General features: G+C 39.8%; 3 protein-coding genes across 7 annotated transcripts in view; 2 read left to right on the top strand and 1 right to left on the bottom strand.

Moving 5' to 3' along the window:
* LOC118936776 (uncharacterized) overlaps window positions 1–6,075 on the top strand; it is a 23,382-nt gene extending 17,307 nt beyond the window's left edge. The window contains exons 7-11 of the mRNA XM_090188005.1: window positions 1,372–1,455; window positions 1,540–2,040; window positions 4,173–4,312; window positions 4,555–4,664; window positions 5,399–6,075. Coding sequence (XP_090044131.1) covers window positions 1,372–1,455; window positions 1,540–2,040; window positions 4,173–4,312; window positions 4,555–4,664; window positions 5,399–5,528 — 965 coding nt within the window. The 3' untranslated portion in view covers window positions 5,529–6,075. The remainder of the gene's footprint in view (window positions 1–1,371; window positions 1,456–1,539; window positions 2,041–4,172; window positions 4,313–4,554; window positions 4,665–5,398) is intronic.
* Window positions 6,076–11,979: 5,904 nt separating this feature from the next.
* Window positions 11,980–33,034, top strand: LOC110511263 (tenascin-R). 4 transcript variants are annotated; one of them, XM_090188007.1, is made up of 12 exons: window positions 12,000–12,090; window positions 12,956–12,995; window positions 15,213–15,491; window positions 16,268–16,534; window positions 21,413–21,682; window positions 23,645–23,914; window positions 25,640–25,909; window positions 27,122–27,205; window positions 27,289–27,687; window positions 31,046–31,185; window positions 31,262–31,371; window positions 31,892–33,034. In XM_090188007.1, the coding sequence occupies exons 3-12, from the start codon at window positions 15,431–15,433 to the stop codon at window positions 32,022–32,024; spliced, it is 2,004 nt and encodes a 667-aa protein (XP_090044133.1). In that variant the 5' UTR covers window positions 12,000–12,090; window positions 12,956–12,995; window positions 15,213–15,430; the 3' UTR covers window positions 32,025–33,034. The 4 variants fall into 4 exon arrangements, with proteins under 4 accessions (XP_090044132.1, XP_090044135.1, XP_090044133.1 ...); XM_090188006.1 differs by lacking the exon at window positions 12,956–12,995 and having other exon boundaries at window positions 11,980–12,090; XM_090188008.1 differs by lacking the exon at window positions 12,956–12,995 and having other exon boundaries at window positions 12,001–12,090; window positions 16,268–16,342.
* Window positions 33,035–39,134: 6,100 nt separating this feature from the next.
* Window positions 39,135–69,602, bottom strand: LOC110518665 (interferon-induced very large GTPase 1). Of its 2 annotated transcripts, none has more exons than XM_036954127.2 (8): window positions 69,497–69,602; window positions 53,998–54,409; window positions 53,796–53,854; window positions 51,717–51,807; window positions 47,325–47,380; window positions 47,014–47,097; window positions 46,226–46,301; window positions 39,135–45,905 (listed from the first exon to the last, which is right to left on the bottom strand). In XM_036954127.2, the coding sequence occupies exons 2-8, from the start codon at window positions 54,341–54,343 to the stop codon at window positions 41,218–41,220; spliced, it is 5,400 nt and encodes a 1,799-aa protein (XP_036810022.2). In that variant the 5' UTR covers window positions 54,344–54,409; window positions 69,497–69,602; the 3' UTR covers window positions 39,135–41,217. The 2 variants fall into 2 exon arrangements, with proteins under 2 accessions (XP_036810022.2, XP_036810023.2); XM_036954128.2 differs by lacking the exon at window positions 69,497–69,602 and adding an exon at window positions 62,531–62,710.
* Between the last annotated feature and the right edge of the window lie 2,487 nt (window positions 69,603–72,089).

The following is a 72,089-nucleotide window of genomic DNA, read 5'->3' as shown; positions in this document are numbered from 1 at the left end:
TGCTAGGTAATGCCCCGCCTTATCTCAGCTCGCTAGCAGCACCCAATCACCATAGCAGCACCCAATCGTAACACGCGCTCCAGAAGGTATATTTCACTGGTCACCCCCAAAGCCAATTCCTCCTTTGGTCACCTTTCCTTCCAGTTCTCGGCTGCCAATGACTGGAGCAAACTGCAAAAATCACTGAAGCTGGAGACTCCTATCTCCCTCACTAGATTTAAGCACCAGTTGTCAGAGCAGCTCTCAGATCACTGCACCTGGACATAGCCCATCTGTAAAAAGCCCATCCAACTACCTCATCCCCATGCTGTATTTATTTGCTTATCTTGCTCCTTTGTACCCCAGTATCTCTACTTGCACGTCCATCTTTTGCACATCTACCATTCCAGTGTTTAATTGCTATATTGTAATTACTTCGCCACCATGGCCTATTTATTGCCTTAACTCCCTTATCTTACCTCATTTGCACTCAGTATATACTTTTTTTCCCTACTGTATTATTGACTGTATGTTTTGTTTGTTCCATGTGTCACTCTGGGTTGTTGTATGTGTCGAACTGCTATGCTTTATCTTGGCCAGGTTGCAGTTGCAAATGAGAACTTGTTCTCCACTAGCCTACCTGGTTAAATAAAGGTGAAATAAATAAATAAATAAATACTTTAGTAATCATAATGTATGTGTCAGCATGGGATGTAAAGGTACATTTTCTTTGACTACTATTCTACTTTTCCTCCTGTTCAAGAGTATAGAAATCCTCATAATTTCATTTATAATTTTAGCGTAATATTTCTATATAGTCTATACTTTCTCACTCTGAACTTCTAACTCCAGTGGGAAGGGTGTGACTTCTTGACAACGATCACAATGGCTCCAACCTGCAGCAATTAGGATGAAGTGCCTTGTTCAAAGGCACAACATATTTTTCACCTTGTCCGCTCCGGTATTCAAACCTGCAACCTTTGGTTATTGGCACAACACTGTAACCTCGAGGCTGCCTGCCTCTACCTTACCCCTAACTACAGTGCCCGTTAATATTGAGGCTACCTGCCTCTACCTACAGTGCCCTTTTTCAGGTGCGAGCTGAAAATCTAAGTTTTCACATTGCATTTGTTTTAGGGGGTAGGAGAATTGACGAGGAGAAAACTCAAAATAACTTTGATTGCTTTAATTATAATTTTTTTACACTGCAAATTGTAACTATTTTTAATGCCATGAGAGGTAGCGGATCCAGCCAAATAGGTTGTGGAATCCATCAGTCCAAAACTGAGGTGCTGTTCCTGTTCCTGCAGAATCCAGCTCAAATAAAACAATGATACAGTAAAACACATTACCACATTACCAAAGATCTGACTTTAATAACTTGTTATTCAGAACATGTTCAGTGGTGGAAGAGGCCCTCCAGAGTTGCTGCAGTGTTTGTTCTACTGGCTGTGATCATTGGCCTGTGGGATTCCTGTAAGTCAACATTGTTTTTTACTAAAACATTTGTAGTCAATGTTGTGACAGTTACACATTTTGATTGAGTTTTCCCTTTTACAGATGCAGCTGCAGAGAGAGACCAGCTACAGACAATTTACAACACCCTGACTAAAGAGAGAGACCAGCTACAGAATAGTCTCAATACAAGGACCACAGAGAGAGACCAGCTACAGAATAGTCTAAATACCAGGACCACAGAGAGAGACCAGCTACAGAATAGTCTAAATACCAGGACCACAGAGAGAGACCAGCTACAGAATAGTCTAAATACCAGGACCACAGATAGAGACCAGCTACAGAATAGTCTAAATACTAGGACCACAGAGAGAGACCAGCTACAGAATAGTCTAAATACCAGGACCACAGAGAGAGACCAGCTACAGAATAGTCTAAATACCAGGACCACAGAGAGAGACCAGCTACAGAATAGTCTAAATACCAGGACCACAGAGAGAGACCAGCTACAGAATAGTCTAAATACCAAAACCACTGAAATAGACAAGTTGATGAAGAGACTGAACACTATAACTATGGAGCATGACCAGCTACAGAAGGATATAGGTAAGGATAGACCTGTCCCCCACATGCCACAGGAGATCAGAGTTAATCAGAACTACCTACCTCGAACACCCTCAGATTTAGGTTTGTCAGTCAAGGAAGTTAGATAAATTGTTGTTGGACATTTTTTTATAATTCACCAGTGGCCTTGTGGTTAGTCCGCCCTGAGATTGGAAGTCTGGGAGTTTGATCCCCGACCGAGTCATATGAAAGGCTGTAAAATGTTACCCGATGAGTGTCTGCTTGGCACTCAGCATAAAGGAGATAAAGCAGAGGTCCTACGATAGACTAGTGTCCAGCGGGTGTACTTACATTTTTATTTTATTTAAACAGGATCAACTAGGACCAATGTCTCATTTGCAGTAGAGCCCTGTTTTCAATACAAATAAATAAAACACATACATGCACAACTACTTAGACACAAGACATATACACCTTAAGAAAACAATCACAATGAACAGTTAAAAACTGTTCCACATGTAAGGTGCATCACAACTGAAGGGACATTTTCTGATCTGTGTAGAAACTGGGGATCTGAAGTGTAATGTAATTAATTGACCCAGTTTTATAATGAGTAATTCTAGAAGAGACTAGAGACTAGAGACTAGAGAGTGTTTACTTGAACATCAAGCTGCCTCTACAGAAACAGGAGACTAGATCCTATGAGCTCTTCTGGCCCCTCATAAGCCAAGGCTCATGCAAAGCTACTTATTGAATGTGTGAATAAATAATAGTTGCAAAAGTTATGTTTAACGTGTAAATGTCAGATACACTGAACAAAAATATAAACGCAACATGTAAAGTGTTGGTCTCATGTTTCATGAGCAGAAATAAAAGATACCAGAAATGCTCCAAAAGCCAGTTTCTCTCAAATGCTCAAATTTGTTTTCATCTCTGTTAGTGAGCATTTCTCCTTTGCCAAGATGATCCGGTCCACCTGAAAGGTGTGGCATATCCACCGTCTCCTATCCTTCTCCACCGCCCCTCCCTCGCTTTCTTCTCTCTCATGCTCCTCCACTCAGTTGCCTTCTTCCGCCGCTTTTCCTGGTTCTCCTACTCCCATGCCTTCCGTTTCCTTCTCTCTTCCATCCGCCGCTTCTTGATCCTCCTCCTTCCTTGCGACCCTCCCCTCTGGACCTGTACTCTGGTCATGAGGCGTGCTTCCTTCCCCTCCTCTTCTTCCCCCGCTCCTGCTCCCCCCCCCAGCCACAGACGCGTATGACCTCTGACAAGCCGGGCACCCCCGCCACAGGTGTGCCACACCCGTGGCACGCCTTAGGCTCGTCACAATCCTTCGCCTTGTGCTCCCCAGATCCACAAAATCTGCATTTTCTTGCGCTGCACGAGGCGAGGATGTGGCCGTAGGCCATACAGCGCCTGCAAAATGGAGGCTGACGTGCATAAAACAACGTCCCCCTGTCAGCCCCCAGGGACAACATAGCAGGAGGATGGAGGTAGCCACCATGTCCCTTTGGGTCCTCCCTGAGGAGGGCCTGGAAGCCTCTCCTCCCATTCCAAAACCCAAGGGAGTCTTTGAGGTGCCTTGCTGAGGAGACGTTATCCATGTATCTCCCCAGAAAGGCCCTCACCTTTTCGTTCTTAACGTATGGGTTGTAAATGTTGACAGTTACAACCCTAATGTTGTTCCTCGCCAGGCTTGTTATTTCATAGTGGCTCATCGGCCTCTCACCTCCCACTGCTCTTGCCCTTCTCAGGATATCATCGTGTTTCTCCTCTGTATGTAGTGCCACGTCGTATGCTCCCTCCCGTTGGAGTTGCCTTGGAAACAAAACACGTCCTTCACCGTCAGCTTTAGAATCCCCATCAAAATTGTCCTTCCAAAAGTTTCCCGTCCTAAAGGCTCCAACTCCTTTTCCTTCCAAGCAAACCGACTCGTGTTAGCCAGCCCAATCCCAGGGACCGACCGTGTTGATAGATTTTGCACCATCTCCGCAAGGACAGAGCCTGGGCGCGAACCCAGAGTCTCTGGTGGCACAGCTGGCACTGCAGTACAGCGCCCTTAACCACTGCACCACCCGGGAGGCCATGTTCTTTTTATTTTAAATAACATTTGAGTGTCAAAGTCATAGTAAATGTCATTCAAGTAACACCTATGGTAAATGTCAAACTTCTAGGGTCCTATCCTGAAGGATGGAGAAGGTTTGGCTGCAGCTGTTACTACCTCTCTACTGAGAGGAAATCCTGGAAGGAGAGTAGACAGGACTGTCTGGAGAGAGGAGCAGATCTGGTTATCATTAACAGTGAAGAGGAACAGGTGAGAGACAGACATGTATCTAGCACTGCATCTCACTAGACACTCTGGTTCGAATCCAGGCTGTATCACAACCAGCCGTGATTGGGAGTCCCATAGGGCGGCGCACAATTGGCCCGGCGTCGTCTGGGTTTGACCGGTGTAGGCCGTCATTGTAAATAAGAATTTGTTCTCAGCTGATTTGCCCGATTGAATAAAACATAAATGAGTTAAACTGTACCAATGTTTTTTCTGTTCCACAACAGACATTCATCAATGGGTTTGAATCAGTCACTTTTGCCTGGATTGGTCTGACTGACTCTGTTACTGAGGGGACCTGGAAATGGGTGGACGGCACCCCACTGACCACCCCAAGGTAAGAGACTACTGCTCTATAGTAACACTGACCACCCCAAGGTAAGAGACTACTGCTCTATAGTAACACTGACCACCCCAAGGAAAGTGACTACTGCTCTAATAACACTGACCACCCCAAGGTAAGAGACTACTGCTCTATAATAACACTGACCACCCCAAGGTTAGAGACTACTGCTCTATAATAACACTGACCACCCCAAGGTAAGAGACTCCTGCTCTAATAACACTGACCACCCCAAGGTAAGAGATGACTGCTCTATAATAACACTGACCACCCCAAGGTTAGAGACTACTGCTCTATAATTACACTGACCACCCCAAGGTAAGAGACTCCTGCTCCATAGTAACACTGACCACCCCAAGGTAAGAGACTCCTGCGCTATAGTAACAATGACCACCCCAAGGAAAGAGACTACTGCTCTAATAACACTGACCACCCCAAGGTAAGAGACTACTGCTCTATAATAACACTGACCACCCCAAGGTAAGAGACTACTGCTCTAATACCACTGACCACCCCAAGGTAAGAGACTCCTGCTCTAATAAAACACTGACCACCCCAAGGTAAGAGACTACTGCTCTATAATAACACTGACCACAGTGGAAGAAGTAGGACTGATTCTGTGTTGTTCATACTCTAGGTTCTGGGAGAGTGGTAAGTCTAACTCTGTGTTGTTCATACTCTAGGTTCTGAAATAGAGGTCAGTCTAACTATGTGTTGTTCAACTACAGGTATTGGTGGAGTGGAGAGCCTGATGGTTGGAGAGACCAGAACTGTGTGGAAATATACATGTTGTCAGGCCAAGGAGTATGGAGGGATTATGATTGTACCTTTTCACAACAATGGATCTGTGAGAAATAGGCTTCTCATAGGTACTTTCTCTGCACTGCTGATTAATGAACTCTACTGTATGTTAATGATGTTCTGAAGACTGGTTTGATTTGATAGAATTGTACTCAACTACAGCTAGGAGAGAAACACATACAAACACATTCACACACACGAAGATAGTGATCTGAACCAGAGTCTCCCGCAGGAGAAGCCAACGTCTTAATTAGACAAAGAGGAAATTCCCTTTCGGGCCGAGAGCTGACACTGATTTTGAAGTTTTAGGCGGGGCTTCCTCATCACATGACTATGAGCAACCAATCATGACCGAGTCATGTCCTCTACACAAGCTTTCACATAATTAATTTGTCAAACAATGATGTGTAGAATAGGGGTGTAATATCATTCAATTGCCGCTGTCAATCAATTACTGTTGTTTTACACTTCAAATACATTTAAAATGACTGTATATGTTTATCAGATATACAATATGTTTGCTTCTTGTGCTTTTATCATTCTGAACATAAACATTGTGTTCTTCCTGCTAATTCAATAAATCATTCAACCGAGATTAAAGACATTTCCTGTCTAGTACATTATTGTTCTCTACTATGTTTAAGCTAACATGGAATCTAGAAGGACAAGACACCTCTCTGCCACTTTAGGATAGAGAGTGAATGTTACTGTTTACATTTGGACTCATATCTTGTTAACTTCCTGTTTGTGGTGACAACACCAGAATGTAGGGTTGGATCATAAATCACCATCATTTATCAAAACAGTGTCTATGGTTTTGTTACTAAACTAACTAGGACTAATCATTGACTACAGTAGAACAGGTGGCAAATACCTCCAGTTATCAGAGAGACAGCCTTAGGCAGGGTTTTGTTGGTGTGTGTGCATGTGATTAACAGAATGCATGAGATTCATCTAATAGGGTATAAATCATTGGAGGCTGCTGAGGAGGACGGCTCATAATAATGTCTGGAACAGAGCAAATAGAATGGCATCAAACACAGAAACCATACGCTTGATGTATTTGATACCATTCCACTAATTCTTCACCAGCCATGACAAGCCCGTCCTCCACAATTAAGGGTCCACCAATAAACATGTGTGACCGGCCTAGAGGAGCTGCAGCCTGTGCTAATTCAACACTACACTACACAACACTAACCCAATACACCTGGGCTCTTTATCAGTCTTCTAAACATCTGTCTTCTCCTTCACTGATCTGGAAGAGTTGACCAGGTCAAAGCTAAGCCAATCTAATGAGCTTCCTTCCACCATATTGTTTTCACCTGTGAAGCCAATCAGTGCAGATGTAGGGGAGGAGACAAGGACAGGGAGACTATAGTGAAAGAGCCTCTGGCCACGTTCAGATGTCAAACTTGGTCAAAAGTTGCAGATATAAATTATATCAGTAAAGCAGAATTGATTCCTTATTCTACATGTCAGAGAGGCGTGTTTTTTTTTACTACATACTATATTTAAGTTTCTAAACGTTGCATCCTGCTGAACGGGCCCTTGGTCTGGTAACATGTCCATAGATTACGTACCAAGTCCACCATCTAGTGGTCAATTATTATACTGCTAAAAACTTTCCTCATTGACTAGTTTCTAACAAAGATATGCATTACCCCTTGACAACTGACAGGGGGCGCTGTTTGAAGCCTCTGCACATTCATTTTGGTGCTACTCCATTGTAAAGATTTTGGAAGATACAGAAATGCATTTATTAATGTCTACATTCGAATGACAAGTATATTATATTAGACACATTAATGTGTGTATATTAGACAACTTAATGCATACATTAAAATTTTATTAAATGAAGATTAAAATATATAACAGATGGGTTCATTGTACAACAACAAAATCAATGAGCAACCATGGGGCATAACTGACAGGGTTGGCTTAGATTGTTGACAGCATGTAAACTATATTTCATCTCCAATGTTTGAAAACAAATACATTTGAACAATGAGGCCTTGTCTCAAATACATCTTTACTGTTGCTGGTGAGACAGCTAGCAAATATTACCCATATTAAAGTGAAATCAGTCAAAACATTTAAAACAAGAAACGGTATCAATAATGATGAAACGAGCTGAAACGAGCCACTTACAATTCACCACATGGAAGTTTGTCAATCTTGCTAGCAATTTGGTCATCCAAAATCACAACCACTTACGTTCTCCAGCAAGAACCAAATAATGTAGCTCAAACAGAAGTGGGAACTAACAGAGAGTCACTGACCACAACCAACAAGAAACCGGTGGGCTTTAGGAGGGGTTCTGAAAGACACTCATGGGGGAGTCCACTGGGAGTTGACTAGCAACAACAACAGGAACCTGAAAGACACTCATGGGGGAGTCCACTGGGAGTTGACTAGCAACAACTGGAACCTAAAAGACACCAATCATGAGCACTCAACTAATTTTGCCCAAGAACAGGAAAATAAATGAAAAACCCACACCAATCTGAAAAGACACCAAATTTGAAAGACATGAAAACTTTAATTGACTAAATGTATATTACTGTGTGAATGAAATTGTTGTGTTTGTTTTTTTCCAAGAGTTTTTAAAGAGCTGCACATATGGATATTAATTGCATTATATTTTCTGGTTGATGTATTTTTAAAATGACTGGGTTGAAATTGTATGTTGGGTTGACTGGTTATCAGGAACATCCCTGCTGTCTGGTCAGAACATTCAAATTCATTAGATTAGTATCTGGGTGTGTGTTCCGGTCTTTTATTTTTTACTAGCAATGTGCTAAGAAATGTTCATTCAGGTTGGGGTTGCATTTCCTCTTGAATTTGGTTAAAAGGACAGTGAATTCACTCATACTTTGAGGACTTGCTACCAAGCTACCAAGCTACTAAGCTACCAAGCTTTCCACTAGATGTTGGAACATTGCAGCAGGGACTTGCTTCCATTCAGCCACAGGATCATTTGTGATGTCGGTCACTGATGTTGGGCGATTAGGCCTGGCTTGCAGTTGGCGTTCCAATTCATTCCAAAGGTGTTTGATGGGGTTGAGGTCAGGGCTCTGTGCAGGCCAGTCAATTTCTTCCACACAGATTTCAACAACCAATTTCCGCATTGACCTCGCTTTGTGCCCGGGGGCATTGTCATGCTCAAACAGCAAAGAAAATTGTTCCTCCTCCACCAAACTTTACAGTTGGCACTATGCATTGAGGCAGGTAGCGTTCTCCTGTCATCCCCCAAACTCAGATTTGTCCATCAGAATGCCAGAAGGTGAAGCGTGATTCATCACTCCAGAGAACGCGTTTCCACTGCTCCAGAGTCCAATGTCAGCAAGCTGTACATCACTCCACCCAATGCTTGGCATTGCACATGGCCACGTTGAAAGTCACCGATAAAAGCACTCACAATCCTTATTAGCCGTACAGTTTGTATTATTTATGACAATATACTACATCCAGTATATAAGGCCTTTCTTTTAGGGCTGTTATTCAGAAAATCTCCCTGAAAAATGCTATATGGTTATGTTTTTCCCCATGTCATTTTGTTTGATTAGAAATAGTGAAAATAGCCAAAGTATTTCTGACCCCTGAACCTACAGTGTAGCGCTACCACCTGAGCTTAGGTTTCCCATCGCTTAAGGTTTGTTAAAATAGAGCCCTAGGTGTTCTAGCTAGAAAATGGGGGACTATGCACAAAAAGTGCTGTCATTCCTAAATGGATGAAAATACCCTCAAATTAAAGGTGACATTGTTTGATTTCAAATGCAAACTTTTAGAATAAAGAGTCAAAAGAATAAAAAATGATTCACTGTCCCAATAATTAAAAAGGGCACTGTATCTCAAGGAATGCTTTTCCAAGAGTCTCGAAGGAGTTCCAATATATGCTGAGCACTTGTGTTGGCTACTTTTCCTTCACCTTGCGGTCCAACTCATCCCAAACCATCTCAACTGGGTTGAGGTCGGGTGAAGTTATTAAGGATACTTTGGATAGTGTATCAATACACCCAGTCACTACAATACAGGCGTAATTTCCTAACTCAGTTGCCAGAGAGGAAGGAAACCATTCAGTGATTTTACCATGATGCCAAATGTGAATTTAAAACCATTACAGAGTTGAATTGCTGTGATAGGAGAAAACTGAGGATGGATCAACAACATTGTAGTTACTCCACAATACTAACCTAAATGACAGAGTCAAAAGAAGGAAGCCTGTACTGAATACAAAATATTCCAAAACATGCATTCTGTTTGCAATAAGGCACTAAAGTAAAACTGCAAAAAATGTGTCAAAGAAATTAAATAGAAAGTACAAGTACAAAGCATTATGTTTGTGGCAAATCCATTACAACACATAACTGTATATCCCTCTTCATATTGTCAAGCCTGGTGGTGGCTGCATCATGCTATGGGTATCCTTCTCATTGTAAAAGAATAAGGATAAAAGTAAATGGAATGCAGCTTTAAGCACAGGTGAAATCCTAGATGAAAACCTGGTTGAGTCTGCTATCCTACAGACATCAGTAGACAAATTCACCTTTCAGCAATAACCTAAAACACAAGGTCAAATATACACTGTAATTGTTACCAAGATGACATTAAATGTTCCCGGGTGGCCTAGTTACATTTTTGACTTAAATATATGGGAAGACTTGAAAATGGCTGTCCAGCAATGATCAACAACCAACTTAACAGAGCTTGAAGAATTAAAAAAATAATAAGGTGCAACTATTGTACAATCCAGGTGTGCAAAGATCTTAGAGACTTACTCAGTAATACTCACAGATGTAATTGCTGCCAAAGGTGATTTTAACACTCAGGGGGCTGAAAACGTATGTAAATGAGATATTTCTGTATTTCATTTTCAATAAGTTGGCAAACATTTCTAAAAACATGTTTTCACTTCGTCATTATAGGATATTGTGTGTAGATTTGTAAAACATAATTCATTTTGAATTCAGGCTGTAATACAACTAAATGTGAACTACTGTGTTTGGGATTATAGCACTGTTATCATATACTGATTATTGCTGATAGGACTCATTCATATAAACATAATGACACAACTTTTCAGTACAGGAGAGAAAAGTGTATTGCATCTTTGTTAAAGATGAACAATGTAAAGAATGACTTCTGATTATTTTTTTTAAATCTCTGCATTCTTTAATTGTATAAAAATGGATGCAACATATCTCAGTTTAATGAATAAATATGTAACACTTCATCATTAAATACTTTTTAAAATAATTGTTTATAGAAAAATTAATTAACACATAAAAAATAAATACAACTCATTGAATGAACATTATTTCTAATTGTGGTGATTTCTCCCAAATAAACTACAATAAGTATGAACACATAGAGAGGAAATGGAAAGCAAAAGGAGAGCGAGAGAGGCGAGAGAGCGAAGAGGCGAGAGAGCGAGGAGCGAGAGAGAGAGGTGTAGAAAGAGCAGGTTGAGAGAAAATACGTTCTGGCATTTAATCTTTGTGCTCTTCAGATACACACAAAACCAATCTCTTCATATCATAAACGCATTGAATATAATTCACACTGGGTCTCTGTACCTCTGAACTCATCCCTGAGCTCCTTCACTCTCGTCATGTCTGCTTTCTGACAACGTTTTAGGACCATCAGCTCCACAAAGACCTCTGCTTTTACCTGGAGGAACAAAGGAGTGATTACAACTGTCGCAGGGATGACAAAAAAGAGAATAGGAATACTGTACATTTTCTGGTCTATGTTTGTTGGTATGTTAACAGTATTTAACCACGAGCTGAAGACATTTCAACTTGGTGAACCATTTGAATGTAGAATAAATATTTTAAATAAAGCTTGCGGCGTATGCCAAGATTTATCAGATGCGTTGTTATTTCCAGATGTTTTTAATTTATTTGACACCAGAAAAATGACAATTATCAGAACTACATACTCTGGCTCTTAGAAAACGTAGAACTGTTTTTTAAAGAGTCGTTTGAAGCTGAAAGTGCGTCGGTTACAGTTAACGAGACAGTTGAGTTGACAACAGTCCAAGAATGGAACAAAAAGTGCTAAGATTGTTGTGGAAAACGAGTCTGATGAATCGTTCCTTGTTGGAATACGCTTTTTTGGATAACAATGTTAAGGGTGAAAGAGTTGAGGTGTCAAGCAAATCTATTTTGTGGTGGTGGTGAAGAACATTGAAAGGGCAAGAGGCCACAGTTCTGAAGAAGATGCACCACAACCAGTTGCAAATGTTATACTTCAATCAAGTGATCTGGATAAAGTATTGTGAAAAAGGTGGATTTTGTAGAATGTATCGCCACTGTTATTAAATGTCCTCCACAAGTGTCCAAGAAGCTGGACATCATTATATCCGCAGCCGATACGTTTTTGGGTCTCCTTGCAGTGCAAGGACTACTCTCGCCTGGAAATGTCCCGCAATCACATGATCCTTCTGAGCCAGTGTAGGGATACCTGTTAAAAAAATATTATTATTATCCACCTGTACAGTAGGTGGCGGAATGCACATATAATTGTTGCGAATGCCATTAAGACAAAGAAGAAGGTACATTTGACAACTATTTTATGTAGCTCTACCTGAGGCTTCTCGACAGCGGGATAAATGGTAGGTTAATAATATTTCTATTATATAAGTCAGGTGTAACATTCTATAGGAGTCCATTTTTATTTATCCCAAAGAAACGTGAAGATAATAGCCCGATTTTCAACTTCTTTCTAATAAACGTCAGGTAAAAACACAAACACCCAACTAGGCCCACTATGGCGGTGTGGCCACAAAGTCTACAAAAGGTTTTCTCTTTTACACGCGATCAGACGCTGAGATGTGTTTTGTTAAGCCGATATATTATATTTATCCTAAAATAATACATGCTTATGTTGAAAGAAACAATAAGCGATAGTGTTAGTGTATTTCTTGCTAACTTTGATAGGCGGTCATGTCATTGAGTGCTCTATAGGCCTTATTGAGTTCTATTACATTTGTAGTGTCCGAATACCCATCAGATTTGAAGGAAAAATATGTAGCCGAAGTCAGGCGACTAAGGATACAAATTCATTGTTTTTATTAATGATGACATGTTTTAAGAAACTGTTGAACAATGTAGTGACTTTTGAAATAAGTTACACGTTGGCTGAAATTTTGTTAGCTACACTATCCTTACGAACCACATAGCATATCATTACAGCAGTACGTTAGTAGATACCTAACGTTTGTTGGCTACAAATGTATTTATTTGTTATTTAGCCGTTATTTAACTAGACAAGTTAGTTAAGAACAAATTCTTATTTACAATAACGGCAGGGTTGGTATAATTTGTGGAACGTTCCAACAGGAATCTGTTCCAAAGACTTTAAGTACACGGTTGTCAACAAACAACATGTTCAAAGTAGCATGGTCAATTCACGTAGCTAATTAGCTGGCGAATAGGCATCAACTCACCACGTAGCTTATTCTTTATGTTTGTCCATAGGCTACCAGAGTGAGGAAATACTTTTTTCAGAATAAACATGGTGAGTGAAAAACTTAATGAAATAGCCCAGTCCCCACCCGGTATTTTATTTTGCCGCTATACAACTTTATATGCGTTGTTTGTTGGCAACCTTGTTATTTGCTAAGTTTTTGGAACAGATTCCTGTTGGAACGTTCCACAAACTATACCCACCCCTATATGCTATCTAACTACCCAACATTCATTGGCTTGATTACTCACATCATGCTAAGTTAAGTGCTATAGTCTTTGCACATTCTCAATAGACATTGTTAATTCGGGTGTGTTTGTAAATTCGCTCTGGCTATCTACTCTGATTTCAGAGCACTCTCCTCTGAGTGTGCCTGAGCGCAGAATAACTGATGAATTTACGAAGGCTGAACACCCCTTGAATATGACCGGTGTAAGTAATCTTAGGCGAAAAGGCGTTATTAAGTTGTTGCCAGCAGCACAGCTACAGTCACCAATGAGTTGGATAACATGAAAACAACCTAACCAGCTCAGCTAGAAGTGAATAAAATGGCCAGAGTGAGGTGCTCTCTCATTTGTGTCTGGGAGTAGCTACTGTAGCAAGCTAGCCAGCGTTAGTCAGTTAGCTTGGCAGCTTGACTGCCGTTGTGAGGCCAGAACGCTCTGATCAACCCGACTACTCCCTGGCCGGAGCGTCCAGTGTGCGCTCTGAACTCTCCGGGAGCGAAACGCTCTGAATTTACAAATGGGCAATCTGACAACGCTCTGAATTTACTAACGCCCGGACCGAAATTTGGCACTCCAGATTACATTTACGAACACACCCTAAGTAAGTATTATACAGTATGTTAGTATGCGGCACTGGTTCCCAAACTTTTTATAGTCCTGTACCCCTTCAAACATTCAACCTCCAGCTCTACCCCCTCTAGCACCAGGGTCAGTGCACTCTCAAATTTTGTTTTTGCCATCATTGTAAGCCTGCCACACACACTCTATATGATACATTTATTAAACATAAGAATGAGTGTGAGTTTTTGTCACAACCTGGCTTGTGGGAAGTGACAAAGTGCTCTTACATGACCAGGGAACAAATAATAATAAATAATTTTGCTCTTTATTTAGCCATCTTACATATAAAACCTTATTTGTTCATCAAATTGTACAAAAAATACATCATCCAGATAGGCCAGTCGTGTGAGAAACTCACAAAGCTGCCCAGTACTTTAAAAATATCCTCTCATGTTGTCCTGGTTTCCAGTGGTTTGCAGAAGAGGATGTCTTCCTTAATTGATCCCCCATAAACGTAACAGACATTTACCAGGAGCTGTGCCAGACCCGCCACGTCTGTTGACTCATCCAGCTGTAACGCATAGAGTTCACTGGCTTGTATGTGAAGCAGTAATTGTTTAAAAACATCTCCATGTCACTGATGTGTCGTGAAACAGTGTTTGATGAAGACATTGTATTGTTTTTTGGGCCTTTTCCCCCAGCATTGTCACAATTATTCCTGCTGCTGCGGATGTGGCTAAGTCCTTCACAATAGTTTGGCAACGGACTGTTAGTGGAATTCCCGCGAGAGAGTAACGGTTAATGTAATTGAATGTTCATTATTTCACTAGGCTACATTTATTTGACATTGTGTTATTTCGCTGAACACTAGATGGTTTCATTTTATTTTTGGCAGTGAACCGAAGCTATTCAGGCGAGGGGAAAAACACCACCCTAATGTACAGCCCTATTGGAGAATCTAAATGGACAGTTTGAAAATGTAAAACACATTTTTATTTGGCATACCCCCGACAGCATTGCCCGTATCCCAGTTTGGTTAGGACAATTAACATAGTAGGTTAGGATAATTGGGTTAAGGTTAGGAAAAGGGTTAGGGTTAACTTAAATGCAAAAAGAAATCAACGTCTGACGTCAATCAGACATCAACTGTATCCCGTCTAGCCATGACCAGGTTCAGGCAGATTGGTGTCCAACCTAAGCCTGGGTCATTTCTACAACGCGGTGTGTTTTCTGCCCCCAGAAAATATAACGTCTTATTAGTTTAAATGTGGATTCCAAAAGTCTTTAAATATGAGGTCCGGTGTCCTTAAAAACAAAAATATGGCTCTTTAAGGGGAATATTTTGTGTTTTGAACACTTATCTTCAGTGGATGTAGTTGTTTTTAACATGTGTTAACTGCTGGGATGAATAATACACTTGTTTTTGTAATTTTACTGTCAATAAAGTCTGTTTTTCTCTCTCTCATTATTCCTTCACCAGTGCTGCCCCCTCCTGGTGAATCCATGTCCTGCTGCTGACATCAGTATTTGACATAAGTATTTGTGTCTCTGAGCTGTAGTTGTCCTCAGTGGCTGACAGGACCACAGACATTCAGAGTGACCTGGGGGTGTGACGGTGAAACAAGCTCAACAAGAGTGAAAGGTGGGCATCATCTTGAAATAAGCAGTCTCAAACCTGGTGAAAAGTACCAGTTCAACATGGCAACAGAGGGAGAAGATGGAAGCCAAAGCAGATGGGTGTCAGCATCCCTATCCACAGGTACAGTATGCCTCAGCATCCCTATCCACAGGTACAGTATGCCTCAGCATCCCTATCCACAGGTACAGTAGGCCTCAGCATCCCTATCCACAGGTACAGTAGGCCTCAGCATCCCTATCCACAGGTACAGTAGGCCTCAGCATCCCTATCCACAGGTACAGTAGGCCTCAGCATCCCTATCCACAGTTACAGTAGGCCTCAGCATCCCTATCCACAGTTACAGTAGGCCTCAGCATCCCTATCCACAGGTACAGTAGGCCTCAGCATCCCTATCCACAGGTACAGTAGGTCCTCGCCTCCCTATCCACAGGTACAGTAGGTCTCAGCATCCCTATCCACAGGTACAGTAGGTCTCAGCATCCCTATCCACAGGTACAGTAGGTCTCAGCATCCCTATCCACAGGTACAGTAGGCCTCAGCATCCCTATCCACAGGTACAGTAGGCCTCAGCATCCCTATCCACAGTTACAGTAGGCCTCAGCATCCCTATCCACAGTTACAGTAGGCCTCAGCATCCATATCCACAGGTATAGTAGGCCTCAGCATCCCTATCCACAGGTACAGTAGGCCTCAGCATCCCTATCCACAGGTACAGTAGGTCTCAGCATCCCTATCCACAAGTACAGTAGGTCTCAGCATCCCTATCCACAGGTACAGTAGGCTAACTTGTGTTTTTATCCAGACTACATCAGTCATTCATTACCAGAGACATTTTTGGACTCTCTGTCAAAAACAGCACATCCTCTATTCTAAACTAATCTTGGTTTTTGTTCCAGTGGTCCCACCCAGAGATTTAAAGATAGACCATTTGGAAGAGACCTCCTTCACTCTCCACTGGTCCAAGGCTGAAGGTATGGAGAAAGTCCCACAGCGCTTCTTCATATCCTACTGCATCCCAGGAACAGACCCTCTAGCAGCCGTTACTGACGACTGCCACAAAACCTTCTCAAACCTGCATCCTGGCACCGAGTACACTGTTAGTGTGTCAACTGTGCTGAGCAATGGGGAACCGAGTGAACCTGTCTCTACAACAGTCTGCACTAGTAAGAGATCTTCCCCTAATTACAGCTCATCATCTCTTTACCACTAAAGCCTCTCTCCAACCTTTTATCCAGTCTCTCCTCTCTGGGGAGGTTCCCATTGCTTGGAAGGCAGCCACGGTTTGTCCTTTATTTAAAGGAGATCAAGCTAATCCTAACTGTTATAGGCCTATTTCTATTTTGTGCTGTTTATCAGAAGTGTTGGAAAAACTTGTCAATAATCAGCTGACTGACTTTCTTGATGTCTGTGGTATCCTCTGGTATGCAATCTGCTTTCCGCTCAGGTTATAGATGTGTCACTGCAACCTTAATGATGTCACCATCACGCCCTTGATTCTAAGCAATGTTGTGCAGCCATCTTTTTTGACTTGGCCGAAGCTTTTGATACGGTAGACCATTCCATTCTTGTGGGCCGGCTAAGGAGTATTGGTGTCTCCGAGGGGTCTTTGGCCTGGTTTGCTAACTACCTCTCTCAAAGAGTGCGGTGTATAAAGTCAGAACAGCTTTCTCTACCCTTAACCTTGTTCTGAACATCTCCAAAACAAATGTGGTTTGATAAGAAGAATGCCCCTCTCCCCACAGGTGTCAAGCTCTAAACCCTCAGAGGTAGTAGTCACCTCATACAAGTCCTTAGGAGTATGGCTAGCTGGTATACTGTCCTTCTCTCAGCACATATCAAAGCTGCAGGCTAAAGTTAAATCTAGACTTGGTTAAATCTAGACTTAGTTTCCTCTGTCGTAATCGCTCCTCTTTCACCCCAGCTGCCAAACTAACCCTGATTCAGATGACCATCCTACCCATGCTAGATTACGGAGACATCATTTATAGATCGGCAGGCAAGGGTGGTCTCGAGCGGCTAGATATGCTCTAACATTCGGCCATCAGATTTGCCACCAATACTCCTTACAGGACACATCACTGCACTCTATACTCTATATCATCTCTGTATACCTGTCTCAATGCTTATTTATAAAACCCTCTTAGACCTTACTTCCCCCCCTCCCTAGCTGAGATATCTACTGCAGCCCTCATCTTCCACATACAACACCTGTTCTGCCAGTCACATTCTGTTAAATGTCTCCAAAGCACACACATCCCTGGGTCACTCCTATTTTCAGTTCGCTGCAGCTAGCGACTGGAATGAACTGCAACAAACACTCAAACTGGTATCTTCAATCAAAGACTCAGTCATGGACACTCTTGCTGACAGTTGTGGCTGATTTCTGTGATGTATTGTTGTGTCTACCGTGCCCTTTGTGCTGTTGTCTGTGCCCAATAATGTTTGTACCATGTTGTATTGTTACCATTCTGTGTTGCCATGTGTTGCTGCTTTGCTATGTTGTCTTAGGTCTCTCTCTTTATGTAGTGTTGTCTCTCTTTATGTAGTGTTGTCTCTCTTTATGTAGTGTTGTCTCTTGTGTGTGTTGTGTTATATAAATATATTTTTATCCCAGCCCCCGCAGGAGGCGTTTTCTTTTTAGTAGGCCGCCATTGTAAATAAGAATGTTTTTAACTAAGTTGCCTAGTTAAACAAATAAAAAATAAACGAACTACAACAATTGTTACATTACAAATATACATTTTGTTGCTTCTGTTCTGTTTCTAGCTTATTTCTTCCCATATCAAAAGCCCTGGATTTATTCTACTTTTCCATCTGGAAGGTTATAAACATTTAATAAAATGACTAGAACGTTACCGGTGGAAAAGTAGAGTGATGTTGCAGGGACCATGAAATTGTTAAATCTATACCAAGAGTTAGAAGTGTCCATCCAAGTATACAGCTATATTCTCATATAGTACACGTTTCTAATTTTGTCAGTCGTTTTCATTTCGAGTTAGTGTACTTTTAGCTAGCTAACGTTACGTATGATCTGTGTGTAGTTATAATATTCGTATATCAGAGCCTTTGCTGGTTATAGCTAGTTATGAACCTGGTTGGTTAGCTATCTGCAGATTCATGCAGGGTAGTAACGTCATGCGTTGGGGTTATGGTTCATTCTTTAGCTAGCTACAAGTCTTCGATACGAAAGACTCCACTATGCAAGTTACCATTTAAATAGAATGGTCATGTCACTGCGACAACTGTTGATAGATGTAGCTGGCAAATTCCCTCTAGCAGTCTACTCCGATTTCAGAGCACTCTCGTCTGTGTGCCAGAGGGCAGAATAACTGACCAATTTACGAACGCTCTACACTTGTTGAATGTGTCAGTAAACGTTGGTCATTTAAACATAATTAAATTGTTACCAGCAGCACAGTTACAGTCACCAATGTTCTGGATAACATAAAAACAACCTAACCAGCTCTGCTAGGGCGAGTGAAATGGTCACAGTGAGGTGTTCTCTCATTAATATCTGGATGTAGCTCCTAAACTAGCCAACGTTAGCCAGTTAGCTTGGGTGCTTGACTGCTGCTGTTAGGTCAGAACGCTCGGATCAATCCTACTTTAGGGCCATAGCTTCCAGTGTGCGCTCTGAATTTACAAACGGACATTCTGGCATCGCTCTGAGTTTACGAACACCCAGAGCACACTCTGGCACTCTAGATAAAATGTATGAAGTATAAACCAGCTTTTAGTCTTGAAATGGTTAGCACATGGCCTCACATGTGAATCCCTAAAGAGATGGGTGAGGCTAAAGCTTAACAGGGGGTGAACGATGCTGAATGGGAGTAGACAAAGAGTATTCAAAGACCATTTTCTCAAAAGTGAGGTTACAAGTTTATGTAGTGTAAGTTATACAACTTTGTAGCTCTGAGTCTCTACTTTTATCCAATGTGAAAAAACACAATTTATTTTGCTGCATAAGACCGAATCGAGCCGGTCAGTCACATATTACCGGCAGTCATGGGTCATGACCTCAGTAATATTCCACATGACTACTGAGTTAAGGTCATCTCTTTTTTTGCACTCTGGACATGCTTTGGTAGTACCCAACTTGCAAACTACCAGCAGGTCCTAATGGCTTGGTACTCAGGGTTCTATTGTCCCTGTAACCTCTCTGACGTCAATGCAATCGAAAATCACATCAAACACTTAAACAGTATGTGCTTTTAAAACTCACCTCACTGTGATGACCAATTTGAAGAAAGAAGTTCAATAACAGGTTGAAACTGAATGGAAAACATGGTAATTGTGGATGTAGTTTCAAAGCGCAACACAACGAAATTAACAGCCCTTTCTAAGGTGATAATTCATTCAAAACACACATGAGCATAAGATTTTACGTAGAGGCCTATATGAGCCCCAGCCCCCCAAAAGTAAAACTGAATTAAAATAATGATTATGTATTCTTCTTACGATAAAATTATATAAAATAATCGCACGGGACTTAAGCATATCTTGTCTGCTAAAATGAACAAGTCTACATGCTATGGCATGGCGCATAGCCAGATAATATACAGCAGAACTTCTGTTCTTCTGAAATACATTTTCTTCATATTATGTTTATTTAGTCCTGCCTAAAATACATCATTGATTTGTGATTGTGTACATTAAATTATTTATTACACTTGATGATGCTCCAATGGCACGTATCAGCGGCTTGTAGGTGTTGAGGCCTGGAGATGTTAAACGTGTTTACCATAAAAGTGAAATTGGTCACTGGAAACAACAGGCGGTTATTAGAGACAGGTTTCTATTTGAGCCAGCCGTCTATTTCCTTAATGCACACACCTTTTGCTCATTTGCATAGTTAATTGTTTAATTCCAGCATTCACTTCCAGCATTTTAATAAATGCACTAATGTGTTATCATTTACCCGTCACATGTATTTTGTCTTAGTATGCCTTTATTTCAAATAAAAAAATAACTTCCTTGACAGAATAATCTCTTCTTTGACTGTGCATTTTCGGCAGCTGATTTCTTGGGGTGTGTACTCCCGAACTTCACTGTTTTTGTGCTTGCCAGTTAGCAGTGGTCAGCTGTTAACAGCCCATGGCTAGCAGTTTCTTACTGGCGAATTATTCATGAATTATTTAATGTATCGGATCAAACATTAAACCTTGTAAATAATTCATGAATTCACGGTCAATTGCCATGAGACCGGCTGTCTATTGCATGACAATAAACAGCTGACTAAATGTCATGACCTCCACAGCTCTAGGTAAAACATCTTCTTAAAACATTATGGCAATCCTTAGTGCAACACCTAGCAGCCTAATCAAGAGATGTTGGCCTTTTGTGGAGGCTGAAAGAGGCATAGTTCAGACATTATCTGAGAGGAAGTTATTTATCTCTTTATTGAAAGCTGGGGGACTTTCTTTTTTTACAACTTTTACATTTTTCAGATTATTTAACTTATGAGAAATGTTAAGTGGGACATCTGTTAAACATTTAATTACATTTGAGTGTATGACACATTTTGCCCCCAGAACAGCCTCAATCCATCAGGGCATGGACTCTACTAGGTGTTGAAAGCGTTCTACAGGGATTCTGGCCCATGTTGACTCCAATTCTTTCCACAGTTGTCAAGTTGCCGTGATGTCCTTTAGGTGGTGGAACATTCTTGATACACACGGGAAACTGTTGAGCGTGAAAAACCCAGCAGCGTTGCAGTTCTTGACCCAAACTTATGCTCTTGGCACATACCATACCCCGTTCAAAGGCACTTAAATATTTCTGTCTTGCCCATTCACCCTCTGAATGGCACACACACAAAATCCTTCTTTAACCTGTCTCCTTTTTTAACCTGTCTCCTCTCCTTCATCTACACTGATTGAAGTGGATTTAACAAGTGACATTAATAAGGGATCATAACTTTAATGTGGATTCACCTGGTCAGTCTGTCATGAAAAGAGCAGGTATCCTTAATGTTTTATACACTCAGTGTATATCTGGAGTTAAACTGTAACCCTGACAATAATGTCTTTACTTTCCCTTAGTACTTCCTGCTCCAGACCAGCTGACTGTTGATTCAGTGGACATCACATCAGCTGCTGTTAGCTGGAGCCAGCCAGCAGAATTGGACCAAACCCGACATCATTACCAGATCTCCTATCGCTGTTCAGGGACAGAACCACACATCACTACCACATCTTCACCCAGCATCACTCTCTCTGACCTGAAACCTGCTACTGAATACTCTGTCACTGTCTGCACTGTGCTGGAAAAGGGAAAGCAAAGTCAACTGGTGTTAACGACCTTCACCACAGGTAACTAACTACCCTACTTAAGTATTAGTTCTGGTTATTAAAATGACTATATGTGAATTCCCCAGACCTCAAAATGCAGTTTGGTGCTGAAAACAATGAATGTTTATAATATCTGAGTTCATGCTTTATTCCATTTCTGTGAGTCATCAGTGGTGGTGTCAGAGTCTTTCAAGAACAGTGGGTTTGGAGTCAGGTGCAGAGAGCAGAGGGTTTGAATAAATGTGTATTTTTTATTACCGGGAAAAAACGGTCACGGCAAAAACACAAGGTACATTAACTGACCGGCCCATACACAGGACCATACACAGGCCCATACACAGGCCCATACACAGGCCCATACACAGGCCCATACACAGGACCATACACAGGCCCATACACAGGCCCATACACAGGACCATACACAGGCCCATACACAGGCCCATACACAGGCCCATACACAGGCCCATACACAGGCCCATACACAGATCCATACACAGGACCATACACAGAACCATACACAGGCCCATACACAGGACCCAAAACTGTCCGGAAAAATAAAATACAAACGAACATCCACAAACTAACAGCATAGCAATCCCGCACAAACCTAGGCGGGCCTAACAGGCTTAAATAGACAAACATCAAGAAACACAGAAAGGAACAGGTGCAACTAATAAGACCAAACTAACAGAAAAGGGATCAGTGGCGGCTAGTAGACCGGTGACAACGACCGCCGAGCACCGCCCGAACAGGCAGGGGAGACACCTTCGGTGGGAGTTGTGACAGGTTGAAAAAGTAACCATTTATTTGTCATACTTGAGTAAAAGTAAAGATAATAGAAAATGACTCGAGTATAGAGTCACGCAGTAAAATACTACTTGAGTAAAGTCTAAAAGTATTTGGTTTTAAAGATACTCAAAAGTAAAAGTATAAATAATTTCAGATGGAACCATTTTTATTTTTTTACAGATAGCCAGGGGTACACTCCAACACTCAGACATCATTTGAGTTTAGGGTGTCCGCCAGATCAGAGGCAGTAGTGATGATCACTAGATAAGTGTGTGAATTAGAATATTTTCCTGTCCTTCTAAGTATTCGAAATGTAACGAGTACTTTTGTGTATCAGGGAAAATGTCTGGAGTAAAAAAGTATGTTATTTTCTTAAGGGATGTAGTGAAGTAAAAGTAGTCAAACATAAATAGTAAAGTACAGATACCTTAACTACTTAAGTAGTACTTTCAAGTAATTTTATTAGTACTTTCAAGTATTTTTATTAGTACTTTCAAGTATTTTTTATGTAAGTACGTTACACCACTGTGAGTCATTATTTCAAGGAGTTGATCTGCTTGCTTTAACTTTATCCAAAGTACAGCGTAAAACACTTGTTATTGTGGAGAGTATTTATAATCACAGCATTCTTTTTAATTTATATGAATTAATGAATATAAATCAAATCAGTTTATTTGTCACGTGCGCCGAATACAACAGTGAAATGCTTACTTACAAGCCCTTAACCAACAGTGACATTTTTAAGTAAAAAATAAATATTAGGTAAACAATAGATTAGACATTTTTTATCTTTCATCTGCAAACTTAATGATGCTGTTGGTGACGTGCCTGGCCATGCAGTCGCGGGTGAACAGGGAGTACAGGAGGGGACTGAGCACGCACCCCTGAGGGGCTCCAGTGTTGAGGATCAGTGTGGCAGATGTGTTGCTACCTACCCTCACCACCTGGGGACAGCCCGTCAAGAAGTCCAGGCGTGGGACGGCGCCGGAAGAAATGGTGCCGGAATAGCAGAAACACTTCATTTTTGTTACAAATCAGCTTCTGTTGTGACTTCTGCTTTAGCTTATTTCTTCCCATATCAAAAGGAATTGCAAACTGGCTTTTTCTATTTTTTAAACTACTATTCTACTTTTCCTATTGTAGTCTATTTCTGGAGTTAAACGATAACACTGACAATAATGTATTTTCTCTTAGTACTTCCTGCTCCAGACCAGCTGACTGTTGACTCAGTGGACACCACATCAGCTGCTGTTAGCTGGAGCCAGCCACCAGGATTGGACCAAACCCAACATCAGTACCAGATCTCCTACCACTGTCCAGGGACAGAACCACACATCACTACCACATCTTCACCCAGCATCACTCTCTCTGACCTGAAACCTGCTACTGAATACTCTGTCACTGTCTGCACTGTGCTGGAAAATGGAAAGCAAAGTGAACTGGTGTCAACAACCTTCACCACAAGTAAGGAAGTCAAATACGTCAAGTTTGTCACCAGACATAATATTTATCGAACCTTAACTAGTTATCAAAATAACTATGAACTAATCATAATGGATGTGTCAGCATGGGATGTTAAGGTCCAGTATCCTTCCTGATGAGAAATATATGATGGTGAATTCCCCAGATCTCAACATGCAGTTTGGTGCTGAAATTAATAAAAGTTTTTTATAGTGTCTGAATTCTTGCTTTCTTCGATTAGTGTGAGTCATTATGTCAAGGAGTTGATCTGCCTTTGCTTACTATAACTTTATCAGTAGTGCAGTGTTAAACACTATTGCGGAGAGGATTTAGAACTGCAGTGTTTTTTGCTTTGTTGCCATGGTGACAACAATGTAGCAGTGAAGTTGATAAATGCATATATAACCTCTGTTGTGACTTCTGTTTTAGTTTATTTCTTCCCTTCCCATTACCCTCATAAAACTGACGGTCCTACCGATCCTTGACTTCCACGATGTCATTTACAAAATAGCCTCCAAAACACTACTCAGCAAATTGGATGCAGTCTATCACAGCGCCATCCGTTTTGTCACTAAAGCCCCATAACCTCCCCACCACTGTGACCTGTATGCTCTCGTTGGCTGGTCTTCGCAACATATTCGTCGCCAAACCCACTGGCTCCAGGTCATCTATAACTCTTTGCTAGGTAAAGCTCCACCTTATCTCAGCTCGCTGGTCACCATAGCAACACCCACCCCTAGCACACGCTTCAGCAGGTGTATTTCACTGGTCACCATAGAAACACCCACCCGTAGCACACGCTTCAGCAGGTGTATTTCACTGGTCACCATAGCAACACCCACCCGTAGCACACGCTTCAGCAGGTGTATTTCACTGGTCACCATAGCAACACCCACCCGTAGCACACGCTTCAGCAGGTGTATTTCACTGGTCACCATAGCAACACCCACCCGTAGCACACGCTTCAGCAGGTGTATTTCACTGGTCACCATAGCAACACCCACCCGTAGCACACACTTCAGCAGGTGTATTTCACTGGTCACCATAGCAACACCCACCCGTAGCACACGCTCCAGCAGGTGTATTTCACTGGTCACCCCCAAAGCCAACACCTCTTTTTGCTGCCTTGCCTTCCAGTTCTCTGCTGCCAATGACTGGAACGAATTGCAAAAATGACTGAAGTTATATCTCCCTCACTGACTTTAAGCATCAGCTGTCAGAGCAGCTTATCGATGGCTGCAGCTGTACACAGCCCATCTGTAAATAGCCCATCCAACCAACTACCTACCTCATCCAATATCTGTTTTTGTATTTCTACGTGCACATCCTCTTCTGCACATCTATCACTCCTGTGTTAATTGCTCATTTGTAATTACTTTGCCACTATTGGCCTATTTATTGCCTTACCTCCTTACTTCATTTGTACACACTGTATACAGATTTTTCTATTGTGTTATTGACTGTATGTTTGTTTATTCCATGTGTAACTCTGTTGTTGTTTTTGTCTTACTGCTCTGCTTTATCTTGGCCAGGTCACAGTTGTAAATGAGAACTTGTTCTCAACCGGCCGACCTGGTTAAATAAAGGTGAAATAAATAAATAAATATCAAAAGGATTTGCAAGCTGAACTTTTCTACTTTAAGCTACTATTCTACTATTCTACTTTCCCTCCTGTAGTATATTTCTGGAGTTAAACTGTAGCCCTGACAATAATCTATTTTCTCTTAGTACTTCCTGCTCCAGACCAGCTGACTGTTGACTCAGTGGACACCACATCAGCTGCTGTTAGCTGGAACCAGCCACCAGGACTGGACCAAACCCAACATCATTACCAGATCTCCTGCACCTGTCCAGGGACAGAACCACACATCACTACCACATCTTCACACAGCATCACTCTCTCTGACCTGCAACCTGCTACTCAGTACTCTGTCACTGTCTGCACTGTGATGGAAGATGGAAAGCAAAGTCAACTGGTGTCCACAACCCTCACCACAGGTAAGGAAGTACCATACTTAAGTATTGTGCCTGGTGTTAAAGTTGATTAAACTTTTATTAAAGTAATGAATGTGATGTTCATGCTTGTTTCTGTTCCTGTGAGTCATTATGTCAAGGAGTTGATCTTCCTCTGCTTGCTTTAACTTTATCAGCACTACAGTGTTTAAACACTTGTTATTGTGGAGAGGATTTATAATGAATTCAGAAAATATTCAGACACCTTGACTTTTCCCACATTTTGTTCTGTTACAACCTTATTCTAAAATGGAACAAATGTGTTTTCCTCGTCAATCTACACACAATACCCAATAATGACGAAGTGAAAACAGCTTTAGAAATTGTTGCAAATATATAAAAAACAGATACCTTATTTACATAAGTATTCAGATCCTTTGCTATCAGACTCGAAATTGAGCTCAGGTGCCATGAGGTCGAAGGAATTACATTTCTAACGCCATTGGGACTTTGAGACAATGATCACAATGTCTCCAACGTACAGCGCTCCCGGAGCAATTAGGATGAAGTGCCTTGTTGAAGGGCACAACAACAGATTTTTCACCTTGGCTGCTCCGGTATTTAAACCAGCAACCGTTTGGTTACTGGCCCAACACTGTAACCTCAAGGCTACCTGCCTCTACCTTACCTCTACCTACAGTATCCTCTGTTAATATTGAGGCTAGCAGCCTCTACCTTACCCCTACCTACAGGCCCTACGTAGTTATTGGGACAGTGAAGCATGTTTTCTTCTTATGGCTCAATACTCCAAAAGTTTGGATTTTAAATCATGACTATGGGGTTAAAGTGCAACTCGTCAGCTTTAATTTGAAGGTATTGTCATCCATATCGGGTTAGAAATAACAGCGTAATGAGTAATACAATTGTGAAAAGTTTAGCATTCTCAGAAAATCAGTCCCGGGATAGAAATCTACGTTTTTACATTGCATTTATTTTAGGGGGCAGGAGAATTAACGAGGAGGAAACTCAAATTAACTTTGAGCTCTTTAATTCAAATTCTTTCATTGCAAACAGTAACAATTATTTTCTATGCCACGAGAGGTAGCGGATCCGACCAAATAGGTTGTGGAATCCATCAGTCCAAAACTGAGAGCTGCCGGATCCTATTCCTGCAGAATCCAGCTCAAATAAAACACTGATACAGTAAAACACATTAACACATTACCAAAGATCTGACTTTAATAACTTGTTATTCAGAACATTTTCAGTGGTGGAAGAGACCATCCACAGTTGCTGCAGTGTTTGTTCTACTGGCTGTGATCATAGGCCTGTGGGATTCCTGTAAGTGAACATTGTTTTTTACTAAAACATTTTTGTCAATGTTGTGACAGTTACACATTTTGATTGACTTTTCCCTTTTACAGATGCAACTTCAGAGCGAGACCAGCTACAGAATAGTCTAACTACCAGGACCACAGAGAGAGACCAGCTACAGACCAGTTACAACACCCCGACTAAAGAGAGAGACCAGCTACAGATCAGTTACAACACCCTGACTAAAGAGAGAGACCAGCTACAGAATCGTCTAAATACCAGGACCACAGAAAGAGACCAGCTACAGACCAGTTACAACACCCTGACTAAAGAGAGAGACCAGCTACAGACCAGTTACAACACCCTGACTATAGAGAGAGACCAGCTACAGAGTAGTCTAAATACCAGAACCACTGAAATAGACAAGTTGAAGAAGAGTCTGAACACTACAACTATGGAGCGTGACCAGCTACAGAAGGAGATAGAAAGACTGAACTGGGAGAACAAAGGTAAATGTGTACAAAGGGCCCACCTTTTTATTTGCTTCCTGATCCACAGTTTCTGTAGTTGACCTGTTATCTCACACACAAGCATATTCAAGAAGTATTGTCAATGCTATCCATGACCATTAGGACCAGAAACAAATTAAGTTGACTGGAGCTGTGTTGTGCCTTTTCGCTCAACACACGCCACAGGAGATCAGAGGTCATCAGAACTACCTAGAACTCAGATTGTATTATTTTTTTAGGGGGTAGGTCATCTTTAATGTTGCAGATTGTGGCTTCCTTCAATGTGGAGCGGCAGGGTAGGGGCAGCAGGGTAGCCTAGTGGTTAGATTGTTGGACTAGTAACCGAAAGGTTGGAAGTTCGAATCCCTGAGCTAGCAAGGTAGAAATCTGTCGTTCTGCCCCTGAACAAGGCAGTTAACCCACTGTTCCTAGGCCGTCATTGAAAATAAGGATTTGTTCTTAACTGACTTGCCTAGTTAAATAATTAAATATAAAAACATGTAATTGTCTGCACCATTTCCAATCCCCCATTTATATTGTCTGTAAAGGGTTTTTCTTTATTTGTACTATTTTCTACATCGTAGAATAATAGTGAAGACATCAAAACTATGAAATAACACATATGGAAACATATAGTAACCAAAAAAAGTGTTAAACAAATCTAAATATATTTTATATTTGAGATTCTTCAAATAGCAACCCTTTGCCTTGATGACAGCTTTTCACACTTGGCATTCTCTCAACCAGCTTCATGAGGTAGTCACCTGGAATGCATTTCAGTTAACAGGTGTGCCTTCTTAAAAGTGAATTTGTGGAATTTCTTTCCTTAATGTGTTTGAGCCCATCAGTTGTGTTGTGACAAGGTAGGGGTGGTATACAGAAGATAGCCCTATTTGGTAAAATACCAAGTCCACATTATGGGAAGAACAGCTCAAATAAGCAAAGAGAAACCACATTCCATCATTACTTGAAAGAATCTCAAATATAAAATATATTTTGATTTGTTCAATAGCATGTGTTATTTCATAGTGTTGATGTCTTCACTGTTATTCTACAATGTAGAAAATAGTAAAACTAAAGAAAAACCCTTGAATGAGTAGGTGTGCCCAAACTTTTGACTGGTAGTATATATATTTAAAAAATATATATATTTTACTTATTAATTCCACATACCCTACCGCCCGTCCCCTAATTGTTGTAAACCAACTGAAAACAACACTTAGTCTTCTACTTCCAGCTTGTGCATACTATATACATATTATGGACTGAGCATATTTTACAATAATTATATTTAGCTTGTTTTTAGTCCCATCCTTCAGCTCCACTCAACCCCTCCCATCTATATCTGAACACCATCCAGTTTTCATTCATATTGGTCATATTTTTCAACTGTGCTGTGACGTTTCACAAACATCTGGATCCTTTCTAGTCTCACAGATTCCACATATTGTAACAATAAAGTAAAAACGTTTTGCTAGGAGTATTATTATAATATTGATCGATTGACTATGGCTTTTTAAATCACCCAGCAGGGCTATCTGCAGAGTTAGCTCCGGGTAAATGTTGCAATTCTTCAGTCATTCCTGAACCTGCGACCAAAAACAAGCTACATATGGACAGTACCAAAACAATTGATCTAATGATTCTTTCGTCTAAGCAGCAAAATCTGTGGAGCTGGGATGGTTGTATCCCCCCATATACAATGCATTCAGAAAGTATTCAGACCCTTTCACTTTTTCCACATTTTATTAAGTTACAGCCTTATTCTAAATTGGATTTTAGAATGGCTATCCTCATCAATCTACACACAATACCCCACAATGACAAAGCGAAACAGTTTTTTGGGGGGTGTGCAAATTGAATAAAAAACAGATACCTTGTTTACTTAACCTCTGAAGTGTCGGACCTTTTTCTTGTTAAATGTTTGCCTAAAATGACATTCCCAAATCTAACTGCCTGTAGCTCAGGACCTGCATATTCTTGATACCATTTGTAAGGAAACACTTTGGAGTTTGTGGAAATATGAAATTAATGTAGGATAATATAACACATTAGATCTGGTAAAAGAGAATACAAAAACAATGTTTGTTTTTTCCATCTTTATAATGCAAAGAAAGGCAAATATATGACTATGGAATATAGATTTTGTCCACTAGATGGCAGCAGTATGTGTGCAAAGTTTTAGACCAATCCAATGAACCATTGCATTTCTGTTCAAAATGTTGTATCAAGACTGCCCAAATGTGCCTAATTGGTTTATGAATACATTTAAGTTCATAACTGTTCACTCTCCTCAAACAATAGCATGGTATTATTCAGGACCTCAGACTGGGGGCGAAGGTTCACCTTCCAACAGGACAACGACCCTAAGCACACAGCCTAGAAAACACAGGAGTGGCTACGGGACAAGTCTCTGAATGTCCTTGAGTGGCCCAGCCAGAGCACGGACTTAAACCCGATCCAAAATCTCTGGAGAGACCTGAAAATAGCTTTGCAGCGACACTCCCCATCCAACCTGACAGAGCTTGAGAGGATCTGCAGAGAAGAATGGAAGAAACTCTCCAAATACAGGTGTGCCAAGCTTGTAGCGTCATACCCAGGAAGACCTCAAGGCTGTAATCACTGCCGAATGTGCTTCAGCAAAGTACTGAGTAAACTGTCTTAATACTTATGTAAATGTAATAATTCCGTTTTTTATTTTTAATACATTTGCAAAAATGTTTTTTTAAACTGTTTTTGCTTTGTCATTATGGGGTATTGTGTGTGGATTGATGACGGGGGATTTATTTTTTACATTTAACACTTTCTGAATGCACTGTATATAACCTTCTATTGGTTGCAAGAATTGTGTGTAATAATTTTAACCTTTTTTTAATCCAGGGTCGTTTTGTGTATCAGTTCATAAACCATGTACCATGGAATAGGTACATGGAAAATCTCTTCCCCAACGTTGGTTTTAATTTTGAGTAGAACAGACATTTCCATATATTTTTGTTAGCTGCATGTGTAACAACTCTACCAGTCCTATTTCTAGAACGTAGAAAGATTATAACGCTTTACATAAAAAATAAAGTTATTCTTAATCAATTAGTATATTTGAGTTTAACCATAATATTTGGAATAAACTGAAATTACAACCAACTTTTTATGGCTTGTTTTAAAAATAACGATATTTTTTAGATTTTTTTTCATTTTAAAATAACCAAAAGTGAGGTTGTAATCTGAATAAAGGGAAAAATGTCATTTTTGAACATGGGGTGAGACATTATTACTAATCTGATGGAGAACCACTTCAGATTTAAGTATAACTTTAGTATGACTGAAGCCTTTAGTGAGAGGTTTAATGTGAAACTTCTAGGGTCCTGTCCTGAAGGATGGAGAAGGTTTGGCTGCAGCTGTTACTACCTCTCTACTGAGAGGAAATCCTGGAAGGAGAGTAGACAGGACTGTCTGGAGAGAGGAGCAGATCTGGTGATCATTAACAGTGAAGAGGAACAGGTGAGAGACAGAGAGAGATACTTTATTTATTATTCCATCATGTGTTAGTAACAATGCTTTTTCTGTGTCACAACAGACATTCATCAATGGGTTTAAATCAGTCAAATATGCCTGGATTGGTCTGACTGACTCTGTTACTGAGGGGACCTGGAAATGGGTGGACGGCTCCCCACTGACCACCCCAAGGTAAGAGACTACTGATCTATAATAACACTGACCACCCCAAGGTAAGAGACTACTGATCTATAATAACACTGACCACCCCAAGGTAAGAGACTACTGATCTATAATAACACTGACCACCCCAAGGTAAGAGACTACTGCTCTATAATAACACTGACCACCCCAAGGTAAGAGACTACTGCTCAATAATAACACTGACCACCCCAAGGTAAGAGACTACTGCTCTAATAACACTGACCACCCCAAGGTAAGAGACTACTGATCTAATAACACTGACCTCCCCAAGGTAAGAGACTACTGCTCTATAATAACACTGACCACCCCAAGGTAAGAGACTACTGCTCTAATAACACTGACCACCCCAAGGTAAGAGACTACTGCTCTAATAACACTGACCACCTCAAGGTAAGAGACTACTGATCCAATAACACTGACCACAGTAGAAGGTGTAGGACTGATTATCTGTTTTGTTCATACTCTTTCTGAGAGAGTGGTCAATCTAACTCTGTTGTTTCTACTGCAGGTATTGGTGGAGTGGAGAGCCTGGTGGTGGTACGTACCAGAACTGTGGGGAAATCTATTACATATCGTCAGGCCAAGGCGTATGGAGGGATTTGGGATGTTCATTTTCACAAGAATGGATCTGTGAGAAATAGGCTTCTCATAGGTACTTTTAATGAACTCTACTGTATGTTAATGATGGTCTGAAGACTGCTGTGATTTGATAGAATGGTACTCTGAACTACAGGTAGGAGAGAAACAAATGTTCACATTCAGACAGACACACACACACAAGAAGACACTGATCTGAACCTGAGTCTCCCACAGGAGAAACCAACTTCTTAATTAGATAAGGAGGTAATTCCCTCTTGGGCCGAGAGCTGACATTGATTGTTGAAGTCACAGGTGGGGCTGCCGCATCACGTGACCAGGAGCAACATGACTGACTACTGTCTGCAGCACAAGCTGACACACAATCATGTATTCATACTGTATGTCAAAAAGTGTGAATAAATAGGGGCATAACATCTGTAAACTAGAAGGACAAGACATCTCTCTGCCTCTTTAGGACAGTGAATTTTACAGTGTACATTTTAAAGGTCTACTCCTAAACTTGAAGAAAGAAAAACTGGTGTAAATAAGACATGAATGTTACTGTTTACATTTTAACTCATATCTTGTTCACTTCCTGTTTGTGGTGGCAACACCAGAATGAAGGGTTGGATCATAACCATCAGTTATCAAAACAGTGTCTAAGGTTTTGTTACTAAACTAACTGGGACTAATCATTGACTACAGTAAGACAGGTGGCAATGACTGTCAGTGCAATAAACAGGTCACGACCCCTGGTGACCTTTAATACAGGTAGTGATTAGATTCAACTGTTTTGAAAAGCAGATATTATTTAGCAAGTGAATGTAGTTGTTTAATGGTTGTATTATATTTCAGAGGCAGAGATAGAATCCCAAATGATACCCTATCCCCTTTGTATTGCATTCCTTTTGGTGAGTAGTGCACTATAAAGGGAATGGGGTGTCATTTGGGATTCTCTCACAGCCAGAGAGTTAGGCAGAATACAGGGAGAGACAGTTTACGCACGACTCACCGTGGCCTAATGGAGGCCCGTTGAGGCTCTTCAGTTGGCCATCCCAAGAGTTCAACAAAATCACAACAAGGAAAACAAAAAGACTATCCAAACCAACCTGGTTGGGAGGCTACTTTCATATAGCTTCTCTGATCAGTAATTACCTGTCAATCATCCATGCCTGAGAGCAACAGGGTTGGGAGGCTACTTTCATATAGCTTCTCTGATCAGTAATTACCTGTCAATCATCCATGCCTGAGAGCAACAGGGTTGGGAGGCTACTTTCATATAGCTTCTCTGATCAGTAATTACCTGTCAATCATCCATGCCTGAGAGCAACAGGGTTGGGAGGCTACTTTCATATAGCTTCTCTGATCAGTAATTACCTGTCAATCATCCATGCCTGAGCGCAACAGGGTTGGGAGTCTACTTTCATATAGCTTCTCTGATCAGTAATTACCTGTCAATCATCCATGCCTGAGAGCAACAGGGTTGGGAGACTACTTTCATGTAGCTTCTCTGATCAGTAATTACCTGTCAATCATCCATGCCTGAGAGCAACAGGGTTTGGAGACTACTTTCATATAGCTTCTCTGATCAGTAATTACCTGTCAGTCATCCATGCCTGAGAGCAACTTGGTTGGGAGGCTACTTTCATATAGCTTCTCTGATCAGTAATTACCTGTCAATCATCCATGCCTGAGAGCAACAGGGTTGGGAGGCTACTTTCATATAGCTTCTCTGATCAGTAATTACCTGTCAATCATCCATGCCTGAGAGCAACAGGGTTGGGAGGCTACTTTCATATAGCTTCTCTGATCAGTAATTACCTGTCAATCATCCATGCCTGAGAGCAACAGGGTTTGGAGGCTACTTTCATATAGCTTCTCTGATCAGTAATTACCTGTCAATCATCCATGCCTGAGAGCAACATGGTTGGGAGGCTACTTTCATATAGCTTCTCTGATCTGTAATTACCTGTCAATCATCCATGCCTGAGAGCAACAGGGTTGGGAGGCTACTTTCATATAGCTTCTCTGATCAGTAATTACCTGTCAATCATCCATGCCTGAGAGCAACATGGTTGGGAGGCTACTTTCATATAGCTTCTCTGATCAGTAATTACCTGTCAATCATCCATGCCTGAGAGCAACATGGTTGGGAGGCTACTTTCATATAGCTTCTCTGATCTGTAATTACCTGTCAATCATCCATGCCTGAGAGCAACAGGGTTGGGAGGCTACTTTCATATAGCTTCTCTGATCAGTAATTACCTGTCAATCATCCATGCCTAAGAGCAACAGGGTTGGGAGGCTACTTTCATATAGCTTCTCTGATCAGTAATTACCTGTCAATCATCCATGCCTGAGAGCAACAGGGTTGGGATCAATTCCATTTAAAAAAGGAAACGCCACATGTACGTTTAACCATTTCTTAGAAAAGATTACAATGCATAGACTTGGAGGTTGGCAGTGAGCTACCCTGAAGGAGCAGAGCCTGAGTGAAGTGTCACATTCAGTTAATAATATAGAACTGTTCTGTAGAATAGACCACATGTAAGTACAGTGTGAATCCAATTGGCACAATATCTGCTGATGCGATCAACTGATGTCACCACACTCAGGTTTCTTTCATAAACTGGCTTCGCTTCATATCCATTCAGTCAATTCAAGAAATAAACAGGTATTCCTATTTAACATTGCTTCTCATAGACAACTCCAACTTCCAATTTCAACATTCTCATTACATAGACAAGCTTTGAGGAAAATGCATTTCAGTTTATTCACTGTATTGAAATGGAATTGACCCTAAACCTGGTGGGAAATCACTTCCTTAAAGGCCCAGTCCAACAGGAACTTGGCCCTGGCTGCTGCTGCCCCCTAGTGGTAGGATGTGAGACGTGGAAATAGACTTGATTCGTCCCAATCTCTCTCCTCCCGACAAGTTTAAAAGCATTGGATTGGTTTAGGCATAGGCCATGGAACAAGTTTCCATACCTGGCATTTTCTTTCCAATTTTACATTTTATTTCACCTTTATTTAACCAGGTAGGCCAGTTGAGAACAAGTTGTCATTTACAACTGCGACCTGGCCAAGATAAAGCAAAGCAGTGCGACACAAACAACAACACAGAGTTACACATGAAGTAAAACAAACATACAGTCAATAACACAATAGAAAAGTCTATATGCAGTGTGCGCAAATTAGGTTTCCAAGAAGGGAAGTGAACACGTGCACACTACAGGAGAAGGGAGATATTGGCACGCAACCTGTCGCATAATCCACATATCTACCTCCATTCCTAACATCATTACACTGCGTCTCATACTAAATGTTTATTTTTTATGACAATTACAAAATGAGGAAAAATGGTTTGAAAGCATTTCTGTTGTGAAATGTTAACTAAAAAAGTAGACTCAGCAATATGACGTAGATGCAGAAAGTAAACCGCATAGTGGGTCAATTTCAACAACAACTAAGAGCGTTCTTCTCTGCTGTTCTGGTGCCCTGGATACCACACTTTAAACAGCGTGATGCGAACCTGTGCACATGCGCAGATACTGTGTGTGACTGCGAAGTGTTGCATCTCGTTAATCTCAATATCTCCGGTGCGGCCCGTGGCATCGTCATTTCGCGGAGTCTACCTGGATGTGTTATATTTTCCTTGTGTCAACATGACAGGTATATTTATCCATGGTTTGAGCAGGGAGGTCTGGATTGGACTTCAGCCATACAGAGGGAGTTTGGGAGTGGGTTGATGGCCCCAGTGGTGTAAAAAGTACCCTATTTTCATACTTGAGTAAAAGTAAAGATACCTTAATAGAAAATGACTCAAATAAAAGTACTCCAGTAAAATACTACTTGAGTAAAAGTCAAAAAGTATTTGGTTTTGAATATAATTAAGTATCAAAAGTAAATGTATAAATAGTGGGTTGATGGGACACCTCATCTTATGGAGTTGTGTTGGATATACATTTCAAGTTTTAAGCAGTTTGTTTTTATTTGTAATTAAACTGGCATATCAGAAATGTATGTAATGTAGTGCACTAAATATATAATAGAAGTTAGCAGGTGTTATATTAGTGGTGAAGAATACATGTACACCATTGTGTAATGTATTGTAGTGAATGTGGGGACTAGTCCCTCATCCAGCAACTGTCAACCCAACACCTTAGTCGTTACACCAAGAGATATGAAACCATTGAAGAGGTTGCTAGGTGTTGGGTTAAGGTCACTATAGTATAAACTCAGTATATACCAGGTTATGAGGTTGCTACAGTAGGTGTTGGGTTAAGGTCACTACAGTATAAACTCTGTATAGACCAGGTTATGAGGTTGCTAGGTGTTGGGTTAAGGTCACTACAGTATAAACTCAGTATAGACCAGGTTATGAGGTTGCTACAGTAGGTGTTGGGTTAAGGTCACTATAGAATAAACTCATTATAGACCAGGTTATGAGGTTGCTACAGTAGGTGTTGGGTTAAGGTCACTACAGTATAAACTCAGTATAAACCAGGTTATGAGGTTGATAGGTGTTGGGTTAAGGTCACTATAGTATAAACTCAGTATAGACCAGGTTATGAGGTTGCTAGGTGATGGGTTAAGGTCACTACAGTATAGACCAGGTTATGAGGTTGCTACAGTAGGTGTTGGGTTAAGGTCACTACAGTATAAACTCAGTATAGACCAGGTTATGAGGTTGATAGGTGTTGGGTTAAGGTCACTACAGTATAAACTCAGTATAGACCAGGTTATGAGGTTGCTAGGTGTTGGGTTAAGGTCACTACAGTATAAACTTAGTATAGACCAGGTTATGAGGTTGCTAGGTGTTGGGTTAACGTCACTACGGTATAAACCAGGTTATGGCGACTGTTCGGTAATTAGTCAAATCCTATGTCATTGGGACAGAAAAAGTAATGATCTGTAGTCAATGTGTAATAAACATTGTATTGTTAAAACATGTTTATTGTGTTAATAATGAACACAGTGTGCTGCAATCTGTTCATTATGTTTATTTAAACCAGTCTTGCTGTCTGTGGAACATGTCTATGGCTGAACATGGAACAGAACACTAGTGTGATTCAGGAAGGATTCTGGAATGTTAAAGGCAAGATTCACACATTTTGAATCTTATATCGTATTCGTGTATCTGAGCAATTTTTGCCAGATAACTGACCTGTTATAGTAGTGTAGATGTCAGAACACTATAATATCACCAGATAACTGACCTGTTATAGTAGTGTAGATATCAGAACACTATACTATCACCAGATAACTGACCTGTTATAGTAGTGTAGATATCAACACTATACTATCACCAGATAACTGACCTGTTATAGTAGTGTAGATATCAACACTATACTATCACCAGATACCTGACCTGTTATAGTAGTGTAGATGTCAGAACACTATACTATCACCAGATAACTGACCTGTTATAGTAGTGTAGATGTCAGAACACTATACTATCACCAGATAACTGACCTGTTATAGTAGTGTAGATGTCAGAACAAGCTACTATCACCAGATAACTGACCTGTTATAGTGTAGACCCCCCCAAAAAATCCTAAGGAATAAGATTTTAAAGATTGAAGATTTTGAAGGAAATATAGGAAAGCTCAAGACATATGTTTTGGACATATTTAATCCCTTATTTTTGTTGGCACTAAACTACCTCCATATTTGCATTCATTTGTATGGGTTACTTTCAAACGAGTCCCGTGACACATTCGTTTCTTGCTCAAACGGTTCAGAACAGACAGAAGTTGGCACATCAGCGTTACTGACTTCAGATGAGTCCCATGACACTTGTGAGGATCGAAGAACAAAACAGAGGACATCCTCGCATTCGTGAGAGTCTCCCCTTTCCAAATAGTGTGGTCATAATAGGCTGTAGGCCGTTCGGAAGTGATTTTCAGGATGTCTCATGGTCTGAAAAGCATTGCTAAAGCTCAGCCACCTTCCACCACAGATGCAGAAATCCGACAGGGGCGGGCAGATGTGGCGGATTGAAATGCAGCCCATGCAAAAACCTTGATGCCTTGTGCTTAAACTGTTTGCTTTTGATGGGGATTTTTAAAATGATTTTACTAAAATTGACGCACGGGTGGAAGCAAACTGAAGAGAACGGGGAGGGACCTACCTGAATATGTCCAATAGAAACAGAATTGTTTAAAAACTGTTTGGACTAATGATTACACCCCTGTCCTCTCCCTCGTCTCTTTCATTGAACTGAAAGAACTGACCTGAAAGAACTGTACGGTTTCCCAAAAGCATCTCAAGGCTATGTTTATTTTAGAACAGGATATGTGTTTTTGGGTCAGTCAATTACACCATGCCCACTTCAAGCTTGTCTTTCTAAAAAATAATATTTAGGCAAGTTAGTTGGCTAACTCATTGATCCTGCTTTGTAGTATACCCCTCTAGGTGAAAGCTAATCCAACCTTATGATGAGCTTCCTTTCACCATATTGGAAGGAGAGGAGGGATTTTTATGTACTGGGTCTGGTCACATTTCCACTGATGCCATACCAACACCGCCATCTATCTAGTGTCAATTCTGGTGTTTATGACCACTAGCGGACAAATGTATCAAGTATCAGTAGCTGTGTTTACAGCCCAATAAAAACATTTAAAAAGTCCACTAATTGGTATTTTGTCCAATTACATTAGATTTTTTCACATTAGATCATGTTCAGCACAAATATCAGAAGTGGACTGCCTGTGTAAATGCGGCCTTAGAGTAACATCACTGATTTATGTTTTTTTTTTTTTTTTGAGCGGGGTATGGTAGTAGATGCCAGGTGCACCAGTTTATGTCAAGAACCTTTTTGATCACATTGGCTGTTTACATAGCCAGCCCAATTCTGAAATTTTTTCCACTAATTGGTCTCTTTTGACCAATCACATAAGATCTTTTTCAGAGCTGAAAAATATATAATTTGGCTGCCTGTTTAAATGCAGCCATTGAATAAGATTACATGAACAGGGAGGACCTGATCCTAGCCAGAACAGCACCTCTGAGACACACATTGTGTGCCTTGATTTATCTAGCTAATAGCTGCTTAATAATGTCTACAACAGATTCCAAGTGAGCAAGCAATAATGTTATTTTGATGGACAGTATTTCTCATGAGATCAAATCATATTCTTAAACCAAAACATGTTTTAAACCAACTCATGTTTTTAAATTATAGATTTTTATTAAACATCTCTAGTAACACGATAATGGACAAGTATTTTGTATTTTCAATTGCAACAATTCACATGATTTCACAATATGTCTGCAAAGTACAACTCAACTTTTTTTTGTCTTCATCATATTGGCTTGGCCAACTGAATATTGGCTTGGCCAACTTGGCCGTCATTATATAGCTTGGCCAACTGAAAACCATTCCCTGCAGGCTCAGAGTTCAACTCACATCATCATCATCACCACTAACTACAAAAATAATAATCATCATTATACTTATTAATAACAAGAGAAAAACTTATCATAATCATCCTTATACTCATCAATAACAACAAGAGGAAAACTATCCTCATTATACTCATCAATAACAACAAGAGAAACTATCCTCATTATACTCATCAATAACAACAAGAGAAACTATCCTCATTATACTCATCAATAACAACAAGAGAAACTATCCTCATTATACTCATCAATAACAACAAGAGGAAAACTATCCTCATTATACTCATCAATAACAACAAGAGAAACTATCCTCATTATACTCATCAATAACAACAAGAGAAACTATCCTCATTATACTCATCAATAACAACAAGAGAAACTATCCTCATTATACTCATCAATAACAACAAGAGAAACTATCCTCATTATACTCATCAATAACAACAAGAGAAACTATCCTCATTATACTCATCAATAACAACAAGAGGAAAACTATCCTCATTATACTCATCAATAACAACAAGAGAAACTATCCTCATTATACTCATCAATAACAACAAGAGAAACTATCATCATTATACTCATCAATAACAACAAGAGAAACTATCATCATTATACTCATCAATAACAACAAGAGGAAAACTATCCTCATTATACTCATCAATAACAACAAGAGAAACTATCCTCATTATACTCATCAATAACAACAAGAGAAACTATCCTCATTATACTCATCAATAACAACAAGAGAAACTATCCTCATTATACTCATCAATAACAACAAGAGAAACTATCCTCATTATACTCATCAATAACAACAAGAGAAACTATCATCATTATACTCATCAATAACAACAAGAGAAACTATCATCATTATACTCATCAATAACAACAAGAGAAACTATCATCATTATACTCATCAATAACAACAAGAAGAGGGAACCTATTATTATCATTATACTCATGAACAAAAAGAAAATGACCGTCAAGAACAAACAAATAATCTTCATCAATAACAACAGCAACAACCTAATCAACAACACAAATAAAATAATTTGACTCACTCATCAACACATAAAAATCATCAACAAACTAAATCTTAGTAACTTAATTCTTAACTTACTCTAAGAATATTGGCATTCCTTTCTCATACACTGAGTGGACAACTGCTCTTTCCATGACAGACTGACCAGGTGAATCCTTTAATCAGTGTAGATGAAGCAGAGGAGACAGGTTAAAGATGGATTTGTCAGCTTTAAGACATGGATTGTTTGTGTGCCATTGAACAGGGTATGGTAGTAGGTGCCAGGTGCACCGGTTAATGTCAAGAACTGCAACCTGCTGGGTTTTCACGCTCAACAGTTTCCCGTGTGTATCAAGAATGATCTACCACCCAAAGGACAACCAGCCAACTTGACACAACTGTGAGGAATATTTGAGTCAACATGGACCAGCATCCCTGTGGAACTCTTTCGACATCTTGTAGAGTTCATGCCCTGATGAATTGAGGCTGTTCTGAGGGTTCTGGTATACTAAGTGTATATTCAAAGTGAAAGCTTTTCCATTATAGAACATCTGATCTGTAAATAGCTAAGAAGTCATAAGTTTGCAAAGCTATGAATGTATTTGCAAATATTATTTTCTGTGCTGCAGTTTTTTTCAAAATTGCATTTGGTATTATCAGATCTGCACATTTTTTGCTTAACTCTTGTTTGAAACAACTGGCTCCTCATATTTTGATTCTGTGATATACCATGTGTGAGGTATTTGTGGTTGTCAACTTAATATATGTTTTAATGGCCAATAATATATTTGGACTACAATTCAGAGCCTTGTTATAGATTTCCCCTATTCACTCACATTGAATGAGCCCTTCAAACTCTTCATTGCATCCTCAGCTGTTAAAAGGTTCCAATCCTCTGGGATATCAGCAGGAAGTGCGTCATATGCTTCAGCAATTGTCTCATTGAATTTTGCCATCACATACTTCCAATAGTCTGAAGCCTCAATACTGGTGTCACCAGTTATGATCCAGTCAGGGTAGTATGTCTGGTACTTCTTATAAAGGTGACCATCATCTCCTGTTAGATCATTAATGAACAGCCCATTGCCTATCACGGAGGAGGAGCATATGATAGTTAATAACACATTTGAACTGTTATTCACCCAACCATTGAGCCCTTGTGGACGATGAATGGAGGTGAAGTGTTTGGTATGCTCCTTCCCTCCTGCTTCACAGGGTGCTTTGCAGAAAGGACATACCTCCCCACAGCCAAACAGGCTGGTGAACATCTTGTCCTGAGGCTTGAATGGCAGAGATCTGAGCCTTTTTGTGATGTATCCAAGGTCAGTTTTCCGGTCATAAACAGATGCCAGTGACTTCTCCATTTCACTCACAAACTCTGTGAGATACTTAGCAAACTGTTCTGTGTTTGCGGTGCTCGTGTTCAGAATCATAATGGAATCCAAAGCATCCTTGGGAAAGGCAAGATCCTCTCCCAATTTATTGCAAATATTCCCAATGAACGTCTTAATGTTGTTTACCGTGCTAGATGCTTTACTGACAGTTGAAATGTTATCAGTAATAATCCGGACTATATTTGAAAGATGTTTGTTCTCCAATTTCTGCAGACTGCTCTCTTTTGAGAGTTTCTCCACCATTTGGCAAAATATCCACTGCTTCACAAACGTTTTATATTGTTTTATGTACTCTCTATATTTCTCATAATTTTCATCAGTCAGGAGTTCTTTTAAAATGGAGAACTGGAAAGCCGTTCTTGTGCTGTAATCCTCTGACCCTTCACCGGTCACCACTTCATCAACCACATCAGGACCAATCCTTTTTGTCACATAGTCCTCTACAGCTGGCCGCAAACAGAGCTTTGTGAAGTCCTCAGCTTTCTTTTGGCACTGGTCTCGCTCATGGAACAAGTTCATGAAGTCAGTATAGTAGTTGTCCTTTGACTGTTGCAGACAATTCCTTGGGTCATTGAGTGCAATGAAATCATCATGCATCTTTTGGAACTGTCTTGCTGCTATGCCACAGATGTGTAGCTTCAGATAAACCTCACATTCATCACCGACTTTCATTTTCTTTTGTTGCTGCAATGTTTCATCAATCTCGTTAAGAAGTTCTTTGATGTTAGTGTCATGATAATCTGTTTTGTGCTCCACCTTCTGTCTTATAAAGTCCTGACACTGTGTTATGATGTCATTACAGAAGTCTTGCAGCTTTTTCCTGTGATGGTCATGATCCCTGTGCACCACAAAGCCTTTAGTCTTCTCCCACAAACCCCCTGATTCAACAACAAAGGCTGCCTTCCCACAATCCACCAGTCTGGTTCCAACCAACAGACTGTTGACATGACTGCCCCTTGTTGACAGATTTCCACTCAACATGATAAAGGCATCTTGGGAAACATCTCGCTTAGGAAGTCCTTTGAAATGTATCTCAGACAGAGTTTTACTCCACATGTTTTCAAACTCTTTACTGAGGGCCTTATCTGAAAGAACAGATTTTTTCTGTCTACAATTCTGAAGCAGATCTAGAACCTTCTTTTCCATTGTACTTGCCTGAGAACTCTTGATGTTGTTCAGTTCTGTCATTCCCTCTTTGATCTCAACAACTCCTTGCAGTTTGTTCTTCACTGTGTTTTCTGTCTCTCGTCTCAGTGTTTTGGCACTGGACACAAAGTCCTCCTTGTATTTTTCCACCAGACTAACATGGCCATCTTGATTTTCAAAGTATTTCACCAGATTGTCTTGGATTTCCTTTTCTCCCAATGACAGTTTCTCAGATGCCTCTGCCATCAATTCATTTAGCACATTTCCTATGGACCGCCCAAGATTTTGATCTGTCATGCCAATATTGTTAATTTTTGTTTCAGCACCAATCATCCAGTTGTACATCTCCTTCTGGAAGGCCCATTCCCAACCATTGTACTCAGAGCACAATTTGGAATATGCATCTGCAACCAAGCTGTTTCTGAAACTAAAGATGAATTTCTCAAATTTCACAGACTTCCACAAACTTTGTGTCCACTTCAGGAAATGTGTCAAGTCATCATTTCTCTGGAATTTTATGAAATCTTTCATCAAGGTCTTCTTGAAGCTGTACACAGCCTCACTGTAGCCAGCATTTACTGGAGCCATAGGGGGAGTCCCGTGCCAGAGTCCTGGGATGTAGCAGCTGCTTGTGTCTGGATCATAATCCATCACATCAGTGAACTTGGTGATATTCTCCTTCTTCTCCATTCTGGCTGCTGCCTGGGTCATTTCATTCAACTGTTCCAACAACTTCTTCCTGTCCCTCATGTTGTTGTCATGAGCAGACATGTCTGACACATTCTGATGCACAAAATGACATACTGGCTTCTTCCCCACTTCCTTCATCCTGATAAAAGCATGAACAACAATCTGCAGAATGTCTTTCATCTCTGTGGAGTTCTCCATGGCAATGTTGATGATAGTAACATCACTGAGTCCTATCACCAGTGTTGCCAGTTCATTGTCGTGTTCAAAGCTATCATCTAGTTGAGCCAACTCTGGTGATTTCAACCCCTCCGTATCAATGATCATGATGAAGTCACATTTCAGCTCCTCCTTGAGTTCTTTGTTGACTTTAATCAGCAGCATGAAGGCCCCTCTGGTGCATCTTCCACTGCTGACAGCAAACTGGACCCCAAACATGGTGTTGAGGAGAGTGGATTTCCCTGTGCTTTGGACCCCTAAAACTGTGACCACCCGGATCTTGCTGTTGGATTGGACAAGAGTATGAAGCTCAGTCAGAACAGCTGAAATCCATTTCAGAGGGATATTTGATGCATCTCCATCCACAAGCTCAATGGGGAAACCCTCCAACAGCATCTGAGCACACAATCCAGGGAGATGCTCCATCTGTTTCCTTTGTAGGCTACTTTCAGGAAGGGAGCAGGAAGCCTCATATAACTGGCCCAACTCACGCAGGAAGTGTTCAAGACCCAAGGAACAGTCAGATAATTGCTTATCCAAATCTTTAATGTCGTCTTTTTTCTCCGGAGAATGTTGGCAAAGATCTTTGTACCGCTCCCGCAATCCAGACAGGTTCTGACGTGACAGATTGTCCAGATTTATCCGCATCCATTTGAGGAAATAGGAACGCTCAGCTCCTGAACTTGACAATCCTAAAATGAAGCTTGCCATTGAATCTGACATGTCAAATGTATATTGCTTCTCTCTCAGCTCTTTCTCCTTTTTCTTCAGAGAGCTCTTGTAGTGTTCAATGTCTTTATCTCCTGCTTTTCTCAGTCTACACCTCTCTTTTTCCAACTGGGAAAGCTCTTTCCAGATTGTTCCTTGTAAGGGTAGTTGTTCATGTTTGAATTTCATTGTGTCTTTGATGTTCCTGGTGATTTCATCTGCTGTCTTCTTGGCACTCTGACAGTCATCACTGTCTTCATCAACCAGAATCCCAAACTGATGAGCCACGTCAGCCATGTTTTCAATTGTCAATCTGTTTATACTTTTTTCAATGATGTCACCCACAGAGGACTGCAGGATTTTGACAAATTCTGCATCATTCTGCTTCTTCTTCACAATCACATTTGTTGGGTTGATACTGTAGTTTGTGATCATTTTCTTCAATGTGTCCACCCTGTATGTTTTTCTCTGAGAGTTGACAACCAGAAATATCTCTGCTTTTGTGATTTCTGCTTCCAAAACCTTGAAATCTTCCTCAAAATCATCAATGAAAATGTAAACTGCAGCTGATGTTTGACACAGAAAGGAGAACTGTGTTTCAAAGGACCTGATGTCTCCTCTGAGATTGGCCACCGCCACAGGCTTGGTGAACATGTCTATGTTTCTGTTCCCACATGGAAAGTACCAGCTGATTTCAACCAGACCATCTGAGATTTGCCGAGGGACATCGCCACATTCCATATCATGATGAACAAATGTATCATGGTACTGTTGAGGGTTACTAAGCAACTTGTTCAAAATCTGAGACTTGGACAAGCTGCTTTGTCCTAACCTAACAAAAGACACCATAGGAATATCAGAGAGAACTATTCTCTCCTCCACAAAAGCATTTGTGGCCATTTGGGAAGAGGATCTAAACTTCTTCACTATGTCCCTCAAGGCCCACAGCATCAAAGTGATTTGTTCTGTGTCACAGTTGGGCAGCAGCAGAGGAACAGCAAACTGACACATGGACATTTTCTGGACCATCTCCTGCTGCAGGAAACCATCTGAACACAGAAACAGGGCAGTTATCAGGTCCAGTGGATTAATGACATCACTAGTATCAGAGTCAGTGTCCAGGTTGTCTACACCATAATAGGAAACTTCCTGGTCAATGGTCAGACATTTCACACTCCTGGCATTTACATTTGCCATCATTAATTTCTTAAGGAAGGCCCCTGGAAGTGACTGCATAGTGGTAAGAGGTTCATCTGATGTAGTATCAGCATTTCTCTCAAGGACAGTACTTAACGTCAGCTTGTTTTCATAATGATCTTCTAGTCCAGCCTTTGACAACAGCTCCCTGACACAAGGTCCTGTAAATAGAAATGAAAAGATAACCATGATAACAAATACAATTTCCTCTTCAAAGTATAGCAGAAAAGCACACCAACAGGTGTTTTACACTGTACTTTGGATAAGGTTAAAGAAGGCAGAGGCAGACCATCTCTGTGACTCAATGACTCACAAAAATGGAAGCTAACATTTAAATGTGAATTCAGAAATGAAAAGACAAATTTACAATTCTTACAAATACTTATAATGATTACAAATGTGTATAAATGCTGGAACAGTGCACACATGTCAAACCAAAATGCTTATTAATAATGCTATTGTAAGTGAAGTGTCGTGGTACCTTTGGGTGTTTCTTCTGAGGAACCCTCCTTCTTTGGCTTCAACTCATCTCTGGCTTTTGGCACTGGCTCAATATTCTATAAAAAGTTGAATTCACAGGTTAACATGTTTAATATATTATGACATCGAATCTACAATTCTGGTCTGTTGAGGATAAAGCACAATAGCTTCCATTTCAAATAATGGCATGTTAATGCCTAGTCTGGCATGCCGAGCTTTGGTTTAATTCACATTAGGATGTGGTTGCCTTGTTGTGGTGCCTATCATACAGACATAGCCAATGTTGCATCAGGATAGGCAGTATGTTTGGAAAAAGGAAAGTTACTTTACACTTTTTAAATAAATATGTCCCGTATCTTCCCATTTTAATCTTTTGCGACAAGCAATCCCGGATCCGGGAGCGTAATCATCGCCTCAAACGAATTAGCATAACGCAGCGGACATAAATACACCTAGAAACTTTTCCTATTCATGAAAATCACAAATGAAATGAATTAAATATATTCAAACACAAGCTTAGCCTTTTGGTAACACAGGTATTAAATCATATTTGAAGATCCAGTATATCCCTGTTAAAGCAGCAGCCATAACATCAAACTGTCCATGATAAACTATTCAACTTTTTCAAAGTGAACCGCTAGAAAGTTCAAGATCTCACCCACTAGACTTAATTAGAGCAAGATCACACAATGTGATCGCACAACAACAGTGGTTGGCTGCTATCTTGGAATTTATGTAAGTAAATATGTTCATAGTAGCCTACACAGCACAACCCTAGTCAACACCCACTTTTAGTTTTCCTTGTTCTCCCTGGTGAATCTTCTCTTCCCAGCCCTTCAGTGGTTTGGAAGGAGATGGAATCTCTGGATGGGGCTTTGGGTCAAGAATACATCCACAAATTAGTGATTTCACTAGATTCAGAGTTAATTTACTGTTTTATTGTTATTCACTTTACATAGCTTATTTTCAAAATGTATATTACACAGAAACAAGCTGGAACGCAACGTTATATAACATTTAGCTTTAACCTTGAAATGAAACATGTCACATTACAGGAACATGATCAGCATGATCACTGAGGATGTAAAAGTGTGTCTTACCCTCTCAGCCTCTTCCTTCTTGTCATTGTGATTCCCCAATACCTCCTCTGCTGCACCTGGAATAGAGGTTGAGATATAATACTTTAGTGATGGCAGTATCTCAGATGCGGAAGGGAGATGCAGTGAGATCAGTGAAACCGTGTTTATGACTCTGGCTTACAAAGCCCTGACCTCAAATTTGTGGGCAGAACTGAAAAAGCATGTGCGAGCAAGGAGGCCTACAAACCTGACTCAGTTACACCAGCTCTGTTAGGAGGAATGGGCCAAAATTCACCCAACTTATTGTGGGAAGCTTGTGGAAGGCTGCCTAAAACGTTTTACCCAAGTTAAACAATTTAAAGGCAATGCTAACAAATACTATTTGAGTGTATGTAAACTTCTGACCCCCTGGGAATGTGATGAAAGAAATAAAAGCTGAAATAAATCATTCTTTCTACTATTATTCTGACATTTCACATTCTTAAAATAAGTGGAGATCCTAACTGACCTAAGTCAGGGCATTTTTGCTATGATTAAATGTCAGGAATTGTGAAAAACTGAGTTTAAATTTATTTGGCTAAGGTGTATGTAAACTTCCAACTTCAACTGTACATAGTAATTGCTATTAGCTAATTCATATTGTAGTTTGTAAGCTGAGAGTTAGAAAATATGACCGCTTGTGTTGCTCAATCTTTCCTCAGTTAGCGTTAGGACAAATGTAGCCTACATTTTTCCGGTTAGGATGATTGTGTTATGCTATAGTTACTTCTGTGAATATCTGAACATTGCATCCAAAAATAAACTGCTCACATTTTGGACATAACTTTGTAAGGACTGTGTTTGTGTAAATAGTTTCTGAAAAAATGTGGCCAGCTCAAACGCTGATTGTTGCGTCATTCGAAACTGGCCGTTCTAAATAAGAGTTCTAAATAAGTGTCCTAATCACACGGGTGTAATCGTATGCTTCAGGGACCACTGTGGAATGATCACACCCGTGTGATGGTACGTGTGAAAGGGTTAATTAGATACCACTATTACTACCAACTATATACATAATTATATACTACTACTACCACTACTACTACTACTACTACTACTACTACAACTACATAATAATTATTATAATAGTACTACAACTACTAATACATACTAATACTACTACTACCACTATTTAATGATATACTACTACTACTACTACTACTACTACTACTATATAATTAGATACGATTACTACTACTACTACTACTGTCACGCCCTGGCCTTAGTATTCTGTGTTTTCTTTATTATTTTGGTTAGGCCAGGGTGTGACATGGGTGATTTATGTGTCTTGTTTTGTCTAGGGTTTTTTGTAGTCTATGGGGTTGTGTTCAGTTGAGTGTTCTAGGTAAGTCTATGTTTGCCTGGAGTGGTTCTCAATCAGAGGCAGGTGTTTATCGTTGTCTCTGATTGGGAACCATATTTAGGCAGCCATATTCTTTAGGTATCTTGTGGGTGATTGTTCCTGTCTCTGTGGTTTGCACCAGTTAGGACTGTGTCGGTTTTTCCACGGTTTCTTATTTTGTATAGTTGATCAAATGAAGTGCCGTTTTCTTTGATAAAATCAATTTTTATAGCCTAAATCGAAATATTTTGTAAACCGTTTGTGACGTGAATTCCATCTCTATCAATTTTTTACGGAGCATTCGGCATGGTGGGTTTCAGTGCATTCCTTGTTTGCAACAGTCCAACATCATTTTTTTTTGCAGGGAGAATTGACCGAAGTGAGCTGATTTGAAGACAACTATAAATGACTGCCTTACGCACCAATAATTTTAGCGAAGCTTCATTGATTGACTATTTCTGCCCAATGACCACTGATCTTCTTGAAATCTAGCTGGGTAGATAGCCAATGAGCTGAGGTAAAAGCCATTATGTAATGGTTTGGGGTTGGACCACAATTCCTTGTTTGTAATCGCATGCGCAGGGAACTCCATTTTCGCCTTGACGATCAGAGGGGTTGCTGTAAGGCTTTTTATGCGCAGCTGTTTTTCGGAAAGTTGTAGTTTCAACGATTTCATTGAAGATATAAAGGCGAATAAATCATGTAAAGCAAAGTGAAAGTGAGATTTTTTGTTTGAGGAATCTTGAAGTGTTATGATTCAAACAGGAACTGAGGAGCTGTTTCTGCAAGGACAGGACGTACTTCTGGACGGGTAAGTGCTAATGCCATTTTATGAAATATAAAAATATATACGTATTATATATATAAAAAATAAAACATATTTTTTTGCAATGAAATGTATGGTGTGTGTGTCCTCTCCTTCCCAGGAAGAACCGTTACAACTACAATATAATTAAATACTGCTACTTCTACTACTATACAACTAGATACTAATACTACTAGAACTAAGACTATAACATTATATACTACTATCAGTACAACTAAAACTATATAAGTAGATACCACTACTACAACCATTAATACTACTGTATAATTAAATACTACTACTACTAGTGATACTACTAATATATAATTACAAACTACTACTAGAGATTTAGATACTACTACTATATAAATATATACTACTAATAATAATACATCTACTATATAATTTGATACTACAACTACTACTATATAATTAGATACTACTACTACTATATAATTAGATACTACTACTACTATATAATTAGATACTACTACTACTATATAATTAGATACTACTACTACTACTATATAATTAGATACTACTACTACTACATACATAATTAGATATTACTACTACTACTATATAATTAGATACTACTATATAAATAGCTACTACTACTAATAATACATCTACTATATAATTCGATAATTCTACTACTAATATTATATAAGTATATACTACTACTATATAATTAGATCTTACTACTACTTTATAATTAGATACTTCTACTAGTATATAATTATACACTACTACTAGTATATAATTATTGACTACTATATAATTATATACTACTACTACATACGTATATACTACATAATTAGATACTTCTACTACTACTACTAATACTATATAAGTATATACCACTATTACTATATAATTAGATCTTACTACTACTATATAATTAGATACTTCTACTCCTACTACTATATAATTAAATACTACTGCTACTACATAATTTGATACTACTACTACTATATAATTAGTGTATATACTACTACTACATAATTTGATACTACTACTACTACTGATTCAACTTCTACTACTATGAGACTCCTACTACTACTACATAACGTTCCATTACTATGCCAACTTCAATAGTTTGAGTTATTATATTGACAAAATGTACATTTTAGTCATTAGAGATCATGCGAATTTTTGCAGCTTTTTGTGAAAAATCGCGCAACTTTTCAACGTCCTGCTACTCATGCCAGGAATATAGTATATGCATATGATAAGTATGTGTGTATAGAAAACACTCTGAAGTTTCTAAAACTGGTTAAATCATGTCTGTGGCTATAACAGAACGTGTTCAGGAGTAAAAATCCCAGGGAAAACTGTTCACCAAAAACACACAAAAAATATTAATCAGCCAGTCTTTGAATTGTCTAAGGCGATAGAAAATAGATGAGGTTCCCATTACAATGCCTACAGCTTCCACACGATGTCGCCAATACTGGCATTTTATTGCAGGTTTATCCTTGGTGGGATGACGTGTAGGCACTTCCTGTCTTGTGGTGCACCGAGGAAGTTTATGAAAGTGAAAAAATGGACGACGATTTCAAGACTTGCTGCTATCGAATACAGATCGCTCCGTGATCAATTTGATCGATTATTAACGTTTATTAATACCTAAAGTTGGTTTACAAAAGTAGTTTGAAGTGATTTGTAAAAGTTTATAGGCAACTTGTTTAATTTTAAAAAGTGACGTTGCGTCTTGTAAAGGTGATTTTTTTTTTTCTGGATCAGACGGGCTTTATAAATAGACATTTTAGGTATACAATGACGGATTTAATCGGGAAAAATACCCAATTGTGATGTTTATGGGACATATAGGAGTGCCAACAAAGAAATTAATGTTTTATATTTTATTTCTGTGTTTTGTGTAGCGCCGGCTACCGCTAAATCTTTCGTTTAGGTCTCGTTCAGGTATTTCGGGGGGTGCATGCTATTAGATAATAGCTTCTCATGCTTTCGCCGAAAAGCATTTTACAAATCTGACATGTTGGCTAGATTCACAACGAGTGTAGCTTTAATTGAGTACCTTGCATGTGTGTTTTAATGAAAGTTTGAGTTTTATCGAGTACTACAGGTGGCGCTCTGAAATTTCCGCTGATTTTGGTTCCTGTACAGGAACAACAATACGCGTCATCCTTAAGAGGTTTTAACAGACATGACGTTTAAGGGCAATTAAAGGTGGTGTAAAGAACTTTAAAACAGGAGACAATACCTTTGGTGGTTTCTCTGTTTCCTTCTGAAGAGCCATCGGTCTCTGGTTTTGACTCATCATCGGACAAAGGCTGTTGAACATCTTCCAATTTCTAACAAAACAGTTAAATCAATAAATAACATTGGTTAAACTGAACTTGAAAATAAAAAGGGAAATTCCACCACTTTTTAATCTCATTTCCATTTATTAACCATTTACTAATCACTAGTAAAGTGTTTTTGCAACCCCTCATCTAAAGCGATTGCTGTTCATTCTTTATAAATGTTTTGCAAAGTGATGCATTGGTAGACCTGCCATTGGTAGACCTGCTGTACTTGATGCCCCTTTAAGGTGTCAAAATGGCTCAGAACATATCAATGGTAAAATAATAATCACAGAATGTGAAAGGAAACGTATCATATAAGCTATATAAAAAAAAAGAGAGCAGCACACATATATATATATATATATTAGTCCCTGGGAGTATATATCTTTATTTTTATACCTTACAGTTTATTGGGCGTTAGTCATCACTACATCAAATATTTTTATCTGTGTGTGCGCCAGCTCATGTATATTAAAGGAAATATATCAAACATTTTCTATAAATAATTTGCAAATGTTGGGGTAATGGTGAGCAAACTGTTTCTAAATGCTCTATACATAGTTTATTACTGACTGTTAATACATAGTATTACCCTGTTCTGTCTGTTTATACATGGTTTATTACTGACTGTTAATACACAGTATTACCCTGTTCTGTCTGTTTATACATGGTTTATTACTGACTGTTAATACATAGTATTACCCTGTTCTGTCTGTTTATACATGGTTTATTACTGACTGTTAATACATAGTATTACCCTGTTCTGTCTGTTTATACATGGTTTATTACTGACTGTTAATACATAGTATTACCCTGTTCTCTCTGTTTATACATGGTTTATTACTGACTGTTAATACACAGTATTACCCTGTTCTGTCTGTTTATACATGGTTTATTACTGACTGTTAATACACAGTATTACCCTGTTCTCTCTGTTTATACATGGTTTATTACTGACTGTTAATACACAGTATTACCCTGTTCTCTCTGTTTATACATGGTTTATTACTGACTGTTAATACACAGTATTACCCTGTTCTGTCTGTTTATACATGGTTTATTACTGACTGTTAATACACAGTATTACCCTGTTCTGTCTGTTTATACATGGTTTATTACTGACTGTTAATACACAGTATTACCCTGTTCTGTCTGTTTATACATGGTTTATTACTGACTGTTAATACACAGTATTACCCTGTTCTCTCTGTTTATACATGGTTTATTACTGACTGTTAATACACAGTATTACCCTGTTCTCTCTGTTTATACATGGTTTATTGCTGACTGTTAATACACAGTATTACCCTGTTCTGTCTGTTTATACATGGTTTATTACTGACTGTTAATACATAGTATTACCCTGTTCTGTCTGTTTATACATGGTTTATTACTGACTGTTAATACATAGTATTACCCTGTTCTCTCTGTTTATACATGGTTTATTACTGACTGTTAATACATAGTATTACCCTTTTCTGTCTGTTTATACATGGTTTATTACTGACTGTTAATACACAGTATTACCCTGTTCTCTCTGTTTATACATGGTTTATTACTGACTGTTAGTACACAGTATTACTCTGTTCTCTGTTTAGACATGGTTTATTACTGATGTCTAATACACAGTATTACCCTGTTCTCTCTGTTTATACATGGTTTATTACTGTCTAATACACAGTATTATCCTGTTCTGTCTGTTTTATACATGGTTTATTACTGACTGCTAAGACTGTTCTGCCCCTGAACAGGCAGTTAACCCACTGTTCCTAGGCCGTCATTGAAAATAACAATTTGTTCTGACTTGCCTAGTTAAATTTAAAAAAATACAAAGTATTTCCCTGTGATCTCTCAATTACTATGAATTTCACAAACATGTAGAGGCCCCTGGATGGAAATTCATAAGGGGTTTTTAAATATCAGTTTTAACTTTAGATGACATCATAATGTGATACTTTCTTAGGACCTTTTCTTCTTATGTAATTGTGTCTTACCATCTCTGCTGCCTCCTCCTTCTTGTCAACGTGTTCACCTGATACCTCCTCTGCTGGGTCTAGAATGGAGGGTGAGATATAGTACTGTAGATCAGCATACATGCAGAAAGTGGTTAGTTTGCAGACTGCTTATGAACTGTTGAAATGTTGTCTATTGTATAGTTATACTCAAATAGCTGCATCTTTTTGATGAACAACTTGCCTCGAGACTGAGGAGCTGGTCTTGTCAAAGTGTCTGGGTTTGCTGCTGGTAAAGGGGTCACAACACACTGTTGCTTTGTCTTTCCTTTCTGCACCTCCTCCTGTAGCTGGCTGATCTGCTGCTGCGTCTGTTGCTGCATGGATTGCATTGCCTGTTGCATTGACTGCTGTTGCTGTTGCAGTTGCATTGACTGCTGTTGCTGTTGATTCAATATGAAGACCTGTAGCATGACTCCTCGTGCTGCCATGCCATCAGGAGTGCCAGTGTTGTGAACAGGTGTGGTGTCTCTTCCGTCCCCTTCACCACCTGTTGCACCTTGTGACCCCTCATCACCAGGCCTCTCCATCACTAGAACCCCACCAGGTGGGGAATCCCACCACCTAAAGATGGACGGGCTGCAGCAGTCTAACGTCTGGCAGGGAAAACATATTGTTTTTAGAGTTTCTCAAAGTAAAAACATTGTTAGTGGTTTAGTCTCACAAAACAATACATTGAGTGGAGTGTGCAAAGTGACCAACACTAAGAACAGATCTCATATTAGTCATATGTTGTTCTCCTTACACTGGCTGTCAGTGGTATTGTTTTATAAATTCTCTAGATCACCTACATAGCCCCTGAATATTTAGCAACATTTTTGGTACATTACAAAACACACTGTCTTTCAAAGATTCCTTGACATATCCAATACACAGTTAAAAGTACTACAAAGGGTTTATTTCTGCAGGCTTCAAAATGGCTAACATGCATGAAGATGTCAGAATACAGATATGATGTCATTGTTTTAAAATAAAAAGCACACGTTTTTAACAACAGAGCACAACATGGTTCAACGTGGCAATACATCAGCACAGTCTTTATTCACGTTTTTTTTTTTAAATCACAGCCGTCTGGGAGCTAGATAAGGAATTCTATTACATTTTTTATTTTACATTTATTCAACCAAAGAAGTCACTTTCAGATTGACATCTCTTTTTCAAGTGAGCCCTGGTCAAGAAACCAGCATACATATAGTTAGTTACACAACACATCAAAAAACAGTTAAAACAGTGTCAAGTGCATAGGGGAGTTTAAAAGTGCCGGTTTAAAAACATAAAACTTGTGGTCAACAGCCCTACAATCTGGGATTTAAATGCATCAAACAGAACAAAATGTTCTAGTTTTAAGTCCTTTTCCAAAGTTTTTCAAGGGCAGCAAAGTCACGCGTAACCAACTCAGTTATTGTGTTGGGAACAGTTCTGTGTTCTCAGATGGTAATGTCCATGGGAAGAATCTGAATTGCATACTCCTCGTGTCCTCTCTTCTATCCTTGCCTCTTTCTCAAGCCCTATTGAATGAGAAAGCCAGAGGTACCACCACTCTGACCTTCTCCTCCAATGGGTTTTGAGAAAGAGGCAAGGATAGAAGAGAGGACACGAGGAGTATGCAATTCAGATTCTTCCCATGACTCTGTAGGATATACACTACATTACCAAAAGTATGTGGACACCGGCTCGTCGAACATCTCATTCCAAAATCATGGCTATTAATATGGAGTTGGTCCCCCCTTACTGCTATAACAGACTCCACTCATCTGGTAAGGCTTTCCACTAGATTTTAGGACATTGCTGCGGGGACTTGCTTCAGCCACAAGAGCATTAGTGAGGTTGGGCACTGATGTTGGGCAATTAAGCCTGGCTCTCAGTCGGGGTTCCAATTCATCTCAAATGTGTTTGATGGGGTTGAGGTCAGGGCTCTGTGCAGGCCAGTCAAGTTCTTCCACACCAATCTCGACAAAGCACTTCTGTATGGACCTTGCTTTGTGCACAGGTGCATCGTCATGCTGAAACAGGAAAAGGCCTTCCCCAACTGTTGCCAAACATTTGAAGCACAGAATCATCTAGAATGTCAGTGAATGCAGAAGCGTTGATTTCCCTTCACTGGAACTAAGGGGCCTAGCCCGAACCATGAAAAACATTTGGCACCAAACGTTACAGTTGGCACTATGCATTAGGGCAGGTAGCATTCTCTTGGCATCCGCCAAACCCAGATTCGTCTGTCGGACTGCCAGATGGTGAAGCGTGATTTATCACTCCAGAGAACGTGTTTCCACTGCTCCAATGAGTCCAATGGCAGCGAGCTTTGCACCACTCCAGCCAATGCTTGTCATGTACATTGTGATCTTTTTAAGCGCTACGTGGTATGAGCTTGTGTTGCCTACCACTTCGCATCTGTGTCGTTGTTGCTCCTAGACGTTGCCAATAACAGCACTTACACTTGACCGGGGCAGCTCTAGCAGGGCAGAAATGTGAAGATCTGACTTGTTGGAAACGTGACATCCTATGACAGTGCCATGTTGAAAGTCACTGAGCTCTTCAATCAGATAATTTAAAAAAACATTTTACTTCACCTTTATTTAACCAGGTAGTAGGCAAGTTGAGAACAAGTTCTCATTTACAATTGCGACCTGGCCAAGATAAAGCAAAGCAGTTTGACACACAACAACACAGAGTTACACATGGAGTAAAACAAACATACAGTCAATAATACAGTATAAACAAGTCTATATACGATGTGAGCAAATGAGGTGTGATAAGGGAGGTAAAGGCAAAAAAAGGCCATGGTGGCAAAGTAAATGCAATATAGCAAGTAAAACAATGGAATGGTAGATTTGCAGTGGAAGAATGTGCAAAGTAGAAATAAAAATAATGGGGAGCAAAATAAATAAATTAATTAATTAAATACAGTAGCGAAAGAGGTAGTTGTTTGGGTTAAATTATAGGTGGGCTATGTACAGGTGCAGTAATCTGTGAGCTGCTCTGACAGAGAGCTAGTGAGGGAGATAAGTGTTCCCAGTTTCAGAGATTTTTGTAGTTTGTTCCAGTCATTGTCAGCAGAGAACTGGAAGGAGAGGCGGCCAAAGAAAGAATTGGTTTTGGGGGTGACCAGAGAGATATACCTGCTGGAGCGCGTGCTACAGGTGGGTGCTGCTATAGTGACCAGCGAGCTGAGATAAGGGGGGACTTTACCTAGCAGGGTCTTGTAGATGACATGGAGCTTGGCGACGAGTATGACGCGAGGGCCAGCCAACGAGAGTGTACAGGTCGCAATGGTGGGTAGTATATGGGGCTTTGGTGACAAAACGGATTGCACTGTGATAGACTGCATCCAGTTTGTTGAGTAGGGTATTGGAGGCTATTTTGTAAATGTCATCGCCGAAGTCGAGGATTGGTAGGATAGTCACTTTTACAAGGGTATGTTTGGCAGCATGAGTGAAGGATGCTTTGTTGCGAAATAGGAAGCCAATTCTAGATTTAACTTTGGATTGGAGATGTTTGAAAGGAGAGTTTACAGTCTAACCAGACACCTAGGTATTTGTAGTTGTCCACGTATTCTAAGTCAGAGCAGTCCAGAGTAGTGATGTTGGACAGGCGGGCAGGTGCAGGCAGCGATCGGTTGAAGAGCATGCATTTAGTTTTACTTGTATTTAAGAGCAATTGGAGGCCACGGAAGGAGAGTTGTATGGCATTGAAGCTTGCCTGGAGGGTTGTCAACACAGTGTCCAAAGGGCTAGAAGTATACAGAATGGTGTCGTCTGCGCAGAGGTGGATCAGAGACTCACCAGCAGCAAGAGCGACATCATTGATGTATACAGAGAAGAGAGTCGGTCCAAGAATTGAACCCTGTGGCACCCCCATAGAGACTGCCAGAGGTCCGGACAGCAGACCCGCCGATTTGACACACTGAACTCTATCAGGGAAGTAGTTGGTGAACATTCTACTGCCAGTGTTTGTCTATAGAGATTGCATGGCTGTGTACTTTATTTTATACACCTGTTAGCAACAGGTGTGGATTAAATAGCAGAATCCACTCATTTGAAGGAATGTACACATACTTTTCTATATATAGAGTATATACAGTTCATTCGGAAAGCATTCAGACCTCTTGGCTTTTTCCACATGTTATTACGCTAAAGCCTTATTCTAAAATAGATTAAATAAAAAATCTACCCATAATGCCAAAGCAAAAACAGGCTATTAGAAAATGTTAGCAAATTTAAATAAAACATTTTTATTTATAAAATAATAATACCTTATTTGCATAAGTATTCACACCCTTTGCTATGAGACTCGAAATTGAGCTCAGATGAATCCTGTTTCCAATGATCATCCTTGAGATGTTACCACAGGAGTGCCCCTAGTAAATTCAATTGACTGGACATTATTTGGAAAGGCACAAACCTGTCTATATATAAGGTCTCACAGAGCAAAAACCAAGCCACGAGGTCAAAGCATATGTCCATAGAGCTCCAAGACAGGATTTTGTCAAGGAACAGATCTGGGGAAGGGTACCAAAACATTTCTGAAGCATTGAATGTCCCCAAGAAAACAGTGGCCTCTGATCTTGGGGACATTCAATGCTGCAGACATTTTTTGGTATTTATGTTTTAGAATTTTTTATACATTGCAAAAATGTCTAAAAAACATGTTTTTGGTTTGTCATTATGGGGTACTGCGTGTATATTGAGGAGGAAAATAAGGTTGTAATGTAACAAAATGTGGAAAGAGTCAAGGGGTCTGAATACTTTCTGGACACACTGTATCATCACCCTTGTCACTCCTGTTTAATAATTCAAAATCATTTTGGCACAGTAGGCATCAAGTCACTTGCCGATAATGTTGCAGAGCCCCACCTGTTTTGAGACCCACTTGTTTAGCATGTTATTTTGGCATTAATACATACCAGTTTGAAAAAAATATATATATATATAATTGAGTTAATAAAGCTGCATACAGACCTGGTGTATTTTTTGCTTTCTTGACTAAGGCAGCTCCAAAATGCAGTTGTTTCAGCCTAGCTTAGTGCTTTCTGTGGTGGTGGGGCAGCCGGCTAAAGCACAGAGCACTGACATTGGTAATTTTCTCTAGTTGCGCCGTAACTGGCTCAGTGTTCTTTCACTCATGGGGACACCACATCACCACATAGTCTTCAGAGAGAGCTAAACAGTTCAAGCACCCTTGAGTGCTTCCATTGACATACATTAGAAGTGCCTGTCCAAGAAGGCTCAGGGTCATTGGCCACAGATACCATGATGTCAAATCACGTTTAATCTACTGTAGCTTTGATTGGACTGATCATGTCAACATCATACTTTCAAAATCTTAGCTAGCAAGCAGTCATCATCATGAATCTACTGGCAAATCCTTTTCAATCCTTGTCCTAAGAAGATCAATTACAGATAAAACGTATCATCGGCCACTGGACATAAACATAACACAAGTCAAATCGCAAATTCAACAGTGAGTGTTTTGGAAGGAATCAGTGGCTAACTGCAAAGCAAAGGAACTGGGAAATCTCTGACTTTAGTGCATTCAAAACAACTGGGAACTCAGAAAAAACTAGCTCCAACTGGGAAAAGATGTTTCGAACAGTCATCCTACTTGGAATTTCAAGTCGGGAACTCGGGTCTCTTTCTAGAGCTCTGACTTTCTGACCTGAAGATCACTCACTTCATGAATCAACCTTGTTTTTTATTTTAGTTCCCAGTTGTCTTGAACGCATCATCAATCCAGAGAATGCCAGACTTTGATGACAAAGTTTGCCCACAAGAAGGACCGCAGCTCTAGTTTTCTGTTCAAGTGAGCACAGAACAACAATGGTGAGTCCAAAAATAGGTTTTGTATGCTGCTTCATAAATGAAATATACCAGGGAGATACAGTGGGGAGAACAAGTATTTGATACGCTGCCGATTTTGCAGGTTTTCCTACTTACAAAGCATGTAGAGGTCTGTCATGTTGTGACCATTCCATATTTCAGGAATCACATCATATTTCTCATCTTGATTCATTAGTTCTCAATATTTTTGTTGGTCCAGGATATGGCCAGCACCATTTTAAATTGCGATAGTAATGATTGACGCCAGTGAGTCACTGGCAGGAATTAGCTAATTGTCTGTGGTATTGAGTTTTAGCGTGAATGGAAGAGTTGAAGTTTGGGTGTGGACAACGAAAATGGCAACAACAAGTAGTAATTCAAACATGAGCTGTATAGCGCAAGGCTGTATGATTAGGCAAAAATAAATTCCCTCTGTAAAATACCATAGGCTACCCAAGTACCACATATTTTAAATATGTGGCTCCATGTCCTAAAAGGGAAGGAAATGCCAGCTTGAGCTAGCAGGATCTGCAGCCATCATGGACAAAGACTTTGCGATGAAGGGCACTTTTGATGCGCCAACTGGGAGTTTCCGAATGGAAGGGTCATAGGCCTACATTGAAGCCCTCTGCTTGAACCTCCATATTCAAATTCAAGGGTTATGGTGTAGGGGTTACTGAACGACCATCATCAACAACGCTGACTTCGGAGTTAAGCCAAAGCTGAACTGAATGAAGGAGGCGACGCGAGTCAATGCCGCCTGAGGTAAAGTTAACCGATCAGGAGTCATGACTGTTGTTGACTAAGCTAGTGATACACTGGACAACTTTGTTGCAACTTTAGTTGAAGGTAATTGCGTCCAAAGTGCTTTGTGTAACACCCCCAGCAACTAGCAAGCAACTTAACTGCAACACATTTTTTCCATGAGCCCTGTTATTAGATAGCTATTGTTAGCTAACTTCCACCTCAGATAGTCAATTAATACATCTTGCTGACAGATTAGTTTGTTTTTAGCTCCACCTCAGAGAGCTAGACTGAATTTCACATCACTAATGTTTACAAAAAAATAAATGTCCCTGTATTTGCTTTTGTGTGTGTGTGCTTACATAGCATACAAGACAGGTAGCTTGTTAATGCCAACTGTTATATTTGGGTTCAGTTGTCTTAACAAAATGTTTGTTTGTTTTCAGGATGACATCATCATCCCTGAAAAGATTTTCATCCTGGAGTAGACTAGGCAGAGGAGGTACATTTAAGCTCAGTTTTTCACAATTCCTGACATTTAATTCTAGTTAAAATTCTCTGTTTTATGTCAGTTAGGACCACCACTTTATTTTAAGAATGTGAAATTAGTATTTGGTAGCATTCCCTTTAAATTGTTTAACTTGGGTCAAACATTTTGAGTAGCCTTCCACAACATTCCCGCAATAAGTTGGGTGAATTTTGGACTATCCATCCTGACAGAGCTGGTGTAATTTTCACAACCTGGCCTAAGCAAAATAGAGAATAAAAACCTCTCTATGGCCAGGGTGTGAAAATTACACCAGCTCTGTGTAATTTAGGGTGGGCAATCTAGTTTCTTCATTTCTATGTTTTCTGTTTCTATGTTTTGGCCGGGTATGGTTCTCAATCAGGGAAAGCTGTCTATTGTTGTCTCTGATTGGGAATCATACGTAGGCAACATTTTTTCCTTCGCATTCTGGTGGGTAGTTGACTTTGTTAGTGGCACTAAAGCCCTAGTAAGCTTCACGGTCGTTTCTTTGTTTCTTGTTTTGTTGGCGACATTTCTATAAATAAAAGGAATATGTACGCTCACCACGCTGACAGTAACTGAGTCAGGTTTGTAGGCCTCCTTGCTTGCACATGCTTTTTCAGTTCTGCTTACACATTGTCTATAGGATTGAGGTCAGGGCATTGTGATGGCCACTCCAATACCTTGACTTTGTTGTCCTTAAGCCATTTTGCCACAACTTTGGAAGTATGCTTGGGGTCATTTTTCATTTGGAAGACCCATTTGCGACCAAGCTTTTTAACTTACTGACTGATATCTTGAGATTTTGCTTCAATATATCCACATAATTTTTCTCCCTCATGATGCCATATATTTTGTGAAGTGCATCAGCCCCTCCTGCAGCAAAGCACCTCCACAACATGATGCTGCCAACCAGATGCTTCACGGTTGGGATGGTGTTCTACGGCTTGCATGCCTCCCCCTAAGGCTTGCATGCCTCCCCCTCCATATATAACGATGGTCATTATGGACAGTTCTATTCTTGTTTCATCAGACCAGAGGATATTTATCCAAAAAGTGCGATCTTTGTCCCAATGTGCAGTTGCAAACCATAGTCTGGCTTTTTTTATGGCGGTTGTGGAGCAGTGGCTTCTTCCTTGCTGAGCGGCCTTTCGGGTTATGTCGATATAGGACTTATTTTACTGTGGATGTAGATACTTTTGTACCTATTTGAAATAATCTGTCTGTAAACAATTGTTGGAAAAAGTACTTATGCACAAAGTAGATGTCATAACTGACTTGCCCAAACTATAGTTTGATCCAGGAAAAAACTGCTTTAGAAAACGCAACGTCATTTTTTAAAATTAACAAAGTTGCCTATAAACTTTGACAAAACACTTCAAACTACTTTTGTAATCCAACTTTAGGTATTAGTAAACGTTAATAATCGATCAAATTGATCACGGGGCGATGTGTATTCAATAGCTCCACGTCTTGAAATGATGGTCGATATTCTCTCTTCCAAAACATACCCACAAAACCTTTTCTCACCTGTGTTTTGCGGGTAGTTATTTTCGGTTTTGTGTTTCTGCACCTGACAGAACTGTTCGTTTCACGCTTTGTTATTTTTGTTCTAGTGTTCAGTTTTAATAAAAATCATGAACACTTACCACGCTGCGCTTTGGTCCGATCCTTCTTCATCAGACGACCGTTACACAGAGTTCCACAATAAATGTTTGTTTTGTTCAATAATGTCCATCATTTATGTCCACATTCCTCCTTGATGTTAGCGCGTTCGCCCAGTAATCCAACTTTATGACGCATGAGCAGTCCAAAAGTGCCTTTACAGTCTGTAGAAACATGTCAAACGAAGTATAGAATAAATCTTTATGTTTTTAACATCAATCTTCAATAATGTTCCAACCGGAGAATTCCTTTGTCTGTGAGAAAAGCAATGGAACGCGAGGTCACGAGCGCGTGGCTCTCTGCCAGACACCTGACTCATTCCCCTCTCATTCAGCCCCACTTCACAGTAGAAGCCTGAAACAACGTTCTAAAGACTGACATCTAGTGGAAGTCTTAGGAAGTGCAACATGTCCAATATCCCACTGTATCTTCAATAGGGAATGAGTTGAAAAACGACCAACCTCAGATTTCCCACTTTCTGGTTAGATTTTTTTTCTCAGGTTTTTGCCTGCCATGAGTTATGTTATACTCACAGACATCATTCAAACAGTTTTAGAAACGTCAGAGTGTTTTCTATCAAAATCTACTAATTATATGCATATTCTAGCTTTTATGGCTGAGTACCAAGCATTTTAATTTGGGCACGCTTTTCATCAAATTCCCAATGCTGCCCCCTACCCTAGAGAAGATAAGATAAACTACTGTTGTATTATTCTTGTGAATTAAGCCTTTCATGTGATGCCTCTTCTTGTTTCATTGGAACTTGTAAAAACACCTTAATTACCCCTGTAATTTACTAGCTAGCTATGTACAGTATGTTTGTAATCTGTCTCCACTACCATGTACCCAGTTTGCTTTGGATAAATAACACTTGATTTGATTTACTATTTGTACATAAGGTGCTGGAATTAGTCCTATGTCTTGAAAAACTTAAAGCAGGCTAGATTCACTAAAAGGACTGGTTTTATTCCAACTCAAACCCTATGTAGATGCCACTTGCTTCTGGGTATGCGCACCTTATGGGAGACACCACTCACCTAGAGATGATGCGACCTACACCTCGTCCAATTCTCTCTTGTGCCAATAGGGTGAACTGGCACTAAGCATAATGTAGTTATATTGAGCACTCATTGGTTAAAATGAGATTTCATGATGCTGACTGCGATTCAAACTCTAGTCGTCTAATCAAAAGGTGAAAGCATGCCAAATAACACTGGTAATAATTACTGTTGTAGGTTACTGATTGTATATAAATGGAGCACTCCGCCATTATTGGTCTTCATAAAAAAACCTGATGTTAGCTTCAAACAACTTATAATCAAGAAAAATGGTAGTAACTATTTAACTGGCATATCGGCTGCTGACTGGTCGAGTAACCTCTTCTGCCAGGAAGTCCTTCATAAGGATTAGTGAAACGTCCAATATATTGGCCATTATCTGTCAGAATCCGCACTCACACCAGTTTGTCAACACTACGCCAACCCTCTAGCTGAGGTGTCGCTGGCGGCATATACAGTATATGTCTTCCTACTGCTACGAGAACAAACTCTCTGATCTGGGGTACCGATTGGCTCAAAAATAAATGGTTTCAGTAAGTTTATTGGCTCCCTAAGTAACATTATTTTCTCTGTCATAAACTCTTTCGCAGACTTGGTGTTACTTTGCCACTCTGTAAATTCAGCCATTTTTGGGATTTCCAAAACTCAGGGCTGCCAACTTCTGAAGAAAGCTTGGAGTGAGATGTGAAATGCATTGCCCCTGGCACTAGATGGGAAAAATGTTACTGTTTTACTCATTTCCTGTAATTCTACGTTTTTTGACATAGTAAAAATATAAAATAAACCCAGATCAGGGATATTCAGGATGATTTGAACACTAAATGAACACTTAAAATTCAACAATTTTGTTACTTTGAGATTTTGAGGGGGGTGACATTTTAGTATGTTATTCTTTTTTTGGGTGATTTGACGCTTTATTCAGTCAGTAAGGAAATGAGATGGGAAGGTGGGAAGCAGGGATTGATCCCTTTTCTCAGGTGGAAAGTTGTATGTGACACGTGGGAGTATTACCACTACAACAATTGTAATATTAATGGTTGATGGCAGTTTGTAGCCAAATCCTAGATTGCAATCTCCTTGTCCATAGACTGCTTTCAAGGTAAGGACACAAACATTTCACATTTTTTAATTTGAACTATCTCTTTAAAATAGGGTTGGCAGAAAATCCTGCTTGCTCTCCAGGAGGGTTGGCCGACCATGATCTATGCTTCCCTAGTGCTGGGTGTTTGAAAATGTTCTTGTCATAACAATGTGTTTTTTTTATCACCAACCTTCAAGACAAATCTAATGAATATTAATATTCAGGTGGTTTATGTCTACTAGTTAAATATAACTTCCATCATCTTACTCTATATAGACAAAATATGATGTGTTTATGAGTTGACATTCCCCTTACCATCTCTGCCTAGCAGAGACTAAAATGAACTGAACTGAAACTAAAATGTCAAAAAGTATATTTTATTCCTGGAGCATTTAATATCCAATGCTTATTTCTATGATGTATTCAAAACTGTCCATGAATGGCTGCAAAAATACATAGCCTCTTATCAATTCATGTTCAAAGACACAAGTAGGCATATCAGATTTCAAATATGTAATTACACTGGCAAAATTGGGAAGTGGAAAAAGAAAGTGTGGGGCATAACAGCTTTGTTCTTTCTGATAAGCGCAGCAATTACCCTATATTTTAGGCCATTGTTAAGAATGCGAATTGTTCCACTGATCAGACTAAATAAAGTAAATAGATAATACAATCCACTGAAGATAATATTAGATTAATCTGCCCCACACCCTAACCAAATTATGTTTTTATTTATTGTCTCCCGTTTATAATCAAATGTTAACTTTTGGGTTCACAATCTGACAAAATTATTTTCATAGTTACAAAACAGGTCCCTGCTGCTTTTTCGTTGTCCCTTCCTAAATGCCAATCACCAGACCAGTGTGGATTACATCGATGTTAGTACATGTTGTCAAAAGCCAGCATTCTGCAATAGGGACGGGAGTAACAGCAACCAAATTTGTATATAAACCAACATTGTATATAAAACAGCGCCACCGTGCTACTCTTTCTACAGCTTTATAAACTCAGCAGAGAACGTTCTCTCCCCATTCATTTCCGTTCTAATCTTGAGTGGCGTTTCTTTAAAACATGCATCCAATCCCCTTTAGCACTTACATAACTAGACCAATCGTATGCTTCAATGTGGTCCGTTTCACAGTGCTGTGGCAAGACAGGACAATTATAGAGGTTCCTCTCATTTTGAGTTGCTCCGATTTCAAAATGATTTGAAGCACAGTTGAAAAGTTAACGCGCTGACTATATAATGGACTAATTACAAAAATAAAAGCAGTACTTTTCAGTGCGTGAGATATAAGAGGTGTGCAGTGAAAGCTTGAGAAGAGGGTCAAATGCGTGTTTACAGTCAATGCGTGAGAGTTGGCAGCTCTCAACTTTCTCTCGTGCCAGTGATGCAACACTGTCAATATGGCGGTTACAGTTAGCTGGCGTTCTAAAGCCAAGTGTTTCCATTTTCCTTTAAATCAATACTAGACCCGTTTTAGGAGTGTGCATAATGCTTTTATCATAATGCCTACATTATATTGCCTTTAATTACAAATTATGTTTCCATGAGTTACTCTAGGGTGGGTTCATAAATTCACTCTGGCTATCTACTCCAATTTCAGAGCACTCTCGTCTGAGTGTGCGAGAGCACACAAGAACTGATGCGCAACACCTGTTGAATATGACCAGTGTGAGTAATTAGTTGTTGCCAGCAGCACAGTTAAAGTCACCAACGCTCCAGAAAACATGAAAACAGCCGAACCTGCTCTGCTAGGGAGAGTAAAATAGTCAGAATGAGTTGTTCTCTCATTTGTGTCTGGAAGTAGCTAGCCAACTTTAGCCAGTAAACTTGGGTGCTTGACTGCCTTTGTGAGATCAGAACGCTCTGATCAACCCTACTCCTCTGATCATCCTCCTTACTCCTGGCCAGAGCTTCAAGTGTGCGCTCTGAACACTCCGAGAGCAAAGCGCTCTGAATTTACAAACGCCCAGAGAGTGGATTTACGAACACACCCCTCGTTACAATAGTCCGCCACAGTGGACACATCATAAAACCCATAAAAACACAGAAATTGTTTCAATTGTTTTTCCTTCATTCATATTTCACATTGTGAATAAATAAATAAAAATTGAATGAATTGTGTGTTTGGTGTAGGCTTAGCTAGGCGTGATGTTTTGATCGCCATGGAATCAGTGGACATTTTATCATGTAAATCTTGGTTGAGCAAACTCAAAACAATGTTTTTCGATACATGCCAGCAAAGCCACTACACAACACTAAACAATACATGAATTGCACTATAACGGTGACAAACTGTTGGGACAGCATTATGTAGGCCCTAACAGCAGAGCTTTCTTTTCAGCACCATGGAGTGAATCCTTACCACCGCTACACCTGGCTATAAGCGGAGCCTCGCCTGGCAGGGAAACAATTAATTTAGCCTCGTTTACTGCATTTAAAAAAAACATAGCTGTTATGGTTGACTTGCTTAAACAAATGTGGATTCCGCTCACAATTGAGATGTGCAAACTATGTCATAAGGGGACAACGAGCGGATGAGAGGCAATTCGTAATTTCGATGAAGACAATAATGAGCGAGCTAGGAAGGGTGTAGTCAATATAACTATTTGTTCAGCACTTTTGAAATGTGCAGTGACAAAATTCAGAACATGGACTGTTCTTACAATATTCTCCCTGTACACCAAGTCAGAACCGTAGGATAAATAAAGGGGGGGAATATAAGCAGACATTGAAAGCTCTGACAATATTCAATGATTATATTTCTCAAAAACAGGTTATAGGCTACATGTGCACCACCAAGTCAGAACAGTAAGCTAAGTTATGAGGTACCAAATTATTAGGGTGTGGCACATGGGCTACTAACAGCTTACTACACAACATACAATTAGTGTTACTTTCTTAGCTACAGTATACATATCTCCCGGGTATATTCCATCATGTATGCAGCGGCATACAATACATTTTTCGACTAACCTTGCTGTATTGTGCTCACTAGAACAGGAAGGTGGTGCAGCGATCCTTATAGTCACATTTTGTCTTCAAACTTTGGCAACAAAGTCTGGCATTCTCTGGATTTATGGTGCTTTCAAGACAACTGGGAACTGGGAAAAAAACATGGTTGAATCATGACGTCAGTGATCTTCAGGTTGGAGCTCTGGAAAGAGGCCTGAGTTCCCGACTTGGATTTCCGAGTTGGATGATCGTTCAAAACTTATTTTCCCAGTCGGAGCTCATTTTTTTCTAGAGTTCCCAGTTGTCTTGAATTCACTGAAGTCTGAGATTTCTCAGTTCCAAGTTTCCAGTTGTTTTGACCTCGGCAGAAGTCATGCTGGATGGACAGCATGGCCAATGTATTCAACCTTTTCTGGCCCATGGCATGTGAATGTAAAAGAGAACCTTAAACCCAGACTTGGACCACACACACACTCCACTAAATAGCAGGACAGTGATTGCTTTACAATACTTGCAGTTAGCAACTGATTCCTTCCAAACCAATCATTGTTCATTTTGTTGTGTAATGTTTATGTTCAATGGCCGATGAGCACTGATACATTTTATCTGTAAGTTCTCTTCATGTGACAAAGATTGAAAAGGCTTTGCCAGTAGATTGTTGGTGGGATTCATGATGATGACTGCTTGTCTAGTTTGCTAGTTAAGATTTTAAAAGTATGATGTTGACATGATCAGTCTCAAAGCTACGGTAGATACAGTATAATGTGATTTGACGTAATTTTATTTGTGGCCAATGAACTTGAGCCTTCTTGGATCGGCACTTCTAATGCAACTCTATGGCAGCAACCATGGGGCTTGAATTTTGTAGCTCTCCCCGTAGATTATGGTGACGTAGTGTTCCCATGAGTCACATTTTCACACACTGTATATAGACTTTCTTCTTTTTCTATTGTGTTATTGACTGTACGCTTGTTAATTCCATGTGTAACTCTGTTGTTGTTTGTGTCACACTGCTTTGCTTAATCTTGGCCAGGTCGCAGTTGTAAATGAGAACTTGTTCTCAACTAGCCTACCTGGTTAAATTAAGGTGAAATTTAAGGTGAAATATAAAATAGAAATAAATAAATAAACAGAGGGCTGAGCCAACTGAGCGCAACTAGAGAACATTACCAACCCCTACACTGCCTCACCACCACAGAAAGCACTGAGCTAGACTGAAACACCTGCATTGTGGAGCTGCCTTACTCAAGAAAGCAAAAAAGAGACCATGTTTGTATGCGGCTTTATAAACTCAATTATATTTTTTTACACTGTTTGCAAACTGATATGTGACACGAATTAATGCCAAATTAACATGCTAAATAGGTGGGGCTCAAAACAGGTGGGGCCCTCAAAACGGGTCGCCACTGCATGTAATTCTCTCTCGGACAAAGTGAGATTTATCAATATATTTGCCTCAATTTACTCAAAAAAAATTGCAATGCTACTTATTGATAAAAGTGATCTCGTCTGAGAGATATTTGCACGATTATCAAAACGTCACGTGAGGGTAGGCCTACACGAAACACAGACCTTATACAAAGAAGTTCTACAATCCCAGTTGGAAACATGCATGGTGAAAAAACTATTGGAACCATTTCCTGGTTTTATGACTCATAATGTGGTACTCAATAAACGTTTTACAGAAGGCTTTGTATAAAATCATTTGCATATAGTCTTTACGGAAGTCATGCTTCATTTTTGAATGTCAATTTAGAAAGAAAAAAACAACCGTTTGTTGTATTAATACATGAAACAATAATGTGGTTTAGGTTTGTGCCTTTGCAATAGTAACTTTAAAAAAAGTCCTTACCTGTTGAGTTGGTACCCAGAGTCATATGTCTACAAATGGAGACGCAGCTGACACTTTATAGCGATGTGGGGCGTAGGCTTAGTTGTACTTCATGAAGTGATAGGTCACACTTATCTTGAAGGTTTTCCTTTTCTAGTCAATCAGGTTATTTCTTGTAAATCATGGAGTTCCAGTCTGTCTAGTTCAGGTGCAGAAGCAGTTGCCCCTCCCTTGCATACTGCCTGCCTCACCTGGGACAACTTTAGAGATTCCAGTTTTCTAACAGTCACAAGGCTGTTGACAACCAAGGCACCTTTATTTATTTATTTATTTATTTTTATTTAACCTTTATTTAACCAGGTAGGCAAGTTGAGAACAAGTTCTCATTTACAATTGCGACCTGGCCAAGATAAAGCAAAGCAGTTCGACACATACAACGACAGAGTTACACATGGAGTAAAACAAACATACAGTCAATAATACAGTATAAACAAGTCTATTTACAATGTGAGCAAATTAGGTGAGATAAGGGAGGTAAAGGCAAAAAAGGCCATGGTGGCAAAGTAAATACAATATAGCAAGTAAAACACTGGAATGGTAGATTTGCAATGGAAGAATGTGCAAAGTAGAACAAAAAATAATGGGGTGCAAAGGAGCAAAATAAATAAATAAATTAAATACAGTTGGGAAAGAGGTAGTTGATAGGGCTAAATTATAGGTGGGCTATGTACAGGTGCAGTAATCTGTGAGCTGCTCTGACAGTTGGTGCTTAAAGCTAGTGAGGGAGATAAGTGTTTCCAGTTTCAGAGATTTTTGTAGTTCGTTCCAGTCATTGGCAGCAGAGAACTGGAAGGAGAGGCGGCCAAAGAAATAATTGGTTTGGGGGTGACTAGAGAGATATACCTGCTGGAGCGTGTGCTACAGGTGGGAGATGCTATGGTGACCAGCGAGCTGAGATAAGGGGGGACTTTACCTAGCAGGGTCTTGTAGATGACGTGGAGCCAGTGGGTTTGGCGACGAGTATGAAGCGAGGGCCAGCCAACGAGAGCGTACAGGTCGCAATGGTGGGTAGTATATGGGGCTTTGGTGACAAAACGGATTGCACTGTGATAGACTGCATCCAATTTGTTGAGTAGGGTATTGGAGGCTATTTTGTAAATGACATCGCCAAAGTCGAGGATTGGTAGGATGGTCAGTTTTACAAGGGTATGTTTGGCAGCATGAGTGAAGGATGCTTTGTTGCGAAATAGGAAGCCAATTCTAGATTTAACTTTGGATTGGAGATGTTTGATATGGGTCTGGAAGGAGAGTTTACAGTCTAACCAGACACCTAAGTATTTGTAGTTGCCTGCAGTTGTTTAAGATATCAGTCAACCTATTTCCTGTATTCTTGAAATGATTCAACATTTTGTTTAATGTAGTAAAGTTTATTTTCGATATATACTTCAAATGGAGCACACTTGATTAAAAACATATATTAAATGTCATTCAAATAAGTTGACTCGCCCACATACAGATACTAATACAGTTGCTCAGAGAAAGAGTTTTTGTTTAACAATTTATAAAATCTCAAAAAGATAGTGATCAATATGATTGGATCCTCTGTTTCCAGTACTTTTTCCCCTTGTGAGGATAATGACGCAGCCTTTTTCTAAAATGTTTTATGAGATTGGGAAACACATATTGGGAGAAATCGAAGACCATTCCCCCATACAGAATCTTTCCTTTTCCTTGGTATCCTTCATCTGCGCTTGTGAACTGCCCTCTTCAATTAAAGCCACAGGTTTCCTTTGGGGTTGAAATCTGGAGACGGAGATGACCATTACAAAATGTTTTGGCCCTACAAATTAATACAAACCCATCGAAAGCGGAGACTGACATCATGAACACATACATACATGTGGGTTGATTTGCTCTACAACGCCCACAAGCCTCGAGACTTGTCTGAATGTAACCCATTAAAAAAATGAATGGAAGTACTTTAGAGCCCAAATAATTTTTACATTTAAAAAAATGGGTAATAAATACTGTATATATAATAATTTCCTGAGCCTTCTTATATCTCTAAGGTATAGAACAGACACTTCAAGGCATATTTACTTGTGATGAATTTTGGATGAATATGTTATCCAACGTGTTTTAGTCAGCTAATAGCAGTAAGGCCACATTTGATGTTTCATCAAATACTTTCTAATTTTTTTTGACACGCTCAGGAGTCCTAAAATTCCAAATCAAAAAGCAAAATGATCGTATTATCATCTTACCACCGATAAATCCACGACAATTGAGAATTTCAAAAAGTATTTATATGGCTGGCCATGCTTGCCACCTGGCTCAACAGCTCTGCACCCCAGCTGGGCTAGACAATCTGGACCCTCTCTTCCTAAAATGATCTGCCGCCATTGTCGCAACCCCTATTACTAGTCTGTTCAACATCTCTTTCATATCGTCGGATATTCCTAAAGATTGGAAAGCAGCTGCGGTCATCCCCTTCTTCAAAGGTGGAGACCCTCTAGACCAAAACTGTTACAGACCTATATCCATCTTGCCCTGCCTTTCTAAAGTCTTCAAAAGCCAAGTGAACAAACGGATTACTGACCATCTCGAATCCCAC

This window comes from Oncorhynchus mykiss, chromosome 10 (assembly GCF_057628025.1).
Source record: "Oncorhynchus mykiss isolate SJ-2025 chromosome 10, ASM5762802v1, whole genome shotgun sequence".
NCBI lineage: Eukaryota > Metazoa > Chordata > Actinopteri > Salmoniformes > Salmonidae > Oncorhynchus > Oncorhynchus mykiss.
The sequence above is the reverse complement of the archived record's forward strand: the minus strand, read 5'-3'. Positions and strand labels throughout refer to the sequence as shown.

Bases quoted from the DNA above. Each gene is read 5' to 3' on its own strand.
- LOC110511263 (XM_090188006.1), top strand. From the start codon at position 15,431: ATGGCAACAGAGGGAGAAGATGGAAGCCAAAGCAGATGGGTGTCAGCA. The intron at 25,910-27,121 runs GTAAGGAAGTAC...CTTGTTATTCAG, and splicing joins GTCCACAACCCTCACCACAG to AACATTTTCAGTGGTGGAAG. The intron at 31,186-31,261 runs GTGAGAGACAGA...GTGTCACAACAG, and splicing joins TTAACAGTGAAGAGGAACAG to ACATTCATCAATGGGTTTAA.
- LOC110518665 (XM_036954127.2), bottom strand. From the start codon at position 54,343: ATGGAGAGGCCTGGTGATGAGGGGTCACAAGGTGCAACAGGTGGTGAA. The intron at 53,855-53,997 runs GCAAGTTGTTCA...CCTCCATTCTAG, and splicing joins ACCAGCTCCTCAGTCTCGAG to ACCCAGCAGAGGAGGTATCA. The intron at 47,381-51,716 runs GTATTGTCTCCT...CCTCTATTCCAG, and splicing joins AAACAGAGAAACCACCAAAG to GTGCAGCAGAGGAGGTATTG.